This window comes from Schistocerca piceifrons, chromosome X (assembly GCF_021461385.2).
Source record: "Schistocerca piceifrons isolate TAMUIC-IGC-003096 chromosome X, iqSchPice1.1, whole genome shotgun sequence".
Classification (NCBI taxonomy): Eukaryota; Metazoa; Arthropoda; class Insecta; order Orthoptera; family Acrididae; genus Schistocerca; species Schistocerca piceifrons.
Window position 1 is genome coordinate 666,142,018 of NC_060149.1, and position 72,089 is coordinate 666,214,106.

Genomic DNA, 72,089 nt, shown 5'->3' on the forward strand with positions numbered 1-72,089 from the left:
GAGAAGAAAGAAGCTGACGAACAACGTAAGAAGGAAAAAGAAGAAGCTGAGAAACAACGTAAGAAGGAGAAAGAAGAAGCTGACGAACAGCGTAAGAAGGACACTGAGGCAATAATTTCGCATATAGGGGAAATTCGTGGGGAAATATTAACAATAAAGAAAGAATGTGGAGAAGCAAAACAAATGCCAATGGTGGCACAAAAAGTAGCAGGCCTAGCCAAAACTGCAGCAACAGGGGCAATGAAAATCGCAAGAGTAACTTCTCAACTCGCAGAGCGCTTGCGACGTGCGACACAAGTCCACTCAAAATCCCTAGCGGCCTTAAAGACTCTAGGTAATATTGCGGTTACGAACATCACGAAACGAATGAAAGAAGTAGAGAGTCGGATAGCAAAACTAGAGCGAAACGGGCACACGAGCACTGCGCGTTCGGATACCAATGTTGGAGTACACAGAATTGTGCCTCCGAGGAGAAGCCCGCCGTGCTCTAGCCCAGTTACAGCGTGCGGAACGAACAATGTACACGCAGAAACAGCGAGTAATAGCTCCAATAATTGCAGCCCACTTAGAAGAGTGAATGCTGAATGCCACTTCCACTGTGATACAGACGTAGCACATCACAGTTATCTGCAGGATAGATCAGGACACTCAGCAGACGTGCAAGTATCGGAAACGAGTGACAACACCAGTGCGAGGATCGGACAGAATTTTGATCACAATCACTTCCTGTCGATACTAAAACTCCAGAAATTCAAAGATAATGGAGGGTCGATGCATCCGAAGAGCTGGGTGATGCAATTTACTAATTCATTACCGTCGTCATGGCCAACCCAGGCCAAATTAGAATTCATGTGTGGACACATCGAAGGCCAAGCCGCGGAAAAGATGCGGGGCGTGGCAGCGACGTGTCGGACTTATCAGGAATTTGTTGGTGCATTCCTGCGGACCTACTGGTCAAAGGAAACACAAGACAGGATTAAAGAGGAAATAATATTTTGTCCTGAACTGGAAGTGTCCGGGCATAGGAGCGCAACCAAATTTTTTGATGATTTACTCAAGAAGAACCAGTTTTTAGATAGTCCATATAGCAACGAAGAAATCATTAAATTTTGCTTTTCCAAATTGCCAGTTAGGTATCAACAGACACTTGTCGGGAAGTGTGGATCTGACATAGATGCATTCAAGAGTCTACTGTGCGAACTCGAAGTAGTCTTCGATAAACAAGACGCAAAGGACAGGAAGAAGGCGCAAAATAACAAATACCACAGGCCAGCAAGGGAAGACGACCACAGATCGCATAATCACCCTGGTCAGTTAGGAAACCAGGGTTACGGAAATCAAGATTACGCTATTCAAGGTTATGGAAACCAGAGACACGGAAGCCAGAACGTCAGGGAACAGGGTCAATCTAGACAAGCAATCTGGGACAGGAGGAATGACGAACGGCAAAGCGACCATAATTGGAGAGAGCGAAATCAACGACAACAGGAGAACCAGGAGATTGAAATTAGACCTCCAAATCCTAATGCACGTCAGAGGAGGGGGAGTCTAAGAAGGGATTGGCGCTAGTCCATAGGACTCCACCACTTCTCTCACACAAAGAAGTTCGTGTAATAATAGTAGTTTAAATGGTGTACATAGTAGAGTAGGCAAACATATGAACCTTTCTTCGGGGAACGATAATCGTTGCATTAATAGATTAAGATTGCTAAAGTATTAACACGCTGCGTTGTCTCGCATAAAAATTTACTGCTGCTATCCTTTTTTTTCTGTTCGCGACTTCCAATGTTGGTGGAGTAGGAGACACTATCTTTCCATGATGCAATGTTTTAGTCCTTTCCTGTCTGGTGTCCATGTTGAGGGATAATGATGAGTGAGGAGATGTCGCACAAACGGGCGCATACAAGAACGTGCTCTTAGAAGCGTTCTGAGAAGTCGTGATACGCTCCATAGCGGCCACAACCAGTTCGTGAGACGTTCATACCAATGCTTGCAGGCACGCGTCAGTGCACTGCAAGATTGTGGTATATTGCGTGATTTCGAGGATGAACATGTGCAGTATAGTTTTTACAGTGATGCGCCAGCATCGTTGTCTTGCAAGTCGGGGTGAACCTGTGAGCGTTTGACTCCAATGGTGCCCTAGGGCCTAGACGGTAGAAATGCGGCCATAAAGCCTACCATGCCAATGTGCTGGTTGGGGATTTAGCGTGCTGCTTGTGAGTGTCACAGATGAATAACCAAGGAATTATACTTGGAAATTCGTGACATACTGTGTAGCTGGTGTGTGGTGGGCGACGGAATCCTCAACAGGAACCAGTCCTGGCTTGGTCATATTACATTGCCTCTGGAAAGGTGTGCTTCGATCGCGAATACTGCATAACATAGAAAAAGAAGTTGCAACTATAAATTTATTGTCGTGTATAGCCATGGCTAACCCAGTCGCTGGAGTTTCAGTGAGGCGTAATGAAAACTCGGAGGTCATGTCGTACGGCGCGCACATCACTGTCGTCAATAGCGGCGAGCAGCGAGACATCTCAACGTAACAGGAATTATATAAGAGTATTGTATAAGGTAAACAAAAAATAATAATAAATAAATAAATAAAAAGGTATGACATACTAGGATAAGTTAAACTGTATGATTTAACAATAACTAGGTTAATATTGTGGGGGTTTTCTACCACAAGTGTTTGGCGCGCGCCTGTTGGGATGCTATTTTTCAGGTCACCAAACCACAGACCCGAGATGGAGGGACGACCGGCGAGCGAACGTACAGTAGTTGCATGTTCTTTATAGCTCAGTAAAACTTCAGCCTGCATAATAACATAATTTATTCAGAAGACATAGAATGTAGATCGTTGGCATATGGTAGTTAATTCTTGAGCATGTCTACTGTCGATCTATATAAGTAATAGTAATATTGGTGCGGGCCCACACATTTAGCTGTTCATCCAGTGTAGCGTCACACACCATGTACAGTAGTGAGACCGGTCTCTACACAAATATCAAGATAAATTATTTCCATGTCTAAATTTGATACACCAAGATTTTGTTATAATGATAGCCATAGATTAATAACTATAAAAGTAAAATAAGAGTGTCTGAAATGACAGACCATCAATGTGTCATTATGTAAATTTATTATACCATAGAAGGTCATGGGAAAACGTTAGGCATAAGATTTTTGTCAGATGATGGGTATCGTGGCAATGCAGAGGCCAGCCAGCGCAAAAACAAGAGGTCTTCGGCTACCTGCAAGAAGGCGAGCATCCGGTCCTGCAAGCTGACAGTCACCGGGCCGTATACCTGAGGGATTAGGCGGGATCCTCGCTGGGCCACAAGCGAAAGTGAGGCTGGCCGTTGACACTGACACGCGACCCACACGCGACAGCCTGCTAGCTATCCGGACGCGGCAGCCGTTTGGGGGATTCCCTGCGACAGACCACGTTGTCGTGAGTACACGAAGAAGATCACATATCGTGTCAGAATCTGCGCCTCATGTGCCTCAGGACAGAAAGGGACGCTATATACTCACCTGTTTGGGTTTTTACAACTCACTATCATTGGCCGATCTGCATACAGAAAGCAATATCGTGCCACACTAACAAATGTATGGTTTCATTTCTAACTTCTCCTCTCTATTAGAGAGCAGTTTTAGCAATCGTTGCTCCTAGTTCGATCCTGTATGGATGACCTCACACACTTGTGGAGTCACTCCACGTGCCATCATCCCTCGTCGAACTGCAATATTGGGAAACGTTAAGTACTGTCCAGCGAGAGAAGAGACCTAGACTAGTGATGTATCCCAACAAGCAGACCTCAGAGACAATTAATCGACGTGAGGAGAGCCTATCACTGTGTCTTCCTACCGTACTGCTGTGATCATATGCGTGGGTCTTGGTGGAATCTCTTCACAGAGTACTGCAGATGCTCCAACGTACCCTATTGCCGTTGCAACAACGTAGCAACAACACCCGACGTTTAGCCCTATGTGATGTCAGTACTGTGGAATTTGTGAAGTGCTTCGAATATTTCTAACAATGTGATTTAGTGCCTCATTCTTAGCTCAGTCATGAACTTTGTGCAATGTGCACGCACAACTTGATGCCCCATGAACCTTGTTTTTTTTCTTAAATTTCTTTCTCTAGTGTTGTTTTTGTAATGTATGTTATACCTTGTATGTGTTTGTGTTTTACACTGTAATTCTTATTTCAAATTACTGTATTGTTCTCCACACCATGTTTTTTTTGTATTTTGTATTTATTGTTGTGTGTATGCAAACAGTGTGCCTGAAGTCCCCATAAACTGAAGCAGATACCACCACTGTCATTGTGAATGGACCATCAGTTCAGGGGACATTTTGTAAAGGTTATTCTTGCTGCAGGGAGACAGAATGAATCGGAGGTTGTAATTAGATTCTGAAAGCTCACAAAGAGATTGTTAACTTAAATAGTATCATGTGTGAGTGAGTTTGGGTTAGTTTAATGATTAAAATTGTTGTAACATCTTGGGCATTTTATTGCGGAGCACTCCAACTCTGATTGTAAAGAATAAATTGCTCCACATTTGGCTCACATGCCCGGGCCATATTTAGAGAGTGAATGTCTGTGTAAATCGGTGTTTGGAAGGGGCTCCCTGGGTATGGATGTGTGATGTGAGTGTTAGTGTTCCATATTAAGAAGGTGAAGTTGGTTACATCATAAATAATCCTCCCTCTATGAGCTGCATTTTTCAGTTGCAGTGATTTTATTTATAGAGTGCGGCATGTGCAGCCAGTTTGCGAGATTGTTCTTGGGCGATTGACTCACTACCTTGCTCCTAAGTGAGCCAACCGCTCACCAATTACAATCTAAAATGGCGTAGGGGCTATGAGATGTGGCATGAGCCCCCTCTCATATTTCTATCTTACGATTTTCCTCCCTAATTGCATGCAGTGAAAAGTCGCTATTCCTTCACACGCGGACTTCCCACACAGCGTCTCTACTCACCTGGGTGGTCCAGTGACAGGCGGGCTCTTCTGATCTGGAAAGGGTTAAGCCGACGGGTGTGAGGAAGTCGAGTGAATGCTTTGCAGACGCCGACATTGTCAAAAGACACGCCCGGAGGGTTCTGAAGTAGCGGCTGGGCTAGAGGTTCCGTTACTTCTCAGAAACTTAGCGAAAACACTTTCTGGCGGGCTACCAGCGAGGTGTGGGAATGACTTGTGTACCCAGGCAGTTGTGGCGGGAAAATTCCCGCGCTTTCTGCAAAATAGTAACTGTGATTGGCTTGCTCAGGGCATAGCTCCGTGACGTAGCAAAATCAGTGCAGAAATTGGCGCCAAGAATCTCCATTGGTGGAATGGTAGTGCTCCGGCAATAGAGTGGAATTTTCCGCCGGTTTTCGAGTTGCTGATTGGAACGTTTAACCACGGCCACTGTCGTGGGGGCGGGAATGTCGTGTGTTCGGCCTGTACGGGTGCTCTGGGTAGTCGGCTTTCGCCTTTCGGTCGAGGACGTGGAAGAAACCAGCCATCGCCTCCGGTACGCCAAATCGTGTTCTTGGAGTTAAGAAGACAGATTGGTGAGGTATGTCCGCAGCACTGGCAGACAGGGATTTTCCTAGGTGATAATCAGAGCTCAGCAGAGCGTGCCTGTTCGTCTTTTTCTAACTTTGTTCTGTCTTGGGTAGCAGCAATTAATGTTGGGTTGGCTATGTGTTTTCTCTTAAGATTTGAGTTGCAAGGAATTGGCTCCACATACCACTTCGTCATAATCCTCACAATCTAGTTTAGCGATAACTTGACATTCACAGCGTTTGTTTGAGTATCCAATTTGAGCCAATTTGATGTATTGTAAATGTTTCATGTGTTTTTGTTTATTATTTTGTGTTTAGTCTTAATAAATCATATTGTTATTTTGGACAGAACTTTCATTCTGTTAATCGGTAGAGCAACCCTATCATTCCTCACTATGTTAATGAAACCTTCGTTTATTTAACTTATTTATCAAATTAAATTATTGCAGGTGCCAAACTCTCTTCTACTCCACTGGCAGGGTTGATTAGAGTCAGTTCGCGTTTTTTTTTTTTTTTTGAACCTTGTGCAACAGCAAAGGTCGGAGTTAGAATAGGGGGGGCTTAGAGCATCATTTACATATGTAGATTCTAGAAGAATTTAGTGTTAAATACACTGCTAGCCCCGGCACCTCGCATAAAATGGCGACCCTTAGCCTCGGATCTTTCCTGTGAATCGCTGATAAGCAATTATTATTAGCAGTAGGGACATTCAGAATTTTTTTTTGCTTAATTTTTTTTGTTGATTTATACCCAAGTTTTTTTTGGTAGTTCCGCGTTTAGTTTTAAGAAGCGGCGCATGATTACAGTTTTTGTTTTCAGTGTATATATTCTTTTGTTCATTGTTTTTGTGTTCCTTTGATGGTGTGTCCGTATCACATCCCACTTTGTCGGGTTTGTGTGCGGTTTCTGTACCACAACAAATCGTGCGTATAATTACAGCGTTGGAGAGGCGTTGTTGAAATTTTATGTCTATGTGAAAAAAATATTGGGAGTAGATGATTTTTATTGTGAATTTTAGATAAAATTGTTTTTTCATGAATTATCACGAGAAGTAAGGCACGACTATTATCGAGCGAAACTAAAACAAAAGAGGATTGCATAATGGATAAGAGGCAGGTTACTGATGAGGATGGGTTTGGAGATGAGATGGGCACATTTTTAGCAGCACAGGACGACAGGGTCATTGATGAGGAAGGTGATTTGGACGCGATCTTAGAGCAACGTCGCGACCGTGATTATGATAGTGAAGTGGAGGATGGAACAGAGACAGGCACACAGGTCGAGACGGTAGCAGAAGTTTATAGTCAAACGAACGAGTGCAGACAGAGGCCAGCTCGGCCACGTCAGAGCTCTAGCGCCCAGGTGTCGAGAGTTACATCGCCCATATTTGAAGAGGATCAAAAAGATGACGTAAACCCAATACTGAGCTTCCTACGATCAATGAAAGAAGAAGCTGATGAACAACGTAAGAAGGAGAAGGAAGAAGATGAGAAACAACGTAAGAAGGAGAAGAAAGAAGCTGACGAACAACGTAAGAACGAAAAAGAAGAAGCTGAGAAACAACGCGTTGTGCTGCCGAAACACTTCGTCCCACACGTGCAGCAGTTTTCAGATGGATGCGTCGGGTCGTTTTGGAGAAGGAGACCAGACAGCGAGGTCATCGGTCTCATCGGATTAGGAAAGGATGGTGAAGGAAGTCGGCCGTGCCCTTTGAAAGGAACCATCCTAGCATTTGCCTGGAGCGATTTAGGAAAATCACGGAAAACCTAAATCAGGATGGCCGGACGCGGGATTGAACCGTTGTCCTCCCGAATGCGAGTCCAGTGTTTAACCACTGCGCCACCTCGCTCGGTCAGATGGATGCATCACATTCTCTCATGCCAATAATGCGCCCTCTTTCAAACTCACTGATCTGACGGTACAGTTCTGAGGCATCCTTCACGTCTGCTCGAGTCACACCTTCAGTTCATAGTGACAAAGACAGCCGCGGGCTCATTTTACCGGTAGATGGTATTGCGCTGCGATCTCGATGTCGACCTTTAACCCTCGCGCCAACCTGGTTCAAATGCTAATCATTTCTGCAGAACTTACAAACGTACATGAACATCCTACCTCTAGTAATTCAAGGTGTTCCGTTTTTACTGAAGATGAGTGTATCTATATATCTGTTGGTCATTTTGTAAATCGGTGCTTTCTTCTGGCGTTGCTTCTTTCTTGTAGACAACTGTATCATCTGTCAACAGTCTTCAAGTGCTTCCGACGCTTTCTTTTCGATCATTTACATACATTGTAAACAGTAATGGTCCTATTATACTACCTTGAGATACTTTAGAAATTGCCTTTACAACTGTGGATTTTGTTCCGTTAATAGCGACATGTTGAATTCTGTCTACAAGGAAGTCCTGAATTCAGTCGCAAAGCTGGTCAGATACTTCACTAGACGGCAGTACGGGACAGTGTAAATGCCTTTCTGAAGTCAGGGAACGCGGCACTAACCTGAGCGCCGTTACGTACACCGCTATGGAACAGAGCTAGCCAAGTTTCGCAAGATCTCTGTTTGCAGACTGCATCTTGATATCTATAGCATAGATTTTCGTTCGCCAAAAAAGTCGTAATTCCTGAGCATAAAACATGTTGCATAATTCTACAACAGATTGAAGTCAACAATATAGGCCTATAATAATGTGCGTCTTTCCCATGACCCTTCTTGAAAACGGTATTTTTATTTATTTATTTATTTATTTATTTTTGCAGTCGCTAGGTAGCCTTCGTTGCTTCAGCTAACTACGATGAACTGCTGTTAGAAGGGGAGCATGTTCTTTCACATAATCTTTGTGTACTCTTACAATTATGTCATCTGGTCCTGATGCCTTTCCACCCCTAAGCGATGGTAGCTGCTTTTATATTCCGCTATCGGTTATCTCAGTATTAGCCGTTTCGACGTTTTATTATGACTGAAAGGAGGAACTGTATTAGGATTTTCCGCCGTGAAACAGTTTCAGAAAACCGAATTCAGTATTTCGGTCTCCTCTGTATTATCTCCCGTTTCGGGGCCTGTATGGTTACCGAGTAACCGAATAGATGATTTCGACCGGGTTACTCATTTTACGTAAGACCAAACCCTCTTAGGGTTTTTATTCAGGTAGGCTGACAAAATTTTACTTTCAAAGTCACTGAACGTTTCTGTCATTGATGTCCTTGCTGGCCATTGTAGCCGAGCGGTTCTAGGCGCTTCAGTCCGGAACCGCGCTGCTGCTACGGTCGCAGGTTCGAATCCTGCCTCGGGCATGGATGTGTGTGATGTCCTTAGGTTAGTTAGGTTTAAGTAGTTGTAGGGGACTGATGACCTCAGAAGTTAAGTCCCATAGTGCTTACAACCATTTGAACCATTTGATGTCCTTACGCTCATTTTCGCTTTGTTCACCTTCTGTTTGTCTGCTACGTTTTGACTTCCCTTGAATCAGTGATGAAGCTCTGTTTGTTTACTTGGCCCTTTTCTAACACTGTTATGAGACCACGCTGGTTCTATTCCATTCGTTAAAAACCCTGCTCGCGACATACAGGCATACTGAACGATGCCTTTGAATTTTTCCTTCTTTGCTCCACATCTTCGTCCTCAGCTCTGAATATTTGGACTGACTACTCAGGTACTCTGCAATTTGCATCCTGTAATTTTTTCTAAGGAAAATTATTTCCCTACCTTTGTTAATAGTTCTTGCATTATCCGTAGTCGTAGTTGCTATCGATAGTCTTGTGCGTGTGCTTGGAAAGAAGGAGGTCGCGGCAACGAGTCGGAAAATGGCCTTCGTTTTAACCTGGCCTTCACCTCTCATCGATGTGAGTAGTCGTCAGAAACAACAAGTGGTTCGGATTCCACGTTACACTGTAGGTCCCATTTCCCCCATTGGAAGACTGGGTTGTGTTAGGGATACGCAAGTAGCCGAAGTGGCATCCAACAGAGAGACTTCCACCAGGCCATACAGCTACATTCATTAAATTATTATCTATATATTTGATTAAGTTTGTACAGAATCCTCAGAACGCCAGTTCTACTTGCATTTGTCGGTTTTTTTTTTATTTAAATTGAGATATTTCTTAACCAATCCCCCTATTTACTTATCTTGCTTTCTCTTCAACTCCGTGTCTAAGTTGTGTTCGCATTTTACCTTCATTTGAGTTATTTTTTTCCTTGTAGGTCCATTTCGAGCACCCTGTTGCAGTTTTGGCTGTTATTCGCGGTGAAAGCTGCTTGTGCGAGTCGCTTGGCAACCGGCATATCCCACTCCCTTCCCCCCCCCCCCCCCCCTGTTCACGTCACCCGTTTCGTACTGCCTCGCACAACCGACGTCGCGTGCCCTCTATGAGCCAGAGACTGAACTTCCAGAGTTTAGCCCACAAGCACGTGAAAATACGTCTGTCCGGTTACCGTATATTCCTCGTTATTGCGTTCTTAGAGTATTTCATGACTGTATAAAGTATATTTGGAATGAAAATATGAGATGTGTTCATCCTTTGCCAAAACAGCCGTGGAAATCCGCCAAAAACCGCGCGCAGGCTAGCGTTGAGCCAAGGCGTCAGTCGTTAACAAAGCTGAAGATATCTGCTTCTACATCAACATACATACTCCGCAAGCCAGCGAACGGTGCGTGGTGGAGGGTACCCTGTAGCACTACTGTTCATTTTATGTTCCATTCGCAAATCAAGCGAGGGAGAAACGACTGTCAACGACTGCCTGTATACCACCGCACGAGCTCTCATTTCCCTTGTTTTATCTTCGTGGTCCTTACGCGAAATGTACGTTGGCGGCAGTAGAATCGTTCTGCAGCCAGCTTCAGATGGTGATTCTCTAAATTTTCTCTGTAGTGTTTCTTGAAAAGAACGTCGCCTTCCCTCCAGCGATTCCTATTTGAGTTCCCGAAGCAACTCCGTAATATTTGCGTGTTGTTGGAAGCTACCGGTAACAAACCTAGCTGCCTGCCTCTGAATAGCTACGATGCCTTCCTTTAATCCGACCTATCCATATCCGAAATACTCGAGCAATACTCAGGAATGGCTGCGCTAGCGTTGTGTATGCGATCTCCTTTACAGATGAACCACACTTTCCTAAAATTATCCTAATAAACCGGAGTCGATCGTTCGCCTTCTCTACTACAATTCTTACGCGCTTATTCCATTTCAGATCTCTTTGCAACGTTGCACCTACGTATTTAATCGACGTACCTCGTTCAACACACTAATAACGCTGTATTCCAACATTATGGGTTTGTTTTTCCTACTCACCCGCTTTAACTTACGTTTTTCTACATTTAGAGCTAGCTGCCATTCATTACCCCAACTAGAAATTTTGTCTAAGTCATCTTGTATCCTCCTACAGACACTCAACGACAACACTTTGTAACGCCAATATCTATATTACTTATACTTACCTCACAGAACTTTCATGTCTGCTTATGTTTGATGTGACTTCTGTATCACCTTGATCTCTGATATAATATCTATGTAAATATTTTATTCACTGTTCATTTCCATTCATATCAGTATAATTAATCTATAGATGTCAAATTAATACTAATGCCATGTAAAAGAATGGAAATGTAGAACTTTACTTGTAGCACTGGTTCATGCAGAGGGCAATTAGGATTGTAGTTATACATAACCTGGAGGGAAGTCCTTCCGTTACAAAAGCTGCATCGTGGGAATAGAAAAGGTGGATTTAACGGTCGAAGTGCAACGTTCCTTTGCGACAAGAGTTAGTCGGTGGCTATCAGGCATAGTTGATGCAGTTTGGTTTGTGGGGCGTTCAACTGCGCGGTTATCAGCGCCCGCACAAATTCCCAACCTTTGCTCAGTCCAAACTCGCCACTTTCGTGAATGATGATGAAATGATGAGGGCAACACAAACTCCAAGTCAAGCAGGCATAGTGTTCGCGTCTTGTGTACTGAACGGGGCAAAAATAGCAGCAAGATAATACAGACATATATAAAAAAAAGGTTTGCATCCCCCCGGTTCCCAGAACTCCTGAAGATAGACGCTGATTGTGGATATTGTATCACAGACACAGTCCCTTTGACTGTTCAGAGATGTCACTAAACCAGCCCAAAGATGTAAACTACCATGCATGAGTAGCGCCTATTAGACAGAGGGTGTCCGACAGCCGATCATTTCCAGTTATTGCGCCAGGAAGGAGGTACACCGCTCGTGTTGTCTGTAGTTCAACCATGCCTAGATGGTCAATACCGCGATTCGATCGCGTCCGCATTGTTACTTTGTGCCAGGAAGGGTTCTCAACAAGGGAAGTGTCCAGGCGTCTCGGAGTGAACCAAAGCGATGGTGTTCGGACATGGAGGAGATAAAGAGAGACAGGAACTGTCGATGACATGCCTCGTTCAGGCTGCCCAAGTGTTAACTACTGCAGTGGATGACCGCTACCTACGGATTATGGCTCGGAGAAACCCTGTCAGCAACGCCTCCATATTGAATAACGCTTTTCGTGCAGCTACAGGACGTCGTGTTACGACTCAAACTGTGCGCAATAGGCTGCATGATGCGCAACTTCACTCCCGATGTCCATGGCGAGGTCCATCTTTGCAACCACGACACCATGCAGCGCGGCACACATGGGCCTAACAACATGCTGAATGGACCGCTCAGGACTGACATCACGTTCTCTTCACCGATGAGTGTCGCATATGCCTTCCACCAGACAATCGCCAGAGACGTGTTTGCAGGCAACCCGGTCAGGCTGAACGCCTTAGACACATTATCCATCGAGTGCAGCAAGGTGGAGGTTTCCTGCTGTTTTGGGGTGGCATTATTTGGGACCGACGTACGCCGTTGGTGGTCATGGAAGGCACCGTAACGGCTGTACGATACGTGAATGCCATCCTCTGACCGATAGTGCAACCATATCGGCAGCATATTGGCGAGGCATTCGTCTTCATGGACGACAATTCGCGCCCCCATCGTGCACATCTTGTGAATGACTTCCTTCAGGATAACGACATCGCTCGACTAGAGTGGCCAGCATGTTCTCCAGACATGAACCCTATCGAATATGCCTGGGATATATTGAAAAGGGCTGTTTATGGATGACGTCACCCGCCAACCGCTCTGAGGGATCTACGCTGAATCGCCGTTGAGGAGTGAGACAATCTGGCCCAACACTGCCTTGATGAACTTTGGATAGTATGCCACTACGAATACAGCCATGCATCGATGCAAGAGGACGTGCTACTGGGTATTAGAGGTACCGGTGTGTACATTAACCTGGACCACCACCTCTGAAGGTCTCGCTGTATGGTGGTACAACATGCAATGTGCTGTTTTCATGAGCACTAAAAAGGGCACAAATGATGTTTATGTTGATCTCTACTCAAATTTTCTGTACAGGCTCCAGAACTCTCGGAACCGAGGTGATGCAAGACTTTTTTTAATGTGGAATATACCCTTGGATGTGGAAGCAGTTTGGCTTATTATTCATGGCATGTATTGGTTAGCTCTGTTGTACTGCGAAAATCCGACGGTAAGAAGACAATTTGCAGAGCTTGTTGCACAGGGAGAGCTATGGGTACGTACACCACATTTTTGAGTATCCACGGGGTCACCACAGCCATCACCTTCGTCTGAAATTATCATTTGTGTACTCTATAATTGCATGAACCAGTTAATTGGTTTGTCATTCAGATAATAATGCTATTTTGTTTAATGTTTGTGTCGGAAGCTCATATTTAATCGCTAGTCATTTACCCACGTAGTATCCTTTTCCAAGAGCTGCCATATTTCCGTGTATCCTATTTTATTGAACTGAAAAGAAATTATTTTCTACAACAAAATTTTATAATTTTTTGGAGTTTTTTTTAAAAATAAGAGGCTACTTAAAGTATCACCAAAGCACAATTGAAAAAAGATGATCTAAAGTATTTTGCGTAAATGATGTTGTTATTGAAATCCCACTATAGTAGTGTAGTTACATGAATATAACTGGAATAATTCAGAATAGTTTACAAGGTAATAAACTTCGAGAGCCAGCATAAGGAAAATTATTATTGTACAGTTTAGTTTGTAGCAGTGTTTATATTTTAGTGTATATGTAGTTAAAAGTGTTTCTCCTGTTGTGTATTAACGGAAATATTCAGTTTTGATCTGAGTCAGTTTACAGAATAGTTTCTCTGTCCTCATATCAGTTGTTGAGGCAGTTTTGCAGTATATGTTAAAATAACATAACTAAAGAAGTGCAATTTCCATTCTTATAACTAGTTTGTGCTATAATAAGTAACTGGTTACTAGTGTACAAACCTTAACAGACCTAGGGACCACACGTTTGATTTGAGCTATATGGTATAAAGAAGTGAATGCTCCTTGAGAAAAATAGTAATCAGCATAGAGAATATAATTAAATGAAAATCATTTCAATAACAGTATTTTTCAATAATTAAGCTGATAGAAGAACATCTTCTCTAAGTTAGTATTGCTCTACCATTAGTAATCACTTACCTGTAATGACCATTAGCTTCCTACTGTAATGTACAGATAGCAAGTGGTATTGGACGCAAGTTTTTGCCACAAAGTTTACTACTTTTTCCGTATTGTTCATGACGAACCACTGTTACATTGCTTTCTGAATTGCGCCACTGACATGTTTCTTATCTGCAAAACAGAAATTCAGTATCAACTAAAGTCAGTCCGAGTAGTTAATTTTCTTCATGAATAGTGCTAGAACTTGGTACGCTCTGTCTAATTAGACTGGAGACGGTTTCCTTTTACGTAATTACAGTTGTCTTATAACTAGTAGATTCTTGATTCGAATACCGTTTGTTGTGATTTAGCTTCCTTTCAGTACCAATATTTCGAGAAACAAAAATAGTACGATATCCCAACCATTACACACAGTCACGGTCAAATAACAAATCCTTTCACAGGAGTAACATTATCGGTATATTGCTAATTTAGTAAGAACCGGTAGTGTAACAACCTTCTGTACACCACAGCATCATCAGCGAATAACCACAGATTGCTGCTCACGCTGTCTATCATATTTTTTACATAATGTATAGGAAAAAACAGCGGTCCTATCACACTTCCCTTGGGCACTTATGACGATACCCTTGTCTCTGGTGAACACCAGCCGTCCAGAACAACGTACTGATTTCTGTTGCTTAGGAAGACTTCTAGCCAATTACATATCGGGGAACCTACTCCGTACGCTCCTACCTTCGTTAACAGTCTGCGGTGGGGTCCCGTGTCAAATGGTTTACGGAGATTAAGGGATATGGATTCTTCCTGCTGCCCTTCATCCGTAGTTGGCAGTATACCATGTGAGAACAGGCAAGCTGAGTTTCGCACGAGCAATGCTTTCTAAAACCGTGCTGATTCTTGGACAGAAGCTTTTACGTCTCAAGGAAATTTATTGTATTCGAACTGAGAACATGTTCAAGAATGTTGCAGCAAACCGATGTTTAGGATATTGCTCTGTAATTTCGCAGGTTCGTTCTTTTACCTTTTCTTATATACCGGAGTCATCTGCTCTTTTTTCCTTCTCTTGGTACTTTGCGCTTGGCGAGAGATTCGCGACAAAAGCCATCTAAGTGAGGGGTCGATGCGGTAGAGTTTTCTTTGCAGAAACGAAGTGGGATTCCATCCGGACCTGGCGACATATCCGAGGGTAGAACGTCATCTCTTTTCAGAGGTGTTGGACTAGTCTAGACGACAGGTTTTTGCACATGTAACGGTGACCTAAGGATTCGTGAAGATGTTTAACGAAAGAAAGCAACTATTTTGTATTGGCGACGCTACCTCACTAACGAGCGAGTTGCGAAGCGACGCAAAATTCGACGTGTTGGCTGAGCACCAGAGGCAGAACGTGGTGGCCGAGCGGTTCTAGGCGCTTCAGTCCAGAACCGCGCGACTGCTACGGTCACAGGTTCGAATCCTGCCTCGGGCATCGATGTGTGTGACGTCCTTACGTTCGTTAGCTTTGAGTAGTTCTACGTTCTAGGGGACAGATGTTAAATCCCATAGTGCTCAGAGCCATTTGAACCATTTTTGCACGAAGCCAGATAGCATTTTTCTGATGCGCTCACCCATATTTTTACTTCATTCCCTTACATCTTATTCACCATCGGCTGCCCCGCGTCCCTCTCCTCTTCTAAAGTCATTATGATTTCCTCTCTGTTAAAATTGTACAAATCCCACTAAATCATCAGACCCCTTGTACATAGCCGGCCAATGTGGCCAAGCGGTTCTAGGCCCTTCAGTCTGGAACCGCGCTGCTGCTACGGTCGCAGGTTCGAATCCTGCCTCGTGCATGGATGTGTGTGGTGTCCTTAGGTTACTTAGCTTTAAGTACACTACTCGCCATTAAAATTGCTATACCACAAAGATGGCGTGTTACAGACGCGAAATTTAACCGACAGGAAGAATATGCTGCGATATGCAAATGATTAGCTTTTCAGAGCATTCACACAAGGTTGGCACCGGTGGCGACACCTACAACGTGCTGACATGAGGGAAGTTTCCAACCGATTTCTCATACATAAACAGCAGTTGACCGGCGTTGCCTGGTGAAACGTTGTTGTGATGTCTCGTGTAAGGAAGAGAAATGCATACCATCACGTTTCCGACTTTGATAAAGGTCGGATTGTAGCCTATCGCGATTGCGGTTTAACATATCGCGACATTGCTGCTCGCGTTAGTCGAGATCCAATGATGACTGTTAGCAGGATATGGAGTCGGTGGGTTCAGGAGGGTAATACGGTACGCCGTGCTGGATCCCAACGGCCTCGTATCACTAGCAGTCCAGATGACAGGCATCTTATCCGCATGGCTGTAAAGGCCGGTTCCCACTAGAGCGCGGCAGCGCATCGTGCGGCAACGGCAGCGGCAAGCGTTTTCCGCTTTGACGCGGCGGCTCGCGGAATTGGCGTTCCCATCTGGAAGCGGCAGACGCTGGCGGTAGCCAATGACGGACAGCCACTGAGGTACGGGGTGGGACCCACCGAAACGACCGGTGTGTTTGAATAACTATATCTTACACCTACATGAAGGAAAGACGAAATTGGGTGAAGACATACCAATTTTTCATTTTTTGTACAATGTACTCTTTCACATATTTCATTATTTATGTTTTCTCATTTCAACATAAACAGATTTCATGACTACCGTTCATGATTGTTCACTACCTCCTAACACATTGAAACAATGTACGATAAAAGAGATTATTCAGATAGTTAAGCGAGACAAGAATTTAAATTGTGATACGGTAGCAGGTACACGAAAACAGTAAGAACATAAAGGCTAGGTGGAAGGGATGAAAGTGGAAGCCACCTGATAGGATTTCCCACAGAGCATAATGTAATCGCCGGCCGCGGTGGTCTTGCGGTTCTAGGCGCGCAGTCCGGAACCGCGCGACTGCTAGGGTCGCAGGTTCGAATCCTGCTTCGGGCATGGATGTGTGTGATGTCCTTACGTTAGTTAGGTTTAAGTAGTTTTAAGGTCTAGGGGACTGATGACCTCAGATGTTAAGTCCCATAGTGCTCAGAGCCAGCCACATAATGTAATCATCGCCAGCACCTTGCTTAAGAATCACGAAAGAATAATATATATTTGGAACAGAGTTTTCGAAACCAGATTTTAAATTGTAAGGCATTTCCTGGTGAAGACGCAAACCTGACTGAAGACTTGTCAATAGCAAGAAAAGCGTTCTAAAAAAGAAAGTTTGTTCACATCGAATATAAATTCTAATGGTTGGATACTATTTTACAAAGGTATTTGTGTGGAGTGCAGCCTTGTATGTAAGTGAAACGTGGACGATGAACAGTTCTGTCAAGAAGACAATGGACGCTTGCAAATCGTGGTGATCAATAAGAATGCTGAAGATTAGATACGAGGATCGTGTGACTAAAGAAGAGGTACGGAATTAAATAGAGGAGGAAGTGGAAATTACGGCAAAACTTTGACAAAAATAGGGGTTAGTTGACAGGACGTATTATGGGGCGTCAAAGAGTGAGGACAAAGGGGTCGGGTGATAATATTTTAATAATAATCATCTGTTGAAATACTATTCTAGTATTTTATCTATTAATGTAAGCAGTGAATTTACTCTTCCATGCACTCCTCCACAAAACATTTAAACCAAAACTGAAATCAGCTGAACACCAAATCTTTCAACCACTGTCTGGCAACTAATGGATTCACTTTCAACTTTCTATAACAATCACTAGCTAGCCACACACACATACAGATATAAGGAGAACAAAAATAAACAAACATTAGTATTCAGCATATAATTCTGCATGTTCACAACATGTACATAAACAAACCAGGCAGGAAGGGACATGAGGTGAACACACTGTAGTTACGACTTCAAATCAGAGTTTTCGGTAAAACGTCTACTGCTAGTGACAGAAGAAAAAAGAGCAAACATGAAAATGTGCTTATGTTCCATAATCTAAGTCTTAGTTCAACCTCTAGGATGTGACCAGGTGAGGGGAAACGTATATGTCCGCCAAAAACTCGATTCACTGTAAGTAATCAGTCATTCACGTAAAAAAAGATGTCAACTGTTTTATAATCTGCAAGTATCACATATCAAAACAAAACTGAATCATTCTAGATTCCACCGAAGACGCCTTAAAGTAAAAGGCGAAACGCGTCTTGAATCAGTAAAGTACACTGGATAAAGAAAAAAAAACTTTGTTACTTACCAAAGGAAATAACCAATAGCTGTAGATATTTAGTAAATTACATCTTATGACATACCAGAAAATTAGTTTTGGTTTAACTTCTCATTCCACATGCTATTAAATGCTGTTTAAAAAAATTCATCTATCCCTTCTGAAAAACTGAAGTTACTTTCATATCTCGGTAGATAAACAGATGTAGGATATTTATCATGCGACGAAATACATGACTTTTCACAAGTTATCGTTTGCAAAAAACACGTTTCGATTTCTTGAACCGTTTACGAAATTTGCGGTTGATACAACCACATGGGTTACGACGAGCAGGACGAAGTACCGGTCGCGTCGCGAGCAACCCGCGTGCGGTCACGGCACAGCCCGTCCGCCGACATATCATTCAATATCTCGAGAACGCTGATAGTTATCGATCTGCTCCTAGCTTTAAAAACAATTTCATTATGTTGACTACATGTCATACGCAATAATGTATTACCTAAAATGAACTGTACGCAGAGTCCACGCAGTGCGTTTTTACCTCTGCACACTCATTAAAATTTCGTGTAAAGGTTTATGTAAATGCAATACAGCCAGTAACCACGTCGAATAACGAAAAGAAATTCGGTCCTTTATCGAGAGAAGATATCAGGCTGTAACATGCCCAAGAATCAAATTTTTCTGCCGAATAGTTTCCTTGGAATCGGATGATAAGTATGTATTTCATAGCTGCCGCCGCGTCGGTGCCAGAGGTTCGGCGAAAGTTCGTGTGGCCCGGGGTTCCATACCTGACGTCACGCTCAGCGCGTTCTGTGATTGGCGGCACGGACCTGGAGCGCGGCACGCGGCAGCGGAAACGGTTCGACATGGTCAAACCGCGACGCAGAGCCCGCCGCGCCGTGCCGCTGACACCGTTTCCATGGCAACCACGCCGCTGACGCGCGGTTGGCTCTGAGCACTATGGGACTTAACATCTATGGTCATCAGTCCCCTAGAACTTAGAACTACTTAAACCTAACTAACCTAAGGACATCACACAACACCCAGTCATCACGAGGCAGAGAAAATCCCTGACCCCGCCGGGAATCGAACCCGGGAACCTGGGCGTGTGAAGCGAGAACGCTACCGCACGACCACGAGCTGCGGACTGACGCGCGGTTTTGACGCGCGACAGCCCTAGTGGGAACCGGCCTTAAAGGCAAGATGCTGGCGATGATTACATTATGCTCTGTGGGAAATCCTATCAGGTGGCTTCCACTTTCATCCCTTCCACCTAGCCTTTGTGTTCTTACTGTTTTCGTGTACCTGCTACCGTATCACATTTTAAATGGTTCAAATGGCTCTGAGCACTATGGGACTTAACATCTAAGGTCATCAGTCCCCTAGAACTTAGAACTACTTAAACCTAACTAACCTAAGGACAGCACACACATCCATGCCCGAGGCAGGATTCGAACCTGCGACCGTAGCGGTCACGCGGTTCCAGACTGTAGCGCCTTTAACCGCTTGGCCACACCGGCCGGCACATTTTAAATTTTTGTCTCGCTTAACTATCTGAATAATCTCTTTTATCGTACATTGTTTCAATGTGTTAGGAGATAGTGAACAATCATGAATGGTAGTCATGAAATCTGTTTATGTTGAAATGAGAAAACACGAATAATGAAATATGTGAAAGAGTACATTGTACAGAAAATGAAAAATTGGTATGTCTTCACCCAACTTCGTCTTTCCTTCATGTAGGTGTAAGATATAGTTATTCAAACACACCGGTCGTTTCGGTGGGTCCCACCCCGTACCTCAGTGGCTGTCCGTCATTGGCTACCGCTAGCGCCTGCCGCTTCAAGATGGGAACCCCAATTCCGCGAGCCGCCGCGTCAAAGCGGAAAACGCTTGCCGCTGCCGTTGCTGCACGCCGCGCTGCCGCGCTCTAGTGGGAACCGGCCTTAACGGATCGTGCAGCCACGTCTCGATCCCTGAGTGAACGGATGGGGACGTTTGCAAGAAACAACCATCTGCACGAACAGTTCGACGACGTTTGCAGCAGCATGGACCATCAGCTCGGAGACCGTGGCTGGGGCTACCCTTGACGCTGCATCACAGACAGGAGCGCCTGCGATGGTGTACTCAACGACGAACCGGGGTGCACGAATGGCAAAACGTCATTTTTTCGGATGAATCCAGGTTCTGTTTGCAGCATCATGATGGTCGCATTCGTGTTTGGCGACATCGCGGGGAACGCACATTGGAGGTGTGTATTCGTCATCGCCATACTGGCGTATCACCCAGGGTATTGGTATGGGGTGCCATTGGTTACACGTCTCGCTCACCTCTTGTTCGCATTGACGGCACTTTGAACAGTGGACGTTACATTTCAGATGTGTTACGATCCGTGGCTCTACCCTTCATTTGATCCCTGCGAAACCCTACATTTCAGCATGATAATGCACGACCGCATGTTTCAGGTCCTTTACAGCGATTTCTGGATACAGAAAATGTTCAACTGCCTCCCTGGCCAGCACATTCTCCAGATCTCTCACGAATTGTGTTGTCCTAATCATCATCATTTCATCCCCATCGACGCGCAAGTCGCCGAAGTGGCGTCAAATCGAAAGACTTGCACCAGGCGAGCGGTCTGGTCAATGGGGGCCGAGCAACTGGCTCGTCACAATACACCAGTCACTACTCTTGATGAACTGTGGTGTCGTGTTGAAACTGCATGGGCAGCTGTACCTGTACACACCATCCAAGCTCTGTTTGACTCAATGCCCAGGCGTATCAAGCCCGTTATTACGGCCAGAGGTGGTTGTTCTGGGTACTGATTTCTCAGGATCTATGCACCCAAAGTGCGTGAAAATGTAATCACATGTCAGTTCTAGTATAATATATTTGTCCAATGAATACCCGTTTATCATCAGCATTTCTTCTTGGTGTAGCAATTTTAGTGGCCAGTAGTGTAGTTCCAAGTCTAGGGGACTGAAGACCTCAGATGTTAAGTCCCACAGTACTTAGAGCCATTTGAGCCATTTTGAACCCCTGTACATAGCTTTGTGTTCCGCATCTATGAACCTTCCTGTAAGCAAGAGCTTTTCCACCTAAATAAACCTGTTATATATGTGATTTCAGTCTTTCTCAGAGTATTCCACTGATGAATTCTTCTCGGGTTATCAGCCGAGTGGTGGCGTCGTCTTGTCGCAACGTTTCAATGAGTTTCATACCCATCATCTTCTGGCGAACTCATTGAAACGTTGTGACAAGACGACGCCACCACTCGGCTGATAATCCGAGAATAATTCATTAGTAAATCTGTTATATTCTGGGTGAAGAGGCACAGCGGAATAAAGGGAATTGAAGTAGGCGGTCTGGTCCAGCAAGCTGTGTACACTGGTTTAGTGAAATACGATAAAGTGCCTTCATAACATAAAGACTACAGTCGGGGCCAGGTGTAACGAAAAATTGCACCTGTCTTAGAAAATTAAATGAAGACGCTTCGGCGCAGTGGTAGCGAAATTTCAAAAACCCTAGAAACTTTATAGTGATAATTATTTGTGTTTTTCTGCTTCCAATCACATTTATTTAATTTACAGGGTGGTTATAAACAAACATCTCTATTTGAGCCAGTGCAGAAGGAAAACTATTGACTGTATGGGTACCCAACTTCTGGATTTGTGTTGTTAGTAGTGCTAGTATCATGACTTGCAGTTAGGCACCAGTACTGGTATCGTTCAAATGGTTCAAATGGCTCTGAGCACTATGGGACTCAACTGCTGTGGTCATAAGTCCCCTAGAACTTAGAACTACTTAAACCTAACTAACCTAAGGACAGCACACAACACCCAGCCATCACGAGGCAGAGAAAATCCCTGACCCCGCCGGGAATCGAACCCGGGAACCCGGCCGTGGGAAGCGAGAACGCTACCGCACGACCACGAGATGCGGGCACTGGTATCGTGACGTAGGGTTCATACACAAGCATCAGTGTGCATTACAGCTGCATACAGTCAACATGGGTCTGGACGAGGTGAGGCGAGGTCTTCTTTACACGCCAGGGTTGAAGACTATGATTCGGAAGTTAGGATTAATTGGCGATTTGGGATTTGCTGCTGGTAGGAGCCGACGGACAATTGCGCCATAAATTGTTAACGGTTCTGTTGCCATGACAAAATGCTGGATACATTGTGCGATATTCAAGCAGTGCACGAGCTGTATCACGACAGCTGAACATTCCACGGCCCACAGTTCGAAATGTGAAGTGAACAATTGTGAAATGATATCTGCAATGCGGTTCCAAGCTGTTGCGTATGCTAATGGTCGTCACATTGAGCTAAGTTAGTAACTTGGAATGTAAACATTGTACGCAGTTAATAAATGTTACCCTGTCATGTGGAAAGTAAAATGTGTTCCTTTCAATGGATTATTCGTTATTCCTCATCCGCATGTCCTTACAGATGTTTCCACAAATTTTCGTTGACCAAAATCAATCGTTTTTCAAAAAAGTTTTATGTTAGGAAATAGTTGCACATTTAATTTATATGCTCCAGTTTCTCAAGCATGAGATCGAAAAGTAGTAGTACGAAATTTTTATATATATTTGGAATCGTCATACTCTTCCATATAATTTGTGTGATGTCCCAGTTTCTTCTCCTTCTTCGTCGTAACAAACAATCTTGACATCACTAATTCTGTAACTATTCCTGTCATTGTCAAAACTTATCCTCCGGTTAACTTCGCTAACAATACCAGAGTCACCAGTCCAGTTATCACGCGTTTATTCTCCACTTAGGCGTCATTACATGTTCGTACAACACGTTTTCTTTGCTATTCCGAGAATAGAACTTAAGCGGTTGCCAACCGGGGACTGTGCAACTGCCCTTAATAGTGTAGCGTTCTGGCAAAAATTTCCTGTCAGAATTTCATTTTCTTGGTTACACTGAGAAGACAATATGTAATCTTTCTTACCTGTTATTCCTGTTAGTCGTTTATTTCCAGTCTGACAGTCTGAATCTATGGACTTTGTTAATAATTATGACAACGCTGATCTTTCGTACACCCAATCAACCACATAAAAAAACAGCGAATGATACTGACCCGTTCGGGTTTATTCGGCTCAACTCGCGTAGTCCCGTCCCCTTTTGTCTGCAGAAAGATTTTTATTTCTAGATGCGATGGGAATTCCCTTGGCAGAGACATCAAGTACACTATAGACTCGTAAAAAAAAAGTTATGATTCGTTCAGAAATCAACTTTGAATGTGTTCAAAAATGTTCAAAAACCAACTTGGTACATTTCTAAATCATATGAATAATGAATAGACGAATGTGCACTGGACGGTAGGCGCTTCATGAAAGAAGGTTTTGTCTTCAAGAATATAATTTTCTGCCTGCTGCCACGAAGACCATGTGCTGATATGCTCAGTAGTACACGCTCTTTGTCTTGTCATAGGGAAGTGGGTAAATTCATCCGACTTCGATCCGGATTATGGTGAGATTGTTGTTGGGTTACGTATTTGCACTGTGTGACTTTTGAGATTAGCATTAGATTTCTTTCTTTGATACATTTTGCAGTCGTGTTTAACATGGAAAACGTCAGGACTTGGCGCTTTCAACTTACTTAGAACACGTGGGAATCAATGTCTAGTTTCTGTTCAGGCCTCCCAAGTTTCAAATGGCGTATCTCATGGCCCTTCTACTCCTAAACTGAAGTTTCAGGCGTTAATGACAATATGTAGTGTTTTTCTGCTGTGTATTGTAAGGACACACGATCAACCGAACAGCATTTGTACAGTCTTAGACATAAAAACTGACCGTCGGCCAGCCGTCACAGAGACTAAGTCCGAGTCGTTTACATAAAGTGGCCAATAAAACTGACCGCCCCTGACAACGCTAAGTCCGGCCATCTGCACAATCTGGCAACACTGTAAGACGCGGAAGTGTCAGGAGGAAGTGTTGTCTACTTCCGAGATGCTGTCGGATTGTGTGAGCCTGTGATCTAGTGGTAATCGTCGTGAATTGTAAACTTATAGTCGCCTGTTTGCGTCCGACTGTACTTTTTTTTTTTTACCACATTTCGGTCCTCGTCTAAAGTTATGAGTCTGATTGAACATCGAAGATAATTCGCTTTACATTCTACCCACAAGTACTTCCAGAAACAATTCCGCAGGACAGCTCGTGGCTGCGTCGCGATCATAACAGCTTACGCTCGAGCGTTTCCTCGCGCTGCAGCGCCTACCGGCCACCGGCCAGATGCCACCCGCTGCCTCAAATCCGGCGCCCCCCCCCCCCCCCCCTCATGTGAAAGCAGCGCGACGCTGTCAGTGTATGTGTTATTTTCGAATCTGAAGTGGTAGTCGTCATCTTGCAGTTAAACATTGGCTTTTGCATACTTGAAAACCATGAACTACCGTTAAGCAATGTAAAATTGAGTCACAAGTGGAAATAGGTGTAACATCTGCAACACAATAGTTAATTTTGGTATAACAGAGGGGTGTATGTAGAGGAGGCAGCTAGAAAGATTTGAACTCTGTGTGGAGCGAGTGCTTTTGGGAAAAATACGCCAGATCGTTCTGGCATGAATGATTTTCCACATTAAGGAAGTCTCGACTACTGATATATGTGATGGATTACCATTTAACCATCATGTGACATTTGCATTCAACAGGCAAAGTTCAGAAGTCTGGTGTAGGAGTACTGCATGCTATAATTCGAAACAACAAAAATCAACGGATGACTTTTACTGAGCGTCATCAGGTCGCTCATTGAGCATTCCTATGCAGTACTGTTACTGGTGACGTGTTATGATGCCTTTATCGTTAACTTCCTAAGAAGAAATGAAAGGCTGACCCCCACCAAAAGACGTAAACTCGAGTAAAGAGTAGTGTGAACATAATATTTCACATATTATAGCTCCAAAAGTGTGTTTTGGGCTACGAATTCTGTCCCAAGGAGTGTGTGCATCACATGATAACGCACTCTGTCGATTTGAAAAACAAAACTATCCAGGAGATTGATAGGAAAGTCGTCTCTCAGGCACTTGTATTGATAGGGAAGTCCTCTCTCAAGCACTTGTCCCTCTCGTCATATACTCGTAAAATTTTACGTTTCTCGCTCTTGATTTATCAACCGTCAAGGCAATTCATATCTAGATGAAAATACTCTTAAAAATTCACTGGTTTAATGACATTGTTAGAACCAGTAGGTTTCTATGGGCGTAGAATTTGTAAACTACTTAAGTATTGTCATATTGCTTTAGATATCGTGAAAGAAAATTCTGCTACTGATTAATTTCTCTTTGATGATTACTGTTGCGTTCAGTAAACTAATGGAAAACGCAATTAAAATATTCACTATACTAATACAAATTAAATTCAGCTTACTACAGAGACATCATGACGGCAGTCTATCTTAATAAAGCATTAAGTATCTGTAAGGCGATTGAGCCTATTTTAACACGAATTAGTAGGATATTACCGACTTTTGATTTCGAATGGTCTGTATTTACTTCATTTCGTGTATCATTCACAACTATTATGAAAATGTGGCAGTTCATAGATAAAATTATGTATTCACAACAACAAAAAACATGTCGGCAGAAAACTAAAGTGGCATTATGAATTTGGTAGTGCCGTAAGGTTTTCACTCTGATACTAAGGGTTACTGAAAGTAGCAAGACGAATTTTGCTCGAGCGTTGTCTTACGATTCCCTTATTGAGTTTGTATCTGCCTGCTTGTAGCTCTGCTACAAAAGAATTAAAAATCTAGCTTTCAGCGAGTCTCGAAGGGCGAACGAAAGCAGCTTGCACCTGGTAGCCAAGCATGTTACCTGGGAACTGGTTTTTTCCTAAAGTGGGTAGACATCCTTTTGAGGTTGAATTGTTGGCAAATGTCAGTCAGACGTGTGCCGTTGGTGTAAGTGTTAAGGTGCGTTGAATTTGTACCAATGATTTTTCTATAGGTTTTTTTTCTGTCCCAAATAGAGAGTTGAAGTCTCCCATTAGTATTTTCGCGTCATTTTGGTGAATTTCGCTCATAGTCTTTACGAGTGTGTTCAAGAATTTTTCGACATTTTCGGTGTTTTTCTTTTTTTCGATGTTGGTGGGGGTTTGTGCATTGATGAGCGTATATTTTTTACTGGGGCTCTGAATGAGCATAGTCATAAGTCGATTGTTGATGGGTGTGATTTCTTTGACAGAGTTGATGATAGATCTGTGTTCGAGAAATGCCATGTCGAAGATTGGTGCGCCTTTCGCTACATTTTGTTTTATTTTGCTCTTGAAGATGCAGTGGTTTCCGTAATGCAAGGTTTCATTGTCAGTTAGTCGTGGTTCTTGAAGAGCAAGGATGAGAATTTTTCGTCGGTCGATTTCTTATGTGAGATTATTTAGTTTTCGTGTTTGGATCAATGTACCCATGTTTAGTTTTCAACTGCATGTTTTCTGCTTGCAGAGACATTTACCAGAGATCTTCGATATTCTCTGCCGTGCTAGCCCGGACTACCCAGAATCCGAAAATCTAGTTGCCGCCTGTCGACGGGCGGGTTGTGTACCACCTGGGGTAAAGTTGATGTCTGCCTGTGTTTCATTGGTTTGGCCTGGGTGATACCAGGACCGGACAGGACAAGAGGGTGTTGAGGCGTTTGGAAGCAAATATTTTCAGCCGAGCTCATTGAGTTAACAGGCCGCGCGGGATTAGCCGAGCGGCCTAAGGCACTGCAGTCATGGGCTGTGCGACTGGTCCCGGCAGAGGTTCGAGTCCTCCCTCGGGCATGGGTGTGTGTGTTTGTCCTTAGGATAATTTAGGTTACGTAGTGTGTAAGCTTAGGGACTGATGACCTTCCGAGTTAAGTCCCATAAGATTTCACACACCTTTTTTCTTTTTCTTTTTTTTTTTTTTTTTTTTTGAGCTAACAGGCGGTGACCAGAGTAGCGGTGATTCTCACTCAGACGTGTCTGGATTTTGGGTTCAACGGGTTGAGGGTTGAGTAGCCATTCAGGATTGTGTTAGTAGGAGACTTTCCCCTATCCGCCACACGGGATTATTATTATTATTATTATTATTATTATTAACATTCTGTCATCAGCAAATCCGATGTGGTGTACCTTCCCACCACTGAAATAGATGAGTGTTGTTCGATTCAATATTTCTATCACATAAATATGGGTTACAATTACGTTACATTGCTGCTAGTAGACATATTTCTCACTTTTTCTTAGACAGTTGCTACCTGTTACTCCATCAAAGGAATTTACGTGCGCAGCATTGTTGCAATACAGACATTCAAATTAACCGATTTCTGTAATTTCATTTCGATACCAGATCGTTCTTATTGATTCAGCCAGTCAGTCTTAAAGTGGATATCCGACTACGGCTCTCATCATATGATAGACTGGGTAAACCACATTCTTAATCGGACTGTGGAATCTAGATCACTTAACTATGGCCGGCCGATGTGGCCGAGCGGTTCTAGGCGCTTCAGTTTGGAACCACCGCGCGACCGCCACGGTCGCAGGTTCGAATCCTGCCTCGGGCATGGATGTGTGTGATGTCCTTAGGTTAGTTAGGTTTAAGTAGTTCTAAGTTCTAGGGGACTGATGACCTGAGATGTTAAGTCCCATAGTGCTCAGAGCCATTTGAACCATATTTTTTAACTTAACTATGACAGGGCCTGGATTCTTAAACACTATGGAAAATAATAATACAATGTGCTTATTACAAATACGTTATTTAAATATAAATATATGAAGTAACGAGATAACTGTTTATTTACAGGAGCAGAGCCCCATCCATCATAGCAGAGCAGTGCAAGATTGGTTTCAGGGCCAAGAGAGGATAAAGCTGTTGCCGTTTGTTCCACGATCACCAAACATCAACCAGATAGAGAATATGTGGGCAGACGTAAGAAGGTCATTGCCATGTGGACCTATAAATAATTGGTCGAATATAGAAAACGTATAGTGGGAAGTAAACCATCACGCTACACTATCGACGACTGAATGAAATCAATGCCCCTACTCCTTCGAGAAATCTTACGTAATGATGATGTGTGGGTTGGTTACTAAAAGTGTACTCGTCCACAAACCCATGTGAACAATTATCTGATAATCACTCAAGCTCTGTTTTTTCGCAGCTCTTTAGCATACAAGTCCATTTACTGTCAGTCTCCTTCTTACAATTCTTGCAATGGAAAGTACTGAAAAATCTCATCCACACGACGCCAACTAAGGAATTGATTGGTGCATGTGTTGTTCAACATACAGTAGTCGTCACCCTCACTGGAATCAATGACTGTTTGTGTGTGTGTGTGTGTGTGTGTGTGTGTGTGTGTGTGTTTTCGTGTTCACGCACAATCTCGATTTAATACTATTAACATTAGAGAGACAACCAACAATAAATATTGCATCAAATATGACTGTAAAGTATTTTAATGCGATGGGAAGTTACAAACTGAATTTTTACCCAACCCACGTCCTGCATATCACATAGAGTAAGTAAGATGTATTAACTCCACAGTATCGTTAGCAGAGACAGTGCACTCTTGTTGCCGAGGCTCGCGACAAGTTCAGCGGTTAACAGTGCCCAATGCCGCCGTGATTTGTTTATGTTGGCTGAGCGTGGACACTGCAGCAGACGCTTCGCCATAAACAGAAAGAAATTACCTTTGCTCCGACTGCAGTGAGCGGATATCACTGCCTGCGTGTTCTTATAGTAACCAACTTGGGACTCTACTCACAGGTGCCATGGAGCAATTGCAACGGGTATCATGTCATTAGTCATCAGAATATTAACCAGTGATGAAATGTCCACTCTATTTCAATCCCAAGAAAATAGGAACCTTCTCACAAAGGAATGTGAGGTGATATAAAAATTTATCCAACATACAAAAATTAACTGCAGGGCTTTCATGTAAGCAGTAGTAGCACAGAAGGAAATATTATGTCTTGGAAGCCCTTGTTTTAGTATGAAGTGAGAAAATAAACACGAAAAACTAAAGTTCCTGAGAAGCATGTGTCATTATCTCTTCGCATATCATAGCTTTTGTTTTAGTTTGAAGAAAAAAATAAACAGTTTTGGGTTCTGGAGCATAACATGACACCAGATTCTTATCGTAGGCGCTATCGGAAACGCAAAAATCAGGGAGCTGTCCATTCTTTTGTTCAAATGGCTCTGAGCACTATGGGACTTAACATCTATGGTCATCAGTCCCCTAGAACTTAGAACTACTTATACCTAACTAACTTAAGGACATCACACTCATCCATGCCCGAGGCAGGATTCGAACCTGCGACCGTAGCGGTCACGCGGTTCCAGACTGCAGCGCCTAGAACCGCACGGTCACACCGGTCGGCCCATTCTTTTGTCCAACAGTCTGTTTCCTTTCATGCATTACTCCCGCTCAGAGATTCTTATTTAAGGACTTGTGGACATCAAGTTCTTCAGCAGAATAAGTCTTATGTTATTGTGCTAATTACGGTATGGAAAAAAATGCAACAAAGACGAGTTCCCCTAGAGCAGTGAGGATATTTGCACATGTCTGTATTCAGCAATGACTGCCAGCTGCCACAACACTTCACAGAATCCATGCGGCAGGCAACACAACTGTGCGTGTACTCGTCATTCAGTAAGACGTCAGGAGATGGACGGAAACGTCAAATTAACATCGCTTTCCGAGTCGTATTCAATCCAGAATGAGGTGTTGTTAAGGCAGTTGAGCGTTCTAGCAATTACACTTTAATAATTTCCATATGAGTATCCCGATAGCCAAAAGAACCCGTTAGTGTGAAACCATCGGGAACTGCATTAATATCAAACTGCAAGAACTTGAGATAATACGTGGACCTTTCGCTGGGTGACCTATTTCTGTTATTTAGGATTCTCTCCGTCCTAGGCGTAATGCAAATGGAACTTCACATTCAGGAGGCGCTTTCCGCTTTTCTTGACAAACATCAGCAACTTGTAATCACTGCGAGTTACAACTGTGTGATGATAATGGTACAGGTTGTCAGTAGTTGTGGTGTTGTTGTTGTCAAACTGCTTACAGTAACGTTAATAGTGGCGCAAATAATTTAGCGCTGACTACCTACTTAAGTATCTAGGCGCTCAGTCCGGAACCGGGGGACTGCTACGGTCGCAGGTTCGAATCCTGCCTCGGGCATGGATGTGTGTGATGTCCTTAGGTTAGTTAGGTTTAAGTAGTTCTAAGTTCTAGGGGACCTATGACCACAGATGTTAAGTCCCATAGTGCTCAGAGCCATTTTGAACCTACTTAAATAAAGATAGTGTTGCGTCGTCGTCGCTTCTCTTTATTTGGCATCAGCTTGAGTAATCCGATTTAGTACCCCATTCGCGAGCTGGTATTGATACAGTATGACTACAGAGATCATCGTGCGGGAATTACATTAATTCTGCAGTGAATTGCTTAACAAATATTACCCTCAGCTATGCAGCTGGAATGACTCATTACACAGGTACTCTATGTCGCACTTGGTTAAGTGATCAGTTCGCTAGAATCCTGCTTCTACTGTTCGTAAATACTTGTATACTGACCATTCGTTATTTGACTAAATATGCACTACAATCTGATCAATCTGATTCGCATGTATGTGACATGGGTTAGCGCCGTCACAAAGCAATGACTAAGGGCTGTATACCGTTGTATTCCCGTTACATTGATGGCAAGACAAATGTTCGCAAATCACCTCTATTGCCTCAAAAAACAACTGCATCTTAAATATCGAAGGACCGACGTACACACTATCACAGCGCGTTGAAATACATCATCGACGGCAGATGAAAATTTGTGAGCGACTGGGCTTCGAACCTGGACCTCCTGCTTACTAGACAGACGTGCAGACCACTGCACTACTTTTTTTTTTTTAAGTTTGAAAATTTCAGCACCAGGTAGTCGGAGGCAAAGAGGACAGGGATCGAAGATCCGAGGCCTGGTCACACTGCCTCCCCCATGCCTGTCACTGAGCAGCTGCATTATTCCCATGTATTCCATGTTTGTTCCCATACATCCCTTAAATTCTAGAACAAAACTGAAGTAGCAATTAAGGTAAAATGAATTACAGATTGCCGCTTCCAATGGCGTGCGTTCCTTGTAGAACATAACTTATAACAGTGAAAAGGGTGACGGAAAAATACATAACAAACATTCATTCAGAAATATATTCACAATTTAAGTTATTATGCACTTGATGCTTAAAAAGGTCTGTAGGAAGCCATGTATTTTTCAACAAATGAAAGAAATTTCGGAGGGGTTTTGCCAAGTTAGAACAGTTCTGATTTTAGAGCCAACATAAAAGAAGATTCCAGGAAAAAATAAAAGTGAATGAATAGTACTCTGCTTCTAATCAATAAAACTGTCCATCTCCTTGTAGCACACATAAAGCAATAGATAAAAAATTTTGAATCCGTTCCTTATATTTGTTATTCTTCTTCAGCTTAAAATGTTCTTCTGCAATATAAAACATGTACTCTTCTAACAAGGGAACCTCCCCATCGCACCCCCCTCAGATTTAGTTATAAGTTGGCACAGTGGATAGGCCTTGATAAACTGAACACAGATCAATTGAGAAAACAGGAAGAAGTTGTGTGGAACTGTGAAAAAATAAGCAAAATATACAAACTGAGTAGTCTATGGGACACATAAGCAACATAATGGACACTGTAAGCTTAGGAGCGCCGTGGTCCCGTGGTAGCGTGGGCAGCTGCAAAACGAGAGGTCCTTGGTTCAAGTGAAAATTTTACTTTCTTTATTTTTGCATAGTTATTATCTGTCCGTTCGTTCATTGACATCTCTGTTCACTGTAATAAGTTTAGTGTCTGTGTTTTGCGACCGCATCGCAAAACCGTGCGATTAGTAGACGAAAGGACGTGCCTCTCCAGTGGGAACAGAAAACATTTGATCGCAAGGTCATAGGTCAACCGATTCCTCCACAGGAAAACACATCTGATATATTCTATACGACACTGGTGACGGCATGTGCGTCACATGACAGGAATATGTTGTCGACCCACCTAACTTGTACACTTGGCGAATGGGTAAAAAGATTCTTCTACCTTGCCCGATTTAGGTTTTCTTGTGGATGTGATAATCACTCCCAAAAAAGTGATGAAAACATAAGAGTTTGTCACATAAACTGAAAATAAAAAATTAAACTTTTCACTCGATGGAATATTTGATCTAAGGACCTTTCGTTTCGCAGCTGCTTACGTTACCACGAGACCACGGCGCTCCTGCTGTCCCATCCTCCTTAATGGATGCCTATCTTCCCTGGAACTACTCAGTTTGTATATTTTGCTTATTTTTTCACAGTTCCACACAACTTCTTCCTGTTTTCACAATTGATCTGCGTTCAGTTTTTCAAGGCCTATCCACTGTGCCAACTTATAACTAAATCTGAGGGGGGTGCGATGGGGAGGTTCCCTTGTAAGTTCGAAGTTTTGTTTGTTAAGACGTAAAACGCAAACTGTCCCAGAAGCCACGAATAACTGTTATTCTTTGCGGATGGGTAACATTTACAGTCAGGTTGTAAAGCTTCAGTTATCGGTATATGACTTTCTGCGGTTCTGTTGATAGTACTAATGTCTTCCTAGTCCAGTTCCAAATTCTATTTTCACATAAGAAGACGTGCGCTACAGTTTCTACAAGCCGACATTTGTTGCAGTATGGAGATGATCTCAATTTGATTTTCCATAAGCGTTCCGTTGTGAGTATGGTTTCACTTACGACGTACGATACGGCACTCACTCTAGTTGGTAGAATTTTATTGTTGATAGTTTTACAGACGTTCATCCAGTTTTTAGTAGCTTAATTTACCGGAACTGGGTTGTGAAGACGATGTCTGGTAATGTAATCATAGACGGTTCTAGTGTTGTTTTGTGCTAGTGGAAGTCTTATACAGCTTCAATCGTCATAGTACTTTCAGACGTAATCTAGGCTGGCATCTACACTCCTGGAAATGGAAAAAAGAACACATTGACACCGGTGTGTCAGACCCACCATACTTGTTCCGGACACTGCGAGAGGGCTGTACAAGCAATGATCACACGCACGGCACAGCGGACACACCAGGAACCGCGGTGTTGGCCGTCGAATGGCGCTAGCTGCGCAGCATTTGTGCACCGCCGCCGTCAGTGTCAGCCAGTTTGCCGTGGCATACGGAGCTCCATCGCAGTCTTTAACACTGGTAGCATGCCGCGACAGCGTGGACGTGAACCGTATGTGCAGTTGACGGACTTTGAGCGAGGGCGTATAGTGGGCATGCGGGAGGCCGGGTGGACGTACCGCCGAATTGCTCAACACGTGGGGCGTGAGGTCTCCACAGTACATCGATGTTGTCGCCAGTGGTCGGCGGAAGGTGCACGTGCCCGTCGACCTGGGACCGGACCGCAGCGACGCACGGATGCACGCCAAGACCGTAGGATCCTACGCAGTGCCGAAGGGGACCGCACCGCCACTTCCCAGCAAATTAGGGACACTGTTGCTCCTGGGGTATCGGCGAGGACCATTCGCAACCGTCTCCATGAAGCTGGGCTACGGTCCCGCACACCGTTAGGTCGTCTTCCGCTCACGCCCCAACATCGTGCAGCCCGCCTCCAGTGGTGTCGCGACAGGCGTGAATGGAGGGACGAATGGAGACGTGTCGTCTTCAGCGATGAGAGTCGCTTCTGCCTTGGTGCCAATGACGGTCGTATGCGTGTTTGGCGCCGTGCAGGTGAGCGCCACAATCAGGACTGCATACGACCGAGGCACACAGGGCCAACACCCGGCATCATGGTGTGGGGAGCGATCTCCTACACTGGCCGTACACCACTGGTGATCGTCGAGGGGACACTGAATAGTGCACGGTACATCCAAACCGTCATCGAACCCATCGTTCTACCATTCCTAGACCGGCAAGGGAACTTGCTGTTCCAACAGGACAATGCACGTCCGCATGTATCCCGTGCCACCCAACGTGCTCTAGAAGGTGTAAGTCAACTACCCTGGCCAGCAAGATCTCCGGATCTGTCCCCCATTGAGCATGTTTGGGACTGGATGAAGCGTCGTCTCACGCGGTCTGCACGTCCAGCACGAACGCTGGTCCAACTGAGGCGCCAGGTGGAAATGGCATGGCAAGCCGTTCCACAGGACTACATCCAGCATCTCTACGATCGTCTCCATGGGAGAATAGCAGCCTGCATTGCTGCGAAAGGTGGATATACACTGTACTAGTGCCGACATTGTGCATGCTATGTTGCCTGTGTCTATGTGGCTGTGGTTCTGTCAGTGTGATCATGTGATGTATCTGACCCCAGGAATGTGTCAATAAAGTTTCCCCTTCCTGGGACAATGAATTCACGGTGTTCTTATTTCAATTTCCAGGAGTGTATATGTGCAACATCAACAGTAGCATTCCTGTCCCCAGGAACTAACGGCAGGAACAGAAGTTTCGTGATGCATGTCTTAGTGGCATGTATAGTTTAAAAGCACGTCTTTAATTCCAAGTCCTCCGTTTTGCCTCTGCAAAGTCGCCGTGTGGAAGGATACTTTGAAGATATTTTGTTTTCACACATACCATGACGCTACAGCTAGTATTTGATATGCGGTGACATGCGGTATCGGTAATACTGCTGCGAAATGATATATTTTGCTAAGTATGTATGTATTTATAAACCGAACTTTCTGCAGGCGGTCTAACCATCGCATGTCGTTGTCCTTCAACAAGGTTCCGATGACATTAAGTTTCCGCTCCCAATTGTTCGTAGCCATGCGCTTGGGATTCGCCCTTATCCACAATCCGAGTTGGAGTCTCTCTTCAGTTACATCTAACCACTGCGCCCCTATTGCACTATTGTAAGAACCGAGATGCAGTATTTTGGATTTAAAATTTTGTAAATTTATGGTAAGATCTTATGGGACCAAGCTGCTTAGGTCATCGGTCCCTAAGCTTACACACTACTTACTCTAACTTAAACTAACTTACGCTATGGAAAACACACAACACACACACACCCATGCGTGAGGGAGGACTCGAACCTCCGACGGTGGGCACTGTCGGGACACAGCAGCCAACCTCTCTGTAGCACCTATCTACACACGCTCCTCGTCAGACGCGAATTCCCATCTCTTTGCCGCATACCACAAGCGCGGTGTCGATCATTATTCCACTCTCTCGCGGCCACAATGTATTCCCGCGAGGGTTAAACGCAGCCAAAACCTCTCAGACAAACAGAAGCTAAACGATGTCAAAGTTAGCGTAAGCAGGGCTATGCGTGAAGCGTTCAGTGAATTCGAAAGTAAAATTCTATGTACCGACTTGACAGAAAATCCTAGGAAGTTCTGGTCTTACGATAAATCAGTAAGCGGATCGAAACAGCATATCCAGACACTCTGGGATGATGATGGCATTGAAACAGAGGATGACACGCGTAAAGCTGAAATACTAAACACCTTTTTCCAAAGCGGTTTCACAGACGAAGACCGCACTGCAGTTCCTTCGGCCGGCCGCGGTGGTCTAGCGGTTCTATGCGCGCAGTCCGGAACCGCGCGACTGCTACGGTCGCAGGTTCGAATCCTGCCTCGGGCATGGATGTGTGCGATGTCCTTAGGTTAGTTAGGTTTAAGTAGTTCTAAGTTCTAGGGGACTGATGACCACAGATGTTAAGTCCCATAGTGCTCAGAGCCATTTGAACCATTTGCAGTTCCTTCTCTAAATCACCGCACGAACGAAAAAATGGCTGACATTGAAATAAGTGTCCAAGAAAAGCAACTGAAATCACTCAACAGAGGAAAGTCCACTGGACCTGACGGGATACCAGTTCGATTCTACACAGAGTACGCGAAAGAACTTGCCCCCTTCTAACAGCCGTGTACCGCAAGTCTCTAGAGAAACGGAAGGTTCCAAATGATTGGAAAAGAGCACAGGTAGCCCAGTTTTCAAGAAGGGTCGTCGAGCAGATGCGCAAAACTATAGACCTATATCTCTGACGTCGATCTGTTGTGGAATTTTAGAACATGTGTTTTGCTCGAGTATCATGTCGTCTTTAGAATCCCAGAATCTACTCTGTAGAAATCAACATGGATTCCGGAAACAGCGACCGTGTGATACCCAACTCGCTTTATTTGTTCATGAGACCCAGAAAATATTAGATACAGGCTCCCAGGTAGATGCCATTTTCCTTGACCTCCGGAAGGCGTTCGATACAGTTCCGCACTGTCGCCTGATAAACAGAGTAAGAGCCTACGGAATATCAGACCAGCTGTGTGGCTGGATTGAAGAATTTTTAGCAAACAGAACACAGCATGTTGTTCTCAATGGAGAGACGCCTACAGACGTTAAAGTAACCTCTGGCGTGCCACAGGGGAGTGTTATGGAACCATTGCTTTTCACAATATATATAAATGACCTAGTAGATAGTGTCGGAAGTTCCATGCGGCTTTTCGCGGATGATGCTGTAGTATACAGAGAAGTTGCAGTATTACAAAATTGCAGCGAAATGCAGGAAGATCTGTAGTGGATAGGCACTTGGTGCAGGGAGTGGCAACTGACCCGTAACACAGACAAATGTAATGTATTGTGAATACATAGAAAGAAGGATACTTTATTGTATGATTATATGATAGCGGAACAAACACTGGTGGCAGTTACTTCTGTAAAATATCTGGGAGTATGCGTACGGAACGATTTGAAGTGGAATGATCATATAAAATTAATTGTTGGTAAGGCGGGTGCCAGGTTGAGATTCATTGGGAGAGTACTTAGAAAATGTAGTCCATCAACAAAGGAGGTGGCTTACAAAACAATAGTTCGACCTATACTTGAGTATTGCTCATCAGTGTGGGAACCGTACCAGGTCGGATTGACAGAGGAGATAGAGAAGATCCAAAGAAGAGCGGCGCGTTTCGTCACAGGGTTATTTGGTAAGCGTCACGGAGATGTTTAGCAAACTCAAGTGGCAGACTCTGCAAGAGAGGCGCTCTGCATCGCGGTGTCGCTAGCTGGCCAGGTTTCGAGAGGGTGCGTTTCTGGATGAGGTATCAAATATGTTGCTTACCCCTACTTATACCTCCCGAGGAGATCACGAATGTAAAATCAGAGAGATTCGAGGCGCACGGAGGCTTTCCGGCAGTCGTTCTTTCAGCGAACCATACGCGACTGGAACAGGAAAGGGAGGTAATGACAGTGGCACGTTAAGTGCCCTCCGCCACACACCGTTGGGTGGCTTGCGGAGTATAAATGTAGATGTAGATGTAGATGTAGATGACGTGCGTCTAGCACTGAAAACTTTCGATGACCCGTCGAGACCCGAATAATTATACAGGATTTTTAAGGAAGAATAGTAAATATTATAGGAGGTGGCAGTATAGACAAATTGCAGAAAAAATGCCATATAACATATGTCCAATTTTTATGGCGTACATATAGCTGGGTTCAACGCATTTTCGTTTCGTATGTTGGTCCTTCCAGGACCCAGTTGTCTACACTTCCTTGAAAATGAGCTTCCAGCGTTATTGGAAGAGGTTCATTTGGCTACAAGAATGCGTATGTTCTTCCAACATGACGGGACTCCAGCACATTCTAGTCGTCAGGTGACACATTATCCAAACCTAACATTTCCCTGAAGATGGATCAGTAGATATGGGCACTTTTCTTGGCCTTCAAGGTCCCCAGACCTTATCTCTTTGGATTTTTGCCTGCGGGGGTGGTTAAAGGCCAAGTCTACAAAGAAAAAGTAAACCCAAGAGCCGATTTGATCGTTCGGATTATGGATAATGCAGCCCTCATAAAAGAACGCAAAGACGACCTCAGAAGAGCTACACATGGTGTTATCAAGAGAAGTCAAATGTGCATTGAAGTTGGTGGGGGAATTTTTGAAAATCAACTTCGAACGTACTCATTTGCCTTTGCTTTGAGTTTGTTAGGGTTATGTACAAACAGCTGCATCTCTGTAGTCAGTAAAAAGTGGACCCATCTACATGGAATTTTCTTATGCAATTCGTCTGTACTACCACCTGCTGAAATATGCTAAACCTTGTCCGAAAGAACATACACACACACACACACACACACACACACACACACACATTTTTATCTTAAATGCTATTCGGAAAATGTGATAATGCCGGACTGGAGATGCATCAATCTACTCATTTCATCAGATATAGTTGTAATTTTCTGAACAATTCCTGTTTAATAAGTGACAGCGATAGAGTCTCTCATCGTTTACTTTGTTGGAAACCTGCTTCTTTCTGCCCTAGCCTATGCTACAGCAATAAGTGATTGCTCACATTCTTGATACCTCACTGGACGTGCTACTGTAACTGTAGCCAAACATTCAAATCCCGCTGGAAAAGTATGTTTCAAGTCGGATGGAATTAGTCAGATTCCACTAACTATGACTGCATTATTAATTGTTGGTTCACAGGCGCTTTTCTGCCGCTTATTGTAAGCGTTTTTTAAATGTTAGAGCTGGACGAACAGAAGCATGACATTTTCGCCATATGGAATGTTCGAATTCACCTTAAGTCTTCACGTTTCGAACAAAGGCAGAATATCCGTCAGAAAAGCTGACAACAATAAGCCAGGCCATGCCTGTCTTCTGGCGGATGTGCCAATGATAGTGATCTCAATAACAATATTGTAGAGCAAAGATACATTGCTAACTCAAACACTAGAGAAACTCCAAAATTGTGAATCGCGTCTGGTGAATAAGCTTTCAAGGTTTTGGTCCGATTAAGACAGTAAAACACAAATAATTGTCGCAGTTATTAATTTATGACATTTAGTTTCCATTCAGTGCATCGATTTATTACAAGTAATTGCGCTCTAGCCCCTAAACCTAGTTACAGAATGCGAATAAGACTCATTGAAATATAATGTGGATCTTGCGGCCCTTGCCACCCGCAACTTTGAGACGCAGCTATAGTCATTTCCGAGGTCTCTCACAGAACACATCAGCTGGTATCCTTCCTGGCGGTATAACTGAAACTTGGCAACAGCGCAGAATATGTTTGGCAACTCTGTGACCGACGAGTTACTTCCTTGATGGCAAAGAACTATCCTGCTAAATTCACTTGATATTATCGTGTCAATTCAATTGAATACTGTGAGTGATTTTGTCTTGAGATGTGACAAAAGATATCAGTTAATGCTTTTGAGCAAACGAAAGGCGTTCCACACGGGAAATACAACTACTCTTGTCTCTTATGCAGCGATTTATCTGCCACAGCGACTACTGAGCTAATAAGTACGCCGAAGACACCGCATCTCTTCGCTGGCTCCTAGGTAACGTGCTTGCCTCTGAGGTGCACCCTGCTATTGTTCGCCTTTCGAGACTCGCTGAAAGCAAGACTTTTAATTCTTTTGTAGCATAGATACAATCAGGCAGATACAAACTCAATAAGGGAATCGTAAGACAACGCTCGAGCAAAATTCATCTTGCGACTTTTAGTAACCCTTAGTGTCCAAGCGCAAACCTTACAGTACTTCGAAATTCATAATGCCACATTTGTTTTCTGCCGACATATTTTTTGTCGTTGTGAATACGTAATTTTATCTATGAACTGCCACATTTTCATAATACTTGTGAATGATACAGGACATGAAATAAATACAGACCATTCGAAGTCAAAAGTCGGTAATATCCTACTAATTCGTGTTAAAATAGGCTCAATCGTCTTACAGATACTTAATGCTTTATTAAGATAGACTGCCGTCATGATGTCTCTGTAGTAAGCTGAATTTAATTTGTATTAGTATAGTGAATATTTTAATTGCGTTTTCCATTAGTTAACTGAACGCAACAGTAATCATCAAAGAGAAATTAATCAGTAGCAGACTTTTCTTTCACGATATCTAAAGCAATATGACAATACTTAAGTAGTTTACAAATTCTATGCCCATAGAAACCTACTGGTTCTAACGATGTCATTAAACCAGTGTATTTTTAAGATTATTTTCATCTAGATATGAATTGCCTTGACGGTTGATAAATCAAGAGCGGGAAACGTAAAATTTTACGAGTATATGACGAGAGGGACAAGTGCTTGAGAGAGGAATTCCCTATCAATACAAGTGCCTGAGAGACGACTTTCCTATCAATCTCCTGGATAGTTTTGTTTTTCAAATCGACAGAGTGCGTTATCATGTGATGCACACACTCCTTGGGACAGAATTCGTAGCCCAAAACACACTTTTGGAGCTATAATATGTGAAATATTATGTTCACACTACTCTTTACTCGAGTTTACATCTTTTGGTGGGGGTCAGCCTTTCATTTCTTCTTAGGAAGTTAACGATAAAAGCACCATAACACGTCACCAGTAACAGTACTGCATAGGAATGCTCAATGAGCGACCTGATGACGCTCAGTAATAGTCATCCGTTGATTTTTGTTGTTTCGAATTATAGCATGCAGTACTCCTACACCAGACTTCTGAACTTTGCCTGTTGAATGCAAATGTCACATGATGGTTAAATGGTAATCCATCACATATATCAGTAGTCGAGACTTCCTTAATGTGGAAAATCATTCATGCCAGAACGATCTGGCGTATTTTTCCCAAAAGCACTCGCTCAACACACAGTTCAAATCTTTCTAGCTACCTCCTCTACATACACCCCTCTGTTATACCAAAATTAACTATTGTGTTGCAGATGTTACACCTATTTCCACTTGTGACTCAATTTTACATTGCTTAACGGTAGTTCATGGTTTTCAAGTATGCAAAATCCAGTGTTTAACTGCAAGATGACGACTACCACTTCAGATTCGAAAATAACACATACACTGACAGCGTCGCGCTGCTTTCACATGGGGGGGGGGGGGGGGGTGGCGGATTTGAGGCAGCGGGTGGCATCTGGCCGGTGGCCGGTAGGCGCTGCAGCGCGAGGAAACGCTCGAGCGTAAGCTGTTATGATCGCGACGCAGCCACGAGCTGTCCTGCGGAATTGTTTCTGGAAGTACTTGTGGGTTGAATGTGAAGCGAATTATCTTCGATGTTCAATCAGACTCATAACTTTAGACGAGGATCGAAATGTGGTAAAAAAAAAAAAGTACAGTCGGACGCAAACAGGCGACTATAAGTTTACAATTCACGACGATTACCACTAGATCACAGGCTCACACAACCCGACAGCATCTCGGAAGTAGACAACACTTCCTCCTGACACTTCCGCGTCTTACAGTGTTGCCAGATTGTGCAGATGGCCGGACTTAGCGTTGTCAGGGGCGGTCTGTTTTATTGGCCACTTTATGTGAACGGCTCAGACTTAGTCTCTGTGGCTGCCGGTCGACGGTCAGTTTTTATGTCTAAGATTGTACATTAAATATGTTATCTCGTAGGGCAAACTAGAGACAGAAATGAAGCGAGTACGACTCTAATGTTCGGCTTGCACACTTTACAAATTAAGATAGCACTGTTACAACAGTGCTAACGGGTTTCCTTCGTTCCCACCGCAGTACTGCGAGTGTGACGAGTCTGAGAACAGTGGGGCTGCAGTCGCGTCATATTTATGCGCTCGTTCCCTCCTACTGAAGCACGCAGATGTGTGAGGCTGCCGGCCGCGGTGGTCTAGCGGTTCTAGGCGCTCAGTCCGGAACCGCGGCACTGCTACGGTCGCAGGTTCGAATCCTGCCTCGGGCGTGGATGTGTGTGATGTCCTTAGGTTAGTTAGGTTTAAGTAGTTCTAAGTTCTAGGGGACTGATGACCACAGCAGTTAAGTCCCATAGTGCTCAGAGCCATTTTTTTGTGAGGCTAGTCGTGACTTATTGTTACTACAGAACATGAGTACAAGATCTCGCTGCTGTAAAATAGCAACGACAAGGTGAAATGACGATTGTCGGGACCAGATGACCTTCAGCGAAACCGTGCTTTGTGAAACTGTGGAGGGCGTGAGACAGAAATTAAAGTACACAACTGCAAATGTACTCCATTAGAGGAGGAGTATATCTGGAAAAAGCTTCGCACCACAGTCCAAGCTTCAAAACAAAAACATAGAAATTTCATCTGATGTAAGGAAAATAGCTGTATTCTTGTTTATTCCACCTCCACCATGAGAAAACCTTTGTGCTGCACCATACGAAAACTGGGCACAGGACAGTGTCACTGTTTCAGCCCTACAAAAACAAACTTGCCGTTTATGAATTCATTTGCTCATAGAAACTTGTTTCTGTGGGCTCACAGCGAGTTCTTTATCGTACCATTCATTTCTGTAATTTATTTTAATAATTAATCACGTTTAAAGATGGCACTTTATTATTATGTCACGTTTTCTGGTACTGTCGTTGCAGACTCAGTAACGTCTCGAAAGTGTGTACATGTCAACGTTATTGTTAGAAATTCTCTGTACGGATATTAAATATTAAAATAAATTTACAGGAGCCAACGAAAAAGTTTTGTCTATATAAATGTACAAATGTATAAACAGTACAATATTCACTGCTAAACGATCAATCGTTATGATTGTATATAACTTGCTTCTGACAGTTGGGACAGGGGGGGGGGGGGGGAGGTGGTCGGACATTTCGTGGCATTTTAACTTGCACTTGAGAATGGCTATAAAGAAGAAATCATGATTGTATAAAAAAACGAATAGTAATTCACAATTTAATCGATGAAATTTCTTTCAAAACGGTTGCCTACCTGGCGGTAACGCGGCGAGTCCGTGGGTCTCCTTGCTGAGCGAGTCGAGTCCACTTGTACCCATAACAGACTCAGGCGACGAGTGGGTTGCAGCGGAGACTCACGAGCCGAGGCTACGGGCACACGGAGATGGCGAGTTTGAACTTGACGTCACAGGACTCGTTGGCGAGTTTAAAGCGAGTATATGAAGCTCATTTCTGATCTCTAGGGTAAATCTGTCTATCTCCGTGACATACATTACTTCGTGACAGCAGACAAATTCATTGTCCTTAAGTAACGTAGGCTTTCTGCGCACACTTCCAACCGTCCTAAAAAGATGACAGGAATGTCTTGACACGGAAAAGACATTCTGGACGGAATAGCGGGGATGCAGAATACGTAGTTCATTGTATGAAGGCATGCTGAAACGTAATGCCTCCGATTTCGTTATTCTCAATCTCGGCTGAGGTATTACATGTCATACATATTACTTGGTTGACTTTCCCACTTCGCTGGCGTAAGTTGCAACCTTCTGCAGCTAGAGAGCATCAAACTGTAGCGTGTAACGTGGCGGTGTGCAACGTATCTATGTCGGTTCGTGAAAGACCCTCGGAAAACTGAATCCACGAATTGGAAGAGTTCGTCCACTTATGTAGCACCATCTCCTACGGCATGACCGTGACAGGTGACACACAAGCGCTGAGACATCTGCAGCAATCCAACGCCCTGGGTTCACTGTCATCGATAGTCACATATAGTCCCGACTTGGTCCCTTGGTCTAAAACTTAAAGAACACCTTTGAGGAGTTCACTCTAATAGTGATGAAGCGATTAAAGCACAGGTGAAGTGACTCCATCACCAACAACAAATACTCTACAGTGACAGTGTCATCAAACAGGTTTGTCGTTGGGACAAATATGTTCGTCACTAGTGTGACTATGCTGAGAAATAAATACACTACTGGCCATTAAAATTGCTACACCAAGAAGAAATACAGACGATAAACGGTTATTCATTGGACAAATATATTATACTAGAACTGACATGTGATTACATTTTCACGCAATTTGGGTGCATAGATCCTGAGAAATCAGTACCCAGAACAACCACCTCTGGCCGTAATAATGGTCTTGATACGCCTGGGAATTGAGTGAAACAGAGCTTGGAAGGCGTGTACAGGTACAGCTGTCCATGCAGCTTCAACACGATACCACAGTTTATCAAGAGTAGTGACTGGCGTACTGTGCCATTCGTGCACCCAGGTTCGTCATTAAGTACACCATCGCAGGCGCTCCTGTCTGTGATGCAGCGTCAAGGGTAACCGCAGCCATGGACTCCGAGCTGATAGTCCATGCTGCTGCAAACGTCGTCGAACTGTTCGTGCAGATGGTTGTTGCCTTGCAAGCGTCCCCATCTGTTGACTCAGGGATCGAGACGTGGCTGCACAATCCGTTACAGCGGATAAGATGCCTGTCATCTCGACTGCTAGTGATACGAGACCGTTGGGATCCAGCACGGCGTTCCGTATTACCTTCCTGAAACCACCGATTCCATATTATGCTAACAGTCATTGAATCTCGACCAACGCGAGCAGCAATGTCGCGATACCATAAACCGCAATCGCGATAGGCTACAATCCGACCTTTATCAAAGTCGGAAACGTGGTGGTACGCATTTCTCCTCCTTACACGAGGCATCACAACATTTCACCAGGCAACGCTGGTCAACTGCTGTTTGTGTATGAGAAATCGGTTGGAAACTTTCTTCATGTCAGCACGTTGTGGGTGTCGTCACCGGCGACAGCCTTGTGTGAATGCTCTGAAAAGCTGATCATTTGCATATCACAGCATCTTCTTCCTGTCGGTTAAATTTCGCGTCTGTAGCACGTCATCTTCGTAGTGCAGCAATTTTAATGGCCAGTAGTGTATGTGTACATGAAGAATAAAAATGTCATATGTTAATAAAGTTTGTTTTATATAAAAAGCTTTAACAGTTTCGAGGAAAAATTTCCGAGGTATTATTTGTAAGTTGTCGTTTGGTCTGTTGCTCCTGTTATACAAGTTTATTAAGGTAAGTTGTTCAAGCAGTTATTCAGACTTTTTATGCAGTTATATTACCTATGGAACATACTTATAATCTTAGTCATCATAGTTGAATTTAAATGTCTTATAATCGCTTAGGAAGACGACAACAACTCTAAAGCTTTATTTCTATCTCTGAGCAAATGTATGACGAAACAAAAGCCGAAAACAGGTTATGTGAAGAAGAGAAAACAATCCTACTCAACTGATGACCTTCGGGGAGCACGTCATAAGGTTTTGGAAACGTGGTCGATGTACAAAGCTGTTAGGCGTTTATCCATCCCACAGTGCACATTAAGAGACTATACAGATCGCAGTTATGGCGACAAACACTAAAAGACAATGTGACCATTGGAAAAGTGGGTAGACCATTTGCCTTTACGAGTGAACTGGAAGTTAAGTTAGTTTAGTTCACAATACAAGTGCAAGAAATGGGATTCGGTCTGAACGTTAACCGAATAAGACATGTGGCGTACACAATGGCCAAAATACAGTGTGGGAATAATGACAAGTTTCCATTCTAACGTGAAAAACTGTGCAAGCTGGAAATAGTGGCACGATTTTAGTAGCCACTACAATTTCAGGCTTTGCACGGTAGAAAATCTGTCCTACTACAGAGCCAACAATGGCAATCATGAAGTACTGAATGGTTTTTTTGACGAACTAAAGGAGTGTTGGTTGATTGCTTAATTTGGGGGAGGGGACCAAACAGCGAGGTCGACGGTCCCATCGGATTAGGGAAGGATGAGGAAGGAAGTCGGCCGTGCCCTTTCAAAGGAACCAGCCCGGCATTTGCCTGAAGCGATGTAGGGAAATCACAGAAAACCTAAATCGGTGTGGGCGGACGCGAGTTTGAACCATCGTCCTCCCGAATGCAAGTCCAGTGTGCTAGCCACTGCGCCACCTGGCTCGGTAAAGGAGTGTTACGAGAAAGTTTGCAGCCCTATAAAGCCTAGTTAAATCCGAAACTGCGATGACAGTGGATTTTCTTACATTGAAATGTTCAAATGTATGCGAATTCCTAAGGGACCAAACTGCTGAGGTCATCGGTCCCTAGCCGGCCGTTGGTGGCCGAGCGGTTCTAGGCGCTTCAGTCTGGAACCGTGCGACCGCTACGGTCGCAGGTTCGAATCCTGCCTCGGGCATGGATGTGTGTGATGTCCTTAGGTTAGTTAGGTTTAAGTAGTTCCAAGTTCTAGGGGACTGATGACCTCAGAGCCATTTGAACCATTTTTTTCGTCGGTCCCTAGCCTTACACACTGCTTAAACTAACTTATGCTAAGAACAGCACACACACCCATGTCCGATGGAGGACTCGAACCTCCGACGGGAGGGGCCGCGCAATCCGTGACACGGCGCCTCCAACCACGCGGCCACTCCGCGCGGTTATCTTACGTTGTAAAACCTGATAAAGTTGTTACCAAAGTAGGGAAGAAATAAGTTTACAAACTTTTTATTGCAGCTATGGCGGAATTCTGCACTGTGCTGCCATATGTAAATGCTGCAGGTGAATTTGGTTCTCTTCTAACCATTTTTAAAGGAAGAACGATATCAAACAACTGTCAAATGGCGTCCTTCCTAACGGCTCAATAGCCCCGTGGCAAAGTGGATGGATTAACAATGAATTTTTGTTTGAAGTGATTCAATGAATTTGTTCGCTGCCTTAGTTCGAATATGTCAGTGATTCTGGTAACGGATTATCATGTGAGCCACGTGACGCCATACAGTTTGGAAATTGCTCTAAGAAGGAAATTATCATTGCCACAATACCATCAGATACTAGCCATATTCTACAACCAATGGATTTTCAGCGCACAAGTCCTTGAAACAAGATGGCAAATAAACTTGACGCAGTTTCAGAAAGATAACCCTTCTCACAGACCTGGTCGTTATGATTTTGATGCACTGTTCAGTCCGGCTTCTCTGGAGGCGTTTTCTAGTGGAAACATACATTTCTGGTTGAACAAAGCGGACACTTTTTGCTCGGAATTCTGAAGCAGTTACAGATGAAGTTGTCACAACAGCTGCTCAAAAAGGTCACGAGTCCTCTATGGAAGAAGCGTGTAGAATTGTGGGTGATCGCATACTGCATCAAGAAACCGCACACTATCTGTTGACAGTCTTCTAAGGGTCTCAGACTTAATGATACCTGAGAAGATGAGGTCCCCATCTGGTTGAAAAGAGAAAAGAGACAATAAGGCAGAAATCCATTTTCCTGCTCAGGCCAGAACTTCCATCACACATCGGACCACAATCGCTGCTGATCAAGCCGGGAAATCCACTAATAATTGCTGCGTAGTGAAATCAGCGTCTAAAGGGGAATCAGAAGTTAAATAAGAAAAGGAACTATGACATATGCACCACTCCTTACGAGAGCTATAGCTGTAGAATGAATAAAAGTTCTTGGATTCAGTGTTGTTTTTGTCTGCATGGAAGTTGTCAGTCGATCGATTCACCATACAAATGTTAGCGGCAAGGACACCGTGCTGACAATGAATGAAAAGGGCGTTAAGTGAAATTAACAGTTCGAAAGAAAATTATCAAGGAGTTAAGAACATTAGCACGGAGTTAAGTATATCGTGTCACAGAATTAGGTATACTATAACGAAATTAGATAGCATGACTACTTTGTTCACAACATTTTACAACTTCTGCAGTTTTTCATTTCTAGAGTGTTCTTCATCATGATTTAGTAGAGCGATGTACTGGTAATATCACGAAGTTAGGTATGTTTACCGTATTCAAATATTGGACATTGTAGCACGTTTGAGCGTAATTTGTGATTCTTACGTGCTTAGTAGCACCCCCTGATGAAATTCTAAACTCTGGTTGGAATGTATACCTCAAAGATAGGTTGAGCGCTAGTGTGAAGGCTTGTTTACAGCCATAAAACATACGGAAATATCTAGCGAAATTAGTACATATTCCGAATGCGAAATAATTTTGGTGAAGACAAGTGTTAGTGGTGGATCAAATAGATCATCGGACGCGTGGATAAATGCCCTGCCTCAGGAGCAGTACTGGCAAAACATCTGAGGGAAAACTTGGAGAATATTTCGCGTATATTTCCTGGACGTGTTGCAGTATTAGGAGGAGATTCGAAGTTGACAGCTATAGACTGGGAAACTCAAGCGATTAGGGCAGGTAGTTAAGGACACGGAATCATGTGAAACTGTTGTAAATACCTTGTCCTAAAATTTCCTAAAGTAATTCATCAGACAACCGACTCGTAAAGATAACACCTTAGATCTGCTGGTGACTAACAGACCCGAACTTTTCGAATCAGTTAGTATAGAACAGGGAATCAGCGATCATAAGGCCATTACAGCATCACTGAATAATGCTGTAAATATGAATAGGAAGAAAAGTAGGAAGATATTTCTGCTTAGCAAGAGCGACAAGTAACGGATTTCAGATTGCCGTATTACCTGAGTGGTCGGCACGAAAATTTCATCTCCAGCACTAATAACGTTGAATGTAAATGGACAAAGTTCAAGAACATTGAATAAGTTCGGAGGGATGGAAAAGACCTGCCATGGTTCGAAATCTATTTTAGAAAGGATCCACGAAAGCAAAGAGAACGTCATTGCAAGTTTAAACGAAGTAAACCCTCACAGAAAAACAAAAATCAAACGGAGCCAAAATTAGTGTGAGGAGGGCAATGCGTGAAGTGTTCAACGAATTCGAAAATAAAATTCTACCTACCTACTTGGCAGGAAATCCTAAGAAGTTTTGGTCTTATGTGAAATCGGTAAATGGATGGAAGCCATATGTGCTGACACTCTGTGACTATAAGGGCACTGAAGCGGCGGACGATACAGGAAAGGCAAAAATACTAAATGGCTTTTTCCAAACCTGTTTCACAGAACAAGTCCGCCCCATAGTACCTTCTTTAAATAGTCACACGAACGACAAAATGGTTGATATCGAAATAAGCGACAATCGAATAGAAAACCAACTGTAATCGCTCAAGAGAGGAAAGACCAATGGTCGTAACGGGATACAAATAAGATTCTACTACGACTATGCGAATGAACTTGCCCCACTTCTAGCAGCACCGCACAGTACATCTCTGGAGGGGCGAAGTTTCCTGATGGTTGGAAAAAAGGCACATGTCATTCCCGTTTTCAAGATGGGTCGTCGAACAGACCCAAAAAACTATAGGGCTATACCACTCATGTCGGTCTGTTGTAAAATTCTGGAACATGTTTCATGCTCACGTATTATGATATTTCTGGGAACCGAAAATGTACTCAGTAGGAATCAACATGGGTTCCATAAACAAGGAAATACGAATGCCATCTCTTCCTGTTCACCTAAGAGGCCCAGGAGGTGGCATATACCGGCGTCCAGACAGATATCGTGTTCCTTGACTTCCGTAAGGCATTCGATACAGTTCCACAGTGCCACCTGACGAACAAAATACGAGCGTACGAAATATCAGACGAACTGTGAGATTGGGTTGAAGAGTTTCTAGCTAACAGAACACAGCATCTCATTCTCAATGGAGAGAAATCTTGAGACATAGAAGTAACATCAGGCGTATCCCAAGGGAGTATTATAGACCCATTACTTTCCACAATACATTTAAATGACATAGCAGACTACATCGGAAGTTCCATGCGGCTTTATGTGGATGATGGTGTTGTTGTACATAGAGGAGTCGGAACGATAGAAAATTTTAGTGAACAGCAGGAGGACCTGCTGACCATTGATGCTTAGTGAAGGGAGTGCCAACTGATCCTCGACATACACTATGTGATCAAAATTATCCGGACACCTGGCTGAAAATGACTTGCAAGTTAGTGGCGCCCTCCATCGGCAATACTGGAATTCAGTGTGGTGTTGGCCCACCTTTAGCCTTGATGATAGCTTCCACTCTCGCAGGCATACGTTCATTCAGGTGCTGGAAGGTTTCTTGGGGAATGGCAACCAATTCTTCACGGAGTGCTGCCATGAGGAGAGGTATCGATGTCGGTCGGCGAGGCTGGCACGAAGTCGGCGTTCCAAAACATCCCAAAGATTTCTATAGGATTCAGGTCAGGACTCTGTGCAGGCCAGTTCATTACATGGATGTTATTGTCGTGTAACCACTCTGCCACAGGCCGTGCACTGTGAAAAGGTGCTCGATCGTGTTGAAAGATACAATCGCCATCCCCGAATTGATCTTCAACAGTGGGAAGGAAGAAGGAGCTAAAAACATCAATGTAGGCCTTGCTGTGTTAGTGCCATGCAAAACAACAAGGGGTGCAAGCCCCCTCCATGAAAAACACGATCACACCATAACAACACCACATCCGAATTTTACTGTTGGCACAACACACGCTGGCAGATGACGTTCACCGGGTATTCGTCATACCCACACCCTGCCATCGGATCGCCACTTTGTGTACCGTGATTCATCACTCCACACAACGTTTTTCCACTGTTCAATCGTCCAATGTTCATGCTCCTTACACCAAGCGAGGCGTCGTTTGGCATTTACTGGCGTGATGTGTGGCTTATGAGCAGACGCTCGACCATGAAATACAAGTTTTATCACCTCCCGCTTAACTGTCATAGTACTTGCAGTGGTTCCTGATGCGGTTTGAAATCCTGTGAGATGGTCTGGATGCCTGTTACACATTACGACCCTCTTCAACTGTCGGCGGTTTCTGTCAGTCAACAGACGAGGTCGGCCTGTACACGTTTGTGCTGTTGTGTCCCTTCACGTTTCCACTTCACTATCACATCGGAAACAGAGGACCTAGGGATGTTTAGGAGTGTGTAAATCTCGCCTACAGGTGTATGATCCAAGTGGCACTCAATCACCTGACCACGTTCAAAGTCCGTGTGTTCCGCGGAGCGCCCCATTCTGCTCTCTCACGATGTCTAATGACTACTGAGGTCGCTGAAATGGAGTACCTGGCAGTAGGTGGCAGCACAATGCACCTAATATGAAAAACGTATTTTTTTGGGGGTGTCCGGGTACTTTTGATCACATAGTGTAAGCATATGTACCATACTGCATATACACAGTCGGAAAGACCCATTTTTGTATGATTACATTATTGCAGAAGAACCACTTGACACAGTTAATTCCATAAAATATCTAGTGGTATGCGTACGGAGCGATTTAAAGGAGAACGACCACATAAAACTAATCTCAGGAAAGGCAGATGCTGGACTGAGGTTCATTGGTAGACTTCTCAGGAAATGTTGTTCGTCGATAAAGGAGGTAGCTTACAAAACCCTCGCTCGACCAATAATTGAATATTGCTCGTCAGTGTGGGATCCGTACAAGATATGATTGATAGAGAAAATAGAGAAGATCCAAAGAAGAGTAGCGCATTTCGTTACAGGATTATTTAGTAAGTACGAAAGCGTCACGGATATGATCATCCAATGGCAGACGCTACTAGAGACGTCTTCTGCATCACGGCCTTATTTACTGTTTTTAAAAGCTCCGAGAGCGTACGTTCCTAGAAGGGTCAACAAATGTATTGCTTCTTCCTACGTATACTTCGCGAAGAGACCTCAAATATAACATTAGAGGGATTCGAGCCCACACGGAAACTTACAGGCAATCGTTCTTCCCGCAAAGCATTCACAATTGGAAGGGGAAACGGGGAAAGTGAGGATCCTTTATCAAGTACCCTCCGCCATACAGTACAAGGCAGCTTGTGGAATATACTCGTAGATGTAGATCTTTGTTCAATTTAACTTTCCACGTGTTCCATACCTCCATATGAGATTAGTCAAGAACCACTTTCTCGAAACGTATCGCACTCATCTTAATTGCATTTAAAATCTGTGAGGGAAGAGCCCGCATTAGACAGAGATTCCATATTTATTAAATAAAATTTTCAACCATGCAGGTAGGTGTGTGATGCTGTTGAACTGTAAGAGACGTTTCAGTGGAGGTGGAGACATCGAGATGAAGTCTGCTACTACACTAGCTCAGGGATTTTGTAAATTGTAGATTACGGGTAAGATCTTATGGGACCAAACTGCTTGGGTCATCGGTCCCTAAGCTTACACACTGCTTAATCCAACTTAAACTAACTTACGCTATGGACAACACACACACCCATGACACAGGGAGGACTCGAACCTTCGACGGAGGGAGCCGCACGGACCATAACAAGACGCCTCAGGCCGCGTGGTTACCCCGGCGGCTTAGGGATATCCGATTATTATTACTGATGTACGACACATATTGCAAGAAAATGTTTGCACTGCACGACGCATAGTGTAACTGCATGAAGCCTACAGTAAATATTTTACTGGGTGATTCTTATTAACATTTAAAAACCCACGAAGCGACGTAAATGACGATGAGACAAGTAACTTAACATAAGACACATGGGGCTGCAAATATCGGGAAATACCTGAAATGTGCATGACAAATGTTGAATATGCGACGTCACCAATGACGTACCTCAACATATGTGCAGCGGTTGGGTTGTCGATCATACCGTCGTCGGTAGAGGGCAGGGCTATACATCGCTGCGCTAGGCCTCACCGTTTTCGTTCTTGCATTATCTGAGGTGACAGGGTAGCGTTCGCGGTACTGGTAATACAAGACTACGATGAATCGGTTTACATTTTACGAGTTTACAGACATGCATATCTGTCATGATGCTGTTAATTTCAACGCTCTTGCAGCAAGACGTAGGTCTGTTTACGCGGAAGGCGTCCCACATCGTGTTTTACCGTCTCACGTATCGTTTGTTACTGTGGATAGTCGGATGCGTGAAACAGGGACCCTGTGCGTAAATAAACACCGAAGGCAAAAACTATACTGAGGGAAGGTGACATAATGGTCAGCCACGCTGTTTTCTGAAATCAAGGTTAATTTTCAGCCAAAATTTAACGTATGAATTATTTATGCATTTTTGCTATTTGTTTTGTGGTTTTTTATGTTAACGCTTAAAAAGTATGTTTTTTTAAATACGTGCAGTAGCTTAAAACCTTATTTTTTGTAGCGTTTAAACATAAAAGTCAGCCGCCCGGGGTAGCCGCGCAGTCTGGGGCGAGCTGCCACGGTTCCCGCGGCTCCCCCGTCGGAGGTTCAAATCCTCCCTCGGGCATGGGTGTGTGTGTGTTGTCCTTAGCGTAAGATAGTTTAAGTTAAGTAGTGTGTAAGCCTAGGGACCGAGCCGGCCGCGGTAGTCTCGCGGTTAAGGCGCTCAGTCCGGAACCTCGCGACTGCTACGGTCGCAGGTTCGAATCCTGCCTCGGGCATGGATGTGTGTGATGTCCTTAGGTTAGTTAGGTTTAAGTAGTTCTAAGTTCTAGGGGACTGATGACCACAGAAGTTAAGTCCCATAGTGCTCAGAGCCATTTTGAACCTAGGGACCGATGACCTCAGCAGTTTGGTCCCATAGGAACTTACCACAATTTTGTTTCATAAAAGTCAGCACAACTTTTCCACTAATACTGTATTTCAAGACGTTCCCGTCTCGTGTGGATGTTTATCATTAATTTCAACCTTCCAGGGTCTCTGACGTACCGTTAATGTTGGACATCGCCCGCGCGTAAGAGACCAAATGAAAGAAGCTGCTTCGGCGCGAGTACAGTTGGACCCTGAAACAAGTACACGACAAGTAGTGGGTCAATTGGGTGCTTCGCAGTGAACGGTATTGCAATGGTGGAACGGAGAAGACCTGAAAGCGTATCACAAACTTAAATGCACAAGTTGTATGGAAGGGATTATGCGCTTCGTACTGAATTTTGTGAATAGTTTCGTACACGACAGCAACAAGACCCTAATTTTCTTTCCATGGTTATGTTCACCGACGAAGCGACATTTAACGAAGAAGAAATCTTCAACACCAACAATAACATTTATTTGGTCGATGCTAATCCGTATCAAATGTACGATCATTACCGTCGAGATAAATTTAAGGTTAAAGTATGGGTGGGAATTTCAGGCAACCAAATAATAGGACCGTAAATTTTACATATAGCCATAAGTACTCAGTCTTTCTGAGGGAGGTTCTGTCAGAGCTACTTGGAGATCTTCCTCTGGAAGAAAGAGCAGAGATGTGGACACAGCAGGATGGAGCGCTGGGGCACTATGCCATCACAATAATAAATTACTTAAATCGGATGTATCCAGACATGTGAAGTGAACGATGCGGACCAATTTACTGGCCTACAAGATCCCCAAATTTAAACCCACTAGATTGTTTTTTTTGAGATCGTAAGAAGGAGCTAGTTTACAGCACACCAGTAGACTCCCAGCTGAACCTCATAGCTCGCATAGCCGTTGCCGCTGCGAGGGTCAAAATACGGAGGGTATTTTTCAAGTGCGTACGTGAAGAGGTGATTGAGTGATGGAATACTTGCATTCAAGCAAACACACCAAATTTCGATTAGCTTTTGTCAATGTGATGTGTTGCAAACGCAGAAGTTACAAAATTATTGTCCTCGCTGTAACGCAACAAAAATTGTTCTTATTTTGTGTTTCTTTTTTTTTTTTGTTCCATTTTTTTTTTTTTTTTTTTTTTTTTTTTTTTTTTTTTTTTTTTTTTTTTTTTTTTGTTTACAGACAGCAAAGGAAACGTAGGTCATTCACTGGTAGAGACGCAGTTCGAAAGCTTATACTCATTTATTTGTCACCCAATACGGTGACACCGGAAAATCATCATCATCATCACCATCACCATCATCATCATCATCATCGTTATCATATATTGTATTAACGTGTCTTTGCCTACTGTAGGAGAGCAAAACAAATGAAATAACCACACTACAAATGCGTATAAAAGATTAGTACACCATAAAAAATATAGAACACATTACAAAACCACCTTAAAAGAGGGAGTCAATCAGTCACGGTAGAGGAGATATGTGCTGCAAAAGGTGGTCCATCGCTGACGGTCTCTATCTTCTTCCACTGCTGTTGACTCCTCTTATTTTAGGTTTGTTAATACTCGATCCTTACATCGTGTCCTTACACGTGCCATTGGACGTTTTCCAGCAGGTTCAAAGGACCCAGTATGGGAGGAATCTATCAGCTCGAAGGATGGGGCCAAGCCACTGTAGCCTCGCCACTGTAGCCTCTTCCGCCCTAATATTCGGCCAGTGTGTGGCTTTCCAAACTGCTGGTACATGTCTTCTTTTCTCCTTCGTTCCCATTCACCTTCCATGGTATCGTAGATGGGTCCATAGATCTTTCGAAGTACCTTCCTCTCGAAGGCACAGAGTGCTTCTTCACTTGTTGCTGTGTCGATCGGATTTCACAGCCATACAAAAGTAAAGGCCGTAATAGTGTCATGTACAACTGGATCTTATTCTTACGTGATATCAGTCGCGACTCAATATATTGTTCTGACTAAGGAACATAATATATCTTACCTCACTGTAAACACATAACCGTCCAACGCAGTGCAAGAAACACCTCCTGCCATACGCATGACTCGAACCCTGAGCCCCACGTACTAAAGTCGCGCACGTAGGCTCGGTGCCATACCGAAGTGTATACTGAATGATCAGGTACGCAGAATGATAGGCTCAACCCCTGTAAATGTGTTGAAGTACCCCATTGGTGACGTCGCATGTTCAATATGTGTCATCAACTTCTGGAGTGTCTCCCCACATTTGCGGCCCATGTGTCTTATGTTAAATTACTTGTCTTAGAGTCATCTACTTTGCTTCGGAGGTTTTTAGATGTTAATAAGAATCGGTCTGTAGATTCAGTTATGTCTTGGTTGACTCTGGTTAACTCCCCTTTTTTACACTGAAGAACCAAAGAAACTGATACACCATCTGTATATCGTCTAGGACCCCTGCGAACACGCAAAAAGTGCCACAACACGGCTTGGTATGGACTCGACTAATGTCTGAAGTAGTGCTGGAGGGAACTGACACCATGAATCCTGCATGGCTGACCATAAACCCTTAAGAGTACGGGGGGGGGGGGGGGGGGGGGTGGAGATCTCTTCTGAACAGCACGTTGCAACGCATCGCAGCTATACTCAATAATGTTCATGTCTGGGAGTTTGGTGGCCAGCGGAAGTGTTTAAACCCCGGAGAGTGTTCCTGGAGCCAATCTGTAACAATTCTGGACGTGTGGGGTGTCGCATTGTCCTCCTAGAATTGCCCAAATTCGTCAGAATGCACAATGGACACGAATGGATGCAGGTAATCCGACAGGATGCTTATGTATGTGTCACCTGTCAGAGCCGTATTTAGACGTTTCAGGGGTCCCATATCATTCCAACTGCACACGTGCCACAGTATTTCAGAGCCTCCACCAGCCTGAGCAGTCCCCTGCTGACATGCAAGGTCCATGGGTTCATGAGATTGTCTCCATACCCGTTCACGTCCATCCTCTCGATACAGTTTGGTCCGCAGCTCGTGGTCGTGCGGTAGCGTTCTCGCTTCCCGCGCCCGGGCTCCCGGGTGCGATTCCTGGCGGGGTCAGGGATTTTCTCTGCCTCGTGATGACTGGGTGTTGTGTGATGTCCTTAGGTTAGTTAGGTTTAAGTAGTTCTAAGTTCTAGGGGACTGATGACCATAGATGTTAAGTCCCATAGTGCTCAGAGCCATTTGAACCATTTGATACAGTTTGAAACGAGTCTCGTCCGACCAGGCAACATGTTTCCAGTCGTCAAAAGTCCCATGTCGGTGTTGACGAACCCAGGTGAGGCGTAAAACTTTGTTTCATGCTGTCATATAGTATACACGAGTGGGCCTTCGGCTCCGAAAGTCCATGTCGACGATGTTTCGTTGAATGATTCGCACGCTGACTCTTGTTGATGACCCAGCTTTGAAATCTGCAGCAATTTGCGGAAGGGTTGCACTTCCGTCACGATGAATGATTCTCTTCAGTCGTCATTGGTCCCGTTCTTGCAAGATCTTTTCCCGGCCGCAGCGATTTCGGAGATTTGATGTTTTACAGAATTCCTGATATTCACGGTACGCTCGTGAGATGGTTGTACAGGAAAATCCCCGCTTCATCGCTACCTCACCACTCCAAAATTTGAAATAATTTTAGTCAGATTGCATTTATTCGCATTTGGGTCGCAACATTTCAGAGTATAAATACCGGCAGCATAGTCTCTACTGTACATCCAGGGGGCAGGCTTTCAGAGTTAACTGTCGTTCTGCATAGGAAAGCATCATACGGCCTATTACTACGACAATTAATCCTGAGGATGGGGACAGAAGAAGCCGTTGAAATTTTGAATATACACATAAATTTGACGTGGTAAGAAAACCCGGAAAATTTATTCAGTCTGTTCCTTAGTTAATCACTTTCCTTTTTACTTTTTTACTTAAAATTTTCATTGTCTTCGACGTAGTGTGTTATATTTTCACCACACCTACAGTCACAACTAAATCTACATGGTAGTCGACAATTACACACACTTCTGGAGACTGTCGAGGGAATCAGAAGATGAATTTATAGACAGGAAAATACGTCCAGAAAATGTCCGTTTCCATGTTAAACGGAAAACGAAATGGATCGCGGTTTTAACTCTCAAGGTGATACTGAAGTTTACTAGATTAGCTTTGCCACCTAATTTTTCAGCACCTCTTAAATTGGGAAAAACCTGCGAGAAGTCCTTCCATGAAGCAGTACTTCCGCAGAAATAGGCTGTTTGACTAAAAGGCTTGAAGATTTGAACAATTTTGGGAGTTACTGGGAACTGTGGAAAATCTAGTTGGAACCCATATGTGGTATTTGTTTCCATGGAAACTGGCATTGTTTATTTTTAGTGTGTGTTTTTAATATGTTGCACTGTTTTGTATTTGTGGATATATGGCGGAAGATGTAAGGACACTACTGGAGGCACCGAGCGAGGTGGCGCAGTGGTTAGCACACTGGACTCGCATTCGGGAGGACGACGGTTCAATCCCGTCTCCGGCCATCCAGATTTAGGTTTTCCGTGATTTCCCTAAATCGTTTCAGGCAAATGCCGGGATGGTTCCTTTGAAAGGGCACTGCCGATTTCCTTCCCAATCCTTCCCTAACCCGAGCTTGCGCTCCGTCTCTAATGACCTCGTTGTCGACGGGACGTTAAACACTAACCACCACCACCACTACTGGAGGCGGTGTCTCGAATGTGTACGTTATCCAGTCCAGTGGTCAAATTTTAGCATCTTTGTAAATGTAGGAATGGCATCCATCAGAATAGTACTAATATAAACATAGGGTTCTGTCAAACTACGCTAAGGTGACAAAAGTCATTGGATACCTCCTAATATCGTCTATGAACTACTTTTTCCCGGTGTATTGTAGATAATTGCGAAAGAGTTGCCGGCGCAGGATTTTATGCACTAACTGACCTCCCGATAATGTCCTATGTCGGGCGATCTGGGTGGCCAAATCATTCGATCGAATTGCCCTGAATGTTCTTCAAAGCAATCGCGAACAATTGTGGCCCAATGAAATGGCGCATTGTCATCCATAAAAATTCCATCGTTGTTTGGGGACATGAAGTCCATGAATGGCTTCAGATGGTCTCCAAGTAGCCGAACATAACCATTTCCAGCCAATAATGGTTTCAGATGGACCAGAAGAGCCAGTCCATTCCATGTAAACACAGCCCACATCATTATGGAACCACCGCTGCCTTGCACAGTGAACATGTTATTTACCAACGTCACTCGAATCAGTTACACTACACAGGCGACAAAAGTCATGGGATAGCAATATGTATATAAAGGGTGCGTCAAAAAATGTACACACACTTTGAACTGTCATAGACAATTTATTTCCCGTTCTACAAGGTTAAATATTTGTGAGAAAGTAATGTTATGTTTCTTCAACAGGTGGCAGCAGTGGCAAGGAAGTAACTGCAACATGACGGACGTACGTTTGAGCTTTGAAGCGCGGAAGCAGATAATTAAGTGGTACTGGAAGTTTGAGAATGTAGCTGCGGTTCGAAGACAGTGGAGAAGTGAGTATGGTACAGAACCACCTTCAAGGTTAACAATTACACGTCTACGAGACAAATTCGAAATTCATGGAACAGTGTGTGATGTGCATACAGGTCGATCAGGGCGACCTCATACAGCTACGAGTGATGATTCCACAGTTGCGGTCTTGGAACTGTTTCAGCGTTCGCCTCAAAAATCTTCAAGGCAAGTGGCACGTGAGACTAATGTAAGTGCTAGTAGTGTGCTACGCATTCTGAAGAAAGGCAAGTTTCATGTGTACATTCCAAGGCTGGTGCAACGGATAAGTTGGTTGGTTGGTTGGGGAAAGAGACCAGACAGCGTGGTCATCGGTCTCATCGAATTAGGGGAGGATGGGGAAGGAAGTCGGCCGTGCCCTTTCAGAGAAACCATCCCGGCATTTGCCTGGAGCCATTTAGGGAAATCACGGAAAACCTAAATCAGGATGGCCGGACGCAGGATTGAACCGTCGTCCTCCCGAATGCGAGTCCAGTGTCTAACCACTGCGCCGCAACGGATAAGTGACGAGGATCCAAATCGAAGGTTAGAGTTTTGTGAATGGGTTCAGGAGATGGTGACACGTGAACCGGGATTTATGGGTAGCATAATTTGGTCGGATGAAGCCCAATTCAAACTCAATGGAACTGTCAATAGGCACAATTGTGTGTACTGGGCTGAAGATAATACTCACATTACAGTTGAAAAGATTGTGAATTTGCCTGGTGTAAATGTGTGGTGTGGTTTTTTTGCAAGGGGACTCATTGGGCCTTTCCGCTTTGAAGGTACTGTTACTGGAGAAACGTACCTAACAATGATTGCTGACTCCATATTCCCTGCCATTCGTGCATTACACGGTAATGATGAGTTTTATTTCCAACAAGATGGCGCCCCGCCGCACTATCATAGGGACGTACGAGCATACCTGGATCACAATGTGCCAGGCCAGTGGATACGACGCAAGGGACCAATCGAGTTTCCTGCACGCTCTCCAGACCTCGCGCTGTGGGATTTCTTCTTATGGGGCACAGTAAAAGATGAGGTGTACAAACGTAAACCACGTAACCTGGACACACTTTGGAATGAGATTTAGGCAGTGTGAGCAAAAACCTCATTGGACACTTTGGTACGATGTACGAAATCAGTGGTGACTCGTACTCAGAAACGTATTGATGCTGAAGGCCACCAGTTTGAACATCAATCACATTTGCAAAGTACATTTATTTTCCCAATTGGACTTTAAGCTTTCCATTTCCAGAAATTTAACATTGTAGAACGGGAAATAAATTTTCTATGACGCTTCAAAGTGTGTATACATTTTTTTGACGCACCCTGTATATGGATGGCGGTAGAATCGCATACGCAAGGTATAAAAGGGCATTGCATTGGCGGAGCTGTCATTCGTACTCAGGTGATTCATGTGGAAAGAGTTCCGTTGTGATTATGGCCGCACAACGGAAATTAACGGACTTCGAACGCGGAATGGTAGCTGGAGCTGGAAGACGCATGTGGCGTCCATTTTTTAGGGAATTCAATGTTCCGAGATCCACAGTGTCAAGGGATTGCCGTGAACACAAAATTTCAGGCTCTACCTCTTACCACAGACAACGCAGAGGTCGGCGACCCTCACTTAACGACCTAGAACAGCGGTTTTGCGTATAATTGTTAGTGCTAACAGACAAGCAACTCTGCGTGAAATAATCGCAAAAATCAATGTTAGACGTACAACGAACGTATCCGTTAGGACAGTGCGGCGAAATTTGGCGTTAATGGGCTATGGCAGCAGACGATCGACCATAAAACCGGCCTTGATACGCCTGGGCATTGAGTCAAACAGAGCTTGGATTGCGGGTACAGGTACAGCTGCCCATGCAGCTTCAACACGATACCACAGTTCATCAAGAGTAGTGACTGGCGTATTGTGATGAGTCAGTGGCTAGGCCACCATTGACCAGACGATTTCAGTTGGTGAGAGATCTGGAGAATGTGCTGGCCAGGGCAGCAGTCGAACATTTTCTGTATGCAGAAAGGCCCGTACGGGACCTGCAACATGCGGTCGTGCATTATCCTGCTGAAATGTAGGATTTCACACAGATCAAATGAAGGGTAGAGCCACGGGTCGTAACACATCTGAAATGTAACGTCCACTGCTCAAAGTGCTGTCAATGCGAACAAAACGTAACCGAGACGTGTAACCAATGACACCCCATTCCAACACGCCGGGTGATACCCCAGTGTGGCGATAACGAATACACACTTCGAATGTGCGTTCACTGCGATTTCACCAAACACGGATGCAACCATCATGATACTGTAAACAGAACCTGGATTCATCCGAAAAAATGACGTTTTGCCATTCGTGCACCCAGGTTCGTCGTTGAGTACACCATCGCAGGCGCTCCTATCTGTGATGCAGCGTCAAGGGTAACAGCAGCCATTGTCTCCGAGCTGCCGGCCGGGGTGGCCGTGCGGTTCTAGGCTCTACAGTCTGGAACCGCAGGACCGCTACGGTCGCAGGTTCGAATCCTGCATCGGGCATGGATGTGTGTGGTGTCCTTAGGTTAGTTAGGTTTAAGTAGTTCTAAGTTCTAGGGGACTGATGACCTCAGAAGTTAGGTCGCATAGTGCTCAGAGCCATTTTTTGTCTCCGAGCTGATAGTCCATGCTGCTGCAAACGTCGTCGAATTGTTCGTGCAGATGGTTGTTGTCTTGCAAACGTCCCCATCTGTTAACTCAGGGATCGAGACGTGGCTGCACGATCCGTTACAGCCATGCGGATAAGATGCCTGTCATCTCGACTGCTAGTGATATGAGGCCGTTGGGATCCAGCATGGCGTTCCGTATTACCCTCCTGAACCCACCGATTCCATATTCTGCTAACAGTCATTGGATCTCGACCAACGCGAGCAGCAATGTCGCGATACGATAAACCGCAATCGCGATAGCCTACAATCCGACCTTTATCAAAGTCGGAAACGTGATGGTATGCATTTCTCCTCCTTACACGAGGCATCACAACAACGTTTCACCAGGCAACGCCGGTCAACTGCTGTTTGTGTATGAGAAATCGGTTGGAAACTTTCCTCATGTCAGCACGTTGTAGGTGTCGTCACCAGCGCCAACCTCATGTGAATGCTCTGAAAAGCTAACCATTTGCATATCACAGCATTTTCTTCCTGTCGGTTAAATTTCGCGTCTGTAGCACGTCATTTTCGTGGTGTAGCAATTTTAAAGGCCAGTAGTGTATATTGGCGGGTCCCTTTTTCGTCACATCAAGTGGTGAATTCCGCATTACATGGGGCTGGTCAGATAGTATATACTCTATTAGAAAAATGTTCTTAACATATTTCTTTTCAGTAAGGCATTGAAAATAAAATATGAAACGTCCCCTTTGAACAATTTATACAGGACTGTGCTTAACCTGACACACAATATTTTTGTTAGCGCAACGCAATCTGACTTGCAATAATCCCTACAAAAGAATGGCCCTGACTAACATTAACCTATACGTTTCACAAATCACTTTCCTCACAAAAATCTTGGTTACTCGAACTACTGCAATACAGCGAGCACCACTACTGCCAGCTAAATAAAAGATTCAAACTATGGAAGACACTAACTACTGATAGGGATAGTTAGCAAATGAAAGATATTAATAGAGAACAAAAAATGTATTTACCTTAATAGTCATAATATATATAGCAGTTCATGACAAATTACAAAACTCCGCCATCTCTCTCCCCACATCCACCACTGCTGGCGGCTCACCTCCAACTGCGCAACGCTACGCGCTGTTAACATCCAGCTGCCGCTGCCCAACACTACAATGGCAGACAACAATGCAAACTAGACACAGACTGCACACAGCACAGCCAGTAATTTTTATACAGAGGTGACGTTAACAATAAAAAAACCTAAACAACCTACTTACATAGCCCCCATGCTCCCCACAAAAAATTTTACAAATTGTTTTGGGCAGTGGCCAATAATGGTTTGATAAAATTTTTCATAATTACAATAAGAAAGATATCAAATGCACACACTTATTGATACCTTGTTGGTCAAAAGCTAAAATTTTCTCACAGTCCATAAAGACAGTCCTGATCATTCATCACAGTAACATTGCAGTGTTTTTCTCAAAGTCTGAGCAGTAAAAGAAAATGCACACGGAAGTAGTGGATTTCCATGCAGTCTTGAAGAAATAGTGTTGTCCTTCCAATGGAAAGACAGTGCTGACTCTCGACATGCAAACAGATAATGGGCCACAACAGAGCAAACCCACCACAGAGTCAGTCGAAGTTTTGAAGAATATTGGTAGGTAAGTCGTCACAGAGCATACCCATTGTAGTCCTGGTAGAGATTACGGTATTGGTGGGCCACCAGAGGTGCAGACCCACTGCAGTCCTTGTTGAAATAATGGTATTGGTGAGTCAGCAAGGTTGTAGACCCACTGTAGTCCTTGTAGAAATAATGGTATTGGTGGGTCATCAAAGATGCAGACCCACTGTAGTCCTTGTAGAGATGGCCAGCAGCCATCTGTTGTGACTGTGCAAGTGCACAATCACCATTGAAGAGTCTTGCGGATAATATAGCAAGTCCATAACCACCACTTGTGCACTCACAAAGTTTTTGGAATTGTCCTTAGAACCAGCAATGCTGTTATCCAGTCCCTTGCTGAATTATTAACACACATGCAAACACTAACAGTCCCTACTTCTCACATATTGTCCATATACTATGACCAACAGAAACGTGTGCAGTGAAATGATACTTAATTTGAAGAACTGGTGTCTATACAATTATAAATTTACAACATGAAAATAAAATTACAAAGGTGCAAAATACATCATTAAAGAACATAACAATACAGATAACATTTGTAGTACAGGCTTTACAAAAGAATCGAAATAACATATCCATCAGAGTTACAGGAATTATGACATAAGTAAATATGTAAAATAATGAGAATAGTTTTCAAAACATTAATTTCACACATGAACATTGAAATAGAGCAGAATTGTAAACAACTTTACAAAGAAAATAACATATTATTAATGCAACTTATATTTGAGGATAACAGTATTCCTCCTCATAGTGAATACAGCTTAGTACTAGAAAAATTCTACAACATAAATCGTATTAGCTAAACACATAAAGACAGGAAAAACACAAATACACAAGAGTACACACACATATAGCGGAATAATACAAAAGGAAAGGACAGGGTTTGTGTTACTGCAGTATTTTGCAAACAAAACTTCCTTTACTTCTTGGAGATCTCCCTTCATTCATCATTATTCCCAAAAAGTCCTATCTATACCTGCTTTCTGTATTCTATTCATATTTCTTTCAAAATAATTATTTCTCGGAGCACAATACTCATTTTTGCCAAATCTGTTTCTTATATCTTCTCAATGCATTTCTTCCAATTCATCGCAACTCATTCTCTTATATAGTCTACCCCCTCTTAAGCTAACTTAAATCTACTGAGCTCAGATGCTAAACTAAGGGACGAGGCAATGCAGCACCACAAAACAATTAACACAAACAGCAATGACAAAAATACAAATGCCAAAGCAAGCAGCATAAATTAGCAGAGCAATTGCAATATTACAACTAATATGAGGCAACGGGCAACAAACAAGAAAAATAAATCGGTAGTAAACTGGCTTAGCAGAGTAACACAAATTAAAATTCAGTAGCACTATGCCTGGCAAACAGCAGCAGAAAATGAAATACCTAAATATGACATAGCTCAAGCAGAAAAAATAGTACACTAAAAATGGCCATGTCTAATACCTATGTCACAGCTTAACACTAGAGTGATGCATCACGAGAACTTACACTAGCAGATAAGTTACCAAATCGTAAAGAAATTATTTATGCAATTCCTGTGAAGGGAAATGTCTATTTATGTGCCCTCGTTTTCTTGGAAGTATATCATTAATTTCTTATTGACTGGATCTGTAGGCATAAAATAACTATATTAGTACATATATTAAATTTTATTTTAACCAATGCTGCAGTGCAGCTAGAAACGAGATATTAAAAAAAATAGGCAAAGAAAGGCGTCAAACGTCATTCACTAGCCATATGGCATTTCATAATGCAGTAAACAATCTTTCAACTAACAAGACAATAGACATAAAATGTTTCTCATCATTTCCTTTCAGTAAATATCATAAATTAAGAGCTCCACAGTGTAATCATATGTTTTCAAGTTCGAGCGTGTAGTATTTGCGATGCTTTCTACAAAGGAATGTCAATAGCGAGGATAATGGCCTCCCTTTTTTTTCTACCACCTAATGGCTTTTTCTCAAGGCGGCTGGCACACCTGGCCGCTCACAACGAATTACATCACGGTCACTTACGTTTCTTACCGAAATATTTACGACAGCAGTTTTCGCTACAGTGTCAGTCTCATATAAAAATTTCACAGGTCGAAAATTTGCGTTACAAATGTGTAGAAACAAAATCCTGTAAATATAACAGCGTCCAAAAAATTTTCGCCAGCATTTTGATACATTCACGCATATACACACATTTCATAACTCTTAAAGTACGATTCTTGGTTTCCAACAACCTTTTTCACAAACCAGAGTCCCTAACCACTACTCATTATTCCTTACCTTATTCATCGACACTTCTTCAATATTTCATCATTACAGATATGTAGCATAATCAAATAACTCATATAGCATTAGCTTATTGATCATAAACATACCGCAACAGCATAATACACATAGTCATCGTAATAATAAATCATAACACCTCAGTCAACTCTCAAAATCGTCGTAGCTTCCTCTAATAATTTCAAAACCTAAAAAAATTCACTGCTCATGTCAAAAGTGTCATCTGCCTCAAATGCACTTCAAAAATCATGATCCCATACCAAATACATCATTCAAAGCTCTCATAGTATCACAATGGTTCCGAAAAAATATGAACAGTTTACAAAGTAAAAACAAAATACAGTTTCATAAGTGTGAAGTTATCCAACTGTGTAATTGCGTAAACATCTGTCACTGATGTAATAAAAAAATGTTTGTTTCTCTGTTAAATAATCAGATAGCTGTGTAATTTATGTGTTAGAGAAATATGGTACCGATGTGTAAAGTTGTATAAGCAAATACCATATTAGCTAGGGCTCCTTGTGCTTGCCAAACACATGGTACACAAAGTAAGCGTGTACCCCCCTGAGGATTAATGTAATTATACCCTCAGGTGTTACAGATTACAACAATGGGATGAAATGTATTACGGAAAACCTTTGTATTATTGTACTTCAAATATCTTTAAAAATAAATGATTTAAGTACAAAATTAATCACTCAAATACATGTCCTGTAGCGCTAAATGTGCGTCTTGCTGTAAGATAATCTCAGTGGAAGTGTCGTAGTTAATGTCCTCCGAAAGCTAAGTTCTGCAGAAGCCAATGTACTTACCTCATGATAAACAAAAGTGAAATGCTTTGCGTATAGATATCTTAGTTATTACGCTTATTACCGTGATGAAGAAAGTACTGTGCTGTAACGTATTGTTGTGCTACAGAAAAGGCTGTCTCCTTGTAGCTATACCACAAAAGTTACTACTGAAACATGTTTTACTTTCCAGAAGAATTCAGAAAAATTGTGCAGATATAAAACAGATACAGCACAAAAGCAACAATGTAAATTGTGACACACATTAGTAGCGTCGTGATATAATTGTGTAGCTGCCAAATAAACTAAACACTGTGTCATCTGGTATCTCTCAAAAAGCACCTTGAATCCATAATGTATTTTCAAGTAAACCAAAATGTTGCACTAAAATCTCATTAGCAGTGCCAGTATATTTTCTAAGTATGTAAGTCTTATAGTCGTTACGTAATCATGCAACTAACAAGCAAGAATGTACACACACAATAACACTGTGTCGTCTGTTCACTATAACAATGCATTCGTAATATCTGTTGAAATAAGTTCTCTTGGTTCTTGACTGGATATTTAACTTCAAACATTGTTGCATGTTAACAGATTCTAAGTCTGACAAAGCATATTAGCAATGTAAAGTGAAAAGTTATATGGCACAAAGATACAGAAAACATCATTAAAAACATAATAATACAGATAACATTTGTAGTAATACAGGCTTTACAAAAGAATAGAAATAACATATACATCAGTGTTACAGGAATTATGACATGAGTACATACATAAAAGATCAGAATGACTTTCGAAACATCAACTTCACACATGAGCATGAAAACTAAACAGAATAAATAATGTCTAAACATCTTTACAAAGTAAATAACACAGTATTAGAAAAATTCTACAACAGAACAACATCAGCTAAACACATAAAGACAGGAAAAACACAAATATACAAGAGTAGACAAACACATAGTGGGATAACACAAGGAAAGGACAGGGTTTCTTTTACTGCAGTATTTTGCAAACAAAACTTTCTTTACTTCTCGGAGATCTCCCTTCGTTCTTCATTATTTCCAAAAAGTCCTATCTATACCTGCTTTCTGTACTTTTTTCGTATGACTTCTCAATGCATTTCATCGCAACTCATTCTCTTATATAGTCTACCCCTGTTAAGCTAACTTAAAGTCTACTGAGCTCAGATACTAAACTAAGGAACGAGGCGATGCAGCAGCACAAAACAATTAACACAAACAGCAATGATAAAAAATACAAAAGGCAAAGCAAGCAGCATAAATTACAACTAATATAAGGCAATGAGCAGCAAACAAGAAAAATAAATCAGTAGTAAAATGGCTTAGCAGAGTAACACAAATTAAAATTCAGTAGCACTATGCCTGGCAAACAGCTGCAGTAAATGCTGTAACGTATACCTAAGCATGACAAAGCTCAAGCAGAAAAAATAGTACACTAAAGACAACAATGCAGATAAAGGTAATGTATAATCGCATCTTAATGTCTATGTAATTAAAGTGGTGCACCACAAGAAGTTATTCTACCAAAAAAGTTACCAAGTACTTGAAAAGAAAATTATGAATGCAGTTCCTGTGAAGGTAAATGTCTTTTTGTGCTCCCTCATTTTTTTGAAAAAAATTATTACTTACTCGATCTGTAGACAGAAAATATTTATATTAGTAGATTTATAAAATTTTATAATAACCAATGCAGCAGTGCAGCTAGAAACTACATATTAAAGAAAATGAGCAAATATGTACAAAGGAAGGCATGAAACATCATTCATCAGCAATATGGCATTTCATAAGGTAGTACAGAAAATCTCTCAACTAGAAAGACAATGGATGTAAAATGTTTCTCATCATTTCATTAGGCATTTTAGTAAATATCATAAATTAAGAGCTCCACAGTGTGATCATATGTTTTCAAGTTCGAGCGTGTCGTATTTGCGATGCAAGGATAATGGCCTCCTTTTTTTTTGTTTTTGCACTGAATGGCTTTCTTTTGTCAGACGTCTACCTCTCAGCTGGGCGCCCAAAACGCATTACGCCAAGGTCACTTACCTTTCTTACTGAAATATTTACGACAACAGTTTCCGCTACAGCGGCACTCTCATATAAAAATATTTCACAGGTCAAGAATTTGCGTTACAAATCTGTAGAAACAAAATCCTATTGATATAACAGTGTCCAAAAAGTTTTTGTCGGCATTGTAATACATTCAAGCATTTACATACATTTCATAATTCTTAAAGTACGATTCTTGGTTTCCAACGACCTTTTTCACAAACCAGAGTCCCTAACCATTACTCATTATTCCTTACCTTATTCGTTGACACTTCTTCAATATTTCGTCATAACAAATACATAGCATAATCAAATTCCTCATATAGCATCAGCTTATTGATCATAAACATACCTCAGCAGCATAATACAAATCGTCGTCGTAAAAATAACATCATAACACCTCAGTCAAATCTCAAAAACGTCGTAGCTTTCTGCAATAATTTAAAAACCTAAAACAAATTCTCTGCTCATGTCAAAAGTGTCATCTGCCTCAAGCGCACTTTAAAAATCGTGATCCCATACCAAATATATCATTCAAAGCTCTCATAATATCACAATGGGTCCGAAAAAATATGAACAGTTCACAAAGTACAGACAAAATACAATTTCGTAAGTGTGAAGTTATCCAACTGCGTAATTACGTAAACATCTGTCACTGATGTAGTAAAAAAGGTTTCTTTCTCTGTTAAATGATCAGATAGCTATGTAATTCTGTGTTAGAGAAATATGGTACCGATGTGAAAAGTTGTATAAGCAAATACCATATTAGCTAGGGCTCCTTGTGCTTGCCAAACACATGGTACACAAAGTAGGCGTGTACCATATGAAACCTGACACACAATATTTTTGTTAGCGCAACGCAATCTGACTTTCAATAATCCCTACAAAAGAATGGCCCTGACTAACATTAACCTATACGTTTCACAAATCACTTACCTCACAAAAATCTTGGTTACTCGAACTACTGCAATACAGCAAGCACCGCTACTGCCAGCTAAATAAAAGATTCAAACTACGGAAGACACTAACTACTGATAGGGATAGTTAGCAAATGAAAGATATTAATAGAGAACAAACAATGTATTTACCTTAATAGTCATAATATATATAGCAGTTCATGACAAATTACAAAACTCCGCCATCTCTCTCCCCACATCCACCACTGCTGGCGGCTCACCTCCAACTGCACAACGCTACGCGCTGTTAACATCCAGCTGCCGCTGCCCAACACTACAATGGCAAACAACAATGCAAACTAGACACAGACTGCACACAGCACAGCCAGTAATTTTTATACAGAGGTGGCGTTACCAATAAAAAAACCTAAACAGCCTAACTTACAAATATATTGGCTTTAAATTTTTTGTGCTCGTTGACTTTTTGACGAAAGTGAAACTGAAAGACTACCAACAGTCTTGCCGCAGTGGTAACACCGGTTCCCGCCAGATCAGCGTCTGCTGAGTGCCGTTGGCAAGTGGTGTGCACTCTGTACTTGTGAGACCACTTGAGGAGCTACTTGGCTAAGAAGTAGTGGCTCCGGTCACGAAAGCTGACAACGGGCGGGAGAGCAGTGTGCTGACGACATGTCTCTCCATATCTGCACCCAGTGACTCCTGTCTGCTGAGGATAGCACGGCGATCGGTCGGTCCGTTGAATCTTCCGAGGCCTGTTTGGATGCAGAAAGTAAGAGGAGAGCTACCAGATTAATAGCGTTGTGTGTGTGTGTGTGTGTGTGTGTGTGTGTGTGTGTGTGTAGGGGGAGGGGGTTTCATCTGGGGGTCAGAGAAGAGATACGGGCGCCGTTTTGTTGAGCTGGGAAAGTGGGTAGGTCAGGTGTGAAGGAGGGGGAGGAAGCCCAATTCAGATGCTTGCTCCAGGCTCCCATGTTATGTACTGTAGGTACGCCCTTTAAGTTCGTATCTGTTGTATTGTCGAGTTCTGCGGTTCAGCAAGTTCATCATCAACACGGACAATTGTACCTTACTGAGCATAAACAGGAAGGTCCCACTATTGTTGCACAACACAGTGAGCTATCACTGGAAGAAGTAACAACTGAAAAATATGTAGGAGTATGTTTCTGGATCAACCTAACGTGTAACTAACAAAAAACTATTCATAATAAATGCAGATACGAGACTGAAATTAATAAGCAAAATCGTGAAGAAATGTATTTCAAAAAATGTTCAAACGTGTGTGAAATCTTATGGGACTTAACTGCTAAGTTCATCAGTCCCTAAGCTTACACACTACTTAACCGAAATTATCCTAAGGACAAACAGACACACACACGCCCGAGGGAGGACTCGAACCTCCACCGGGACCAGCCGCACAGTTCATGACTACAGCGCCTTTCGACCGTTCGGCTAATTCCGCGCAGCAATGTAATTGACCCAGGGCAGAGGTGGCTTTACAACTCTCATTCGACCGTTTCTTAAATTTTGCTCGTATGCCTGGGGCCATATCCGGTTGGTAGGCTTAATATAGGAGGTAGTGAAGACTCAAAGAAAAACCGTATATTTCGTCGCGTTTAGTAAGCGCAAGACTCCTGTGACGGACGTTACAGGAGAGTGAAGTGCATCACAGTGCATGGTGGAAGTTCCGAGAGCGTACCTCGTAAGGAGAATTAAGTAACGTATTAATTCCTCCCACATACGTCTCGTGAAATAATCACGACGGAAAAATACTAGAAAATCGCGCTCATATCGAGGTTAGCGATAATCGGTCATCGCGCGCACCTTTTGGGGAAGGGAGGCGAAGGGGGAGAGACAGTGACAACGGTATCTTCCGTCGCACATCGCAAGGTGGCGAATAGTGTTTTGTGATAGATACAAGTGTGACAGATAACGCAGAAAGCAAGTTTTAGAAAACAAAAAAGTGTTAATAGCTGGGTGTTCCTGCATTTTGTTGGCCTTTGCCCCTGAACGCCAGCGAGTGTAATTTCCGGCCAGGGTGGCCGAGCGGTTCTAGGCGCTACAGTCTGGACCCGCGCGACCGCTACGGTCGCAGGTTCGAATCCTGCCTCGGGCATGGATGTGTGTGATGTCCTTAGGTTCGTTAGGTTTAAGTAGTTCTAAGTTCTAGAGGACATGACCACGGCAGTTAAGTCCCGTAGTGCTCAGAGCCAGTTGAACCAATTATAGTAAAATTCCGGGGTTGCGCTGCGCGCTTGGTGCCACGGCTCCTACAACTGGAGGCTGGTAACCCATCTTACGCCCCGTGTTATAATTTCCCACGGACAAACAGAGCCGTACCGAGGTCGTCCTACGCACTTGGCAGAACTGCTGATAGTGCGTCCCTCCTCACCGCACCCCATCCGCCCTCCCACACTCACACACACACAAACACACACACACACACACACACACACACACAAGCTACCTTTCTGCAACCTTTTCTACATATATTTAGGAAATTTTGTTGCTTGTAGGGCTTGTTTAGTAAAAATTGAGCCGTCACTGAAAAATATTGCATAAATGAGATACACATAAGCCTCACTCAAAAATGAGTGTGCTGGAGACTGTAAAATGGAAACCGCTGAAAGGATCGTAATATCGTAATGCCATTGCCTACGAAAGACGTTGTGATTGCTACAAGAGCGCTGAGGCCCCAAACTCATCGTTGGAGGGAGACGGGCGCACATCCACGTGACAATAGAGCGGGCACGGTCGCGCTTGGACCGTTCACGGCACTCAGTAGGCAGAAAACGGTACAATGGAGGGCAAACGGATGTAATGCGTTTCTTTACAGCAGAAGGAGTGCGAGGAATGGAAATTCATCAAAGAATGGCACAACTCTA